The sequence below is a fragment of the Onychostruthus taczanowskii genome, unplaced genomic scaffold, assembly GCF_017590055.1.
Source record: "Onychostruthus taczanowskii isolate IOZ18803 unplaced genomic scaffold, ASM1759005v1 scaffold13, whole genome shotgun sequence".
NCBI lineage: Eukaryota > Metazoa > Chordata > Aves > Passeriformes > Passeridae > Onychostruthus > Onychostruthus taczanowskii.
The window spans coordinates 10,534,790-10,598,965 of record NW_024498462.1 but is presented as its reverse complement, the minus strand read 5'-3'; the positions used below and the strand labels follow the sequence as shown (position 1 = coordinate 10,598,965).

The 64,176-nt window shown below is 55.4% G+C and overlaps 7 protein-coding genes across 8 annotated transcripts in view; 2 read left to right on the top strand and 5 right to left on the bottom strand.

The window, feature by feature from the left end:
- Window positions 1-2,171, top strand: part of LOC121331787 (phosphatidylinositol 3,4,5-trisphosphate 5-phosphatase 2-like) — a 7,905-nt gene extending 5,734 nt beyond the window's left edge. The window contains exons 18-25 of the mRNA XM_041396539.1: window positions 126-207; window positions 308-397; window positions 479-595; window positions 679-767; window positions 930-1,017; window positions 1,220-1,375; window positions 1,480-1,564; window positions 1,643-2,171. Coding sequence (XP_041252473.1) covers window positions 126-207; window positions 308-397; window positions 479-595; window positions 679-767; window positions 930-1,017; window positions 1,220-1,375; window positions 1,480-1,564; window positions 1,643-2,171 — 1,236 coding nt within the window. The remainder of the gene's footprint in view (window positions 1-125; window positions 208-307; window positions 398-478; window positions 596-678; window positions 768-929; window positions 1,018-1,219; window positions 1,376-1,479; window positions 1,565-1,642) is intronic.
- A 4,771-nt stretch (window positions 2,172-6,942) lies between these two features.
- P2RY4 (pyrimidinergic receptor P2Y4) lies at window positions 6,943-8,067 on the top strand. The gene has a single exon (XM_041396693.1). The coding sequence runs from the start codon at window positions 6,943-6,945 to the stop codon at window positions 8,065-8,067; it is 1,125 nt and encodes a 374-aa protein (XP_041252627.1).
- A 1,304-nt stretch (window positions 8,068-9,371) lies between these two features.
- Window positions 9,372-13,773, bottom strand: LOC121331883 (diacylglycerol O-acyltransferase 2-like). Its single transcript, XM_041396695.1, has 8 exons — window positions 13,482-13,773; window positions 11,861-11,989; window positions 11,681-11,788; window positions 11,348-11,418; window positions 11,069-11,273; window positions 10,454-10,628; window positions 10,160-10,362; window positions 9,372-10,035 (listed from the first exon to the last, which is right to left on the bottom strand). Exons 1-8 carry the CDS (start codon window positions 13,519-13,521, stop codon window positions 9,881-9,883), a joined length of 1,086 nt encoding a protein of 361 aa, XP_041252629.1. The 5' UTR covers window positions 13,522-13,773; the 3' UTR covers window positions 9,372-9,880.
- Window positions 13,774-14,817: 1,044 nt separating this feature from the next.
- On the bottom strand, window positions 14,818-19,755 carry IGBP1 (immunoglobulin binding protein 1). Of its 2 annotated transcripts, none has more exons than XM_041396678.1 (6): window positions 19,532-19,755; window positions 18,711-19,010; window positions 17,344-17,539; window positions 16,402-16,487; window positions 15,668-15,771; window positions 14,818-15,330 (listed from the first exon to the last, which is right to left on the bottom strand). In XM_041396678.1, exons 1-6 carry the CDS (start codon window positions 19,720-19,722, stop codon window positions 15,185-15,187), a joined length of 1,023 nt encoding a protein of 340 aa, XP_041252612.1. In that variant the 5' UTR covers window positions 19,723-19,755; the 3' UTR covers window positions 14,818-15,184. The 2 variants fall into 2 exon arrangements, with proteins under 2 accessions (XP_041252612.1, XP_041252611.1); XM_041396677.1 differs by having other exon boundaries at window positions 14,818-15,333; window positions 19,532-19,754.
- A 3,893-nt stretch (window positions 19,756-23,648) lies between these two features.
- LOC121331917 (protein Wnt-11b-like) lies at window positions 23,649-31,505 on the bottom strand. The gene is made up of 6 exons (XM_041396748.1): window positions 31,438-31,505; window positions 29,622-29,648; window positions 27,030-27,250; window positions 26,354-26,631; window positions 25,345-25,637; window positions 23,649-24,629 (listed from the first exon to the last, which is right to left on the bottom strand). Exons 1-6 carry the CDS (start codon window positions 31,503-31,505, stop codon window positions 24,455-24,457), a joined length of 1,062 nt encoding a protein of 353 aa, XP_041252682.1. The 3' UTR covers window positions 23,649-24,454.
- A 2,500-nt stretch (window positions 31,506-34,005) lies between these two features.
- Window positions 34,006-37,263, bottom strand: LOC121331803 (transforming growth factor beta activator LRRC32-like). The gene is made up of 2 exons (XM_041396564.1): window positions 36,472-37,263; window positions 34,006-35,948 (listed from the first exon to the last, which is right to left on the bottom strand). The coding sequence occupies exons 1-2, from the start codon at window positions 36,574-36,576 to the stop codon at window positions 34,011-34,013; spliced, it is 2,043 nt and encodes a 680-aa protein (XP_041252498.1). The 5' UTR covers window positions 36,577-37,263; the 3' UTR covers window positions 34,006-34,010.
- Window positions 37,264-40,356: 3,093 nt separating this feature from the next.
- EDA (ectodysplasin A) overlaps window positions 40,357-64,176 on the bottom strand; it is a 61,296-nt gene continuing 37,476 nt past the window's right edge. The window contains exons 3-8 of the mRNA XM_041396747.1: window positions 49,806-49,835; window positions 46,466-46,645; window positions 45,621-45,655; window positions 45,467-45,518; window positions 43,008-43,123; window positions 40,357-41,612 (exon numbers count right to left, since the gene is read on the bottom strand). Of these exons, the coding sequence (XP_041252681.1) occupies window positions 41,361-41,612; window positions 43,008-43,123; window positions 45,467-45,518; window positions 45,621-45,655; window positions 46,466-46,645; window positions 49,806-49,835 (665 nt within the window). The 3' untranslated portion in view covers window positions 40,357-41,360. The remainder of the gene's footprint in view (window positions 41,613-43,007; window positions 43,124-45,466; window positions 45,519-45,620; window positions 45,656-46,465; window positions 46,646-49,805; window positions 49,836-64,176) is intronic.

Here is a 64,176-nt window from a genome sequence, read left to right as displayed (position 1 = left end):
GTCCCCTACCAAAACAGGGTCTGGGTAGGATGGAACTCACTTTTTGGGGTGCTGGGATGCTCTTCTGGGCAGGGGAACCCAGAAGAGCATCCACAGAACCAGCTGCTTTTCCCTTTTTTTTCTAGATGCGGATCAATGTCCCCTCGTGGTGTGACCGCATCCTGTGGAAGTCGCACCCAGAGACCCACATGGTGTGTAACTCCTATGGTGAGTGAGACCCTGGGGACACAGCAGCCAGGGGTGACCAGTGCTGCCCAGGAGCCCAGGGCTCTGGGACCCTCCCCAAGCTGTCCCTCCTGCCATCCAGGCTGCACTGATGACATCGTGACCAGTGACCACTCGCCTGTCTTTGCCACCTTTGAGGTGGGGGTGACGTCGCAGTTTGTGCCCAAGGAGGGTAAGGGCTGGCGTCTTTCACCCCTCGGGTGGGTTTGGGGTGAGCCCTGGCACACCCTGACCTGCCAGGACCTGCCTGCAGCTCCCGGCTCCGGCCCCGAGGCACTGGCCTGCATCGAGTGGGAGAGCATCGAGGTGATCCTGAAAACCACAAGCCACAGCAAGTGCTACATCGAGTTCCACTCCTACTGCCTGGAGGGTGAGGGGGTGCCTGAGGTGCTGGGGGTGGCTGTGGGGGTGACCCAGCCTGGCTGGAGCTGTGTGCCCCTCTGTCCCCCGCAGAGGTGCAGCGGAGTGGGGAGAACACCTTCCAGAACTGTGACATCCCTGGGTTCCTCAAGCTGGGCTGGTCCTCCAAGCATCTGCCTGTGGTGCGTAGCCTGGAGCATCCTCATCCTCATCCCCATCCCTGCCTCTGGCTCTGTACCCTGAGCCCCAAGGGGAGCTGCAGCTGCCACCACCCCCCAGGACAGAGCCTCCCCCATCCCCCCTACCCCGTGGCAGCCCCCCAAGCCCCCCCTCTCTGTGCACAGCTGAACCCCATCCTGCCTGACCTGGAGTACCTGGGGGACCAGCACTTGCTCCTCAGCATCAAGGGCGTGGAGAGCTGCGAGTCCTACGGTACGTGGGGATGGTGACACTGGGGCCACGGTGGTGGCAGGGGGGTGCCAATCACAGCCCCCCCAGGCTACAGCCTGCTGGGTGTGAGGTTGGTAGCTGGAGCTTGGCAGGAGGGACCCTGGCACCCACCCTGCTCCGGGTGCTGCTGCTCCCGGGGGGCTCCCGTGTCCCCCGAGCCCCGGGGGTGACGCTGTGCCCGCAGGCGAGTGCTGCCTCGCCCTGAGGTCAGCGATCGGCAGCACGGCCCAGCAGTTCGAGACGTTCCTGTTCCACCGTGGCGAGGAGACGGGCTCCGTGCGCGGCTGGATGCGGGTCCGGGTCCCGCGGGGCCGGAGCGGCACCCGCGAGAGGCTCTACGGTAACGCAGCCCCCTCCCGCTGCCCGGGGCTCGGGGACATCCCGGGCCACGCTGCCCTCTGTCCCCCGGCCGTGGGGTGAGGCCAGACCTCGCTGCCTTTGCAGAGTGGATCAGCTTTGAGGAGGAGGAGGATGCTGAGCCGGCAGCAGAGCCCCCGACGTGCCCCAAGCCACCCTCGCAGCGCCTCAGGTAGCCCGGGTGGGCTCGGCCGTGCCGGAGCCCCGGAGCGGGGGGATGCTGAGCCCTTTCCCTCTCTGCGATTCGCAGGAGCCGGCCCCGCAGCCTGCCGGAGCCGGCCACCGGCTACACCAACCCCGCTTACTTCATCTTCGAGGGAGTGCCCAACGCGCGGCTCCCGGCCCGCGGAGAAGCCCCCGAGAAGCAAGGAGAGGGCCCGGCCGGGGGCCAGCGGTGCCGGAGCCCCGCCGGACCGCGGGTCCCGATGCCCTCAGAGGAGGAGCCGTGGTGTGGCCGGCCCCGCTGTGGGCCACCGAGCCCGTCCCGTGGGCACCCACCGAGCCCCGGCAGAGCGGACCACCACCACAAGAGACCCAAGTCGGCCGTCCTGAGCAGGGACTCGCCGGGGCTGGGCGACTGCTCGCTGTATGTGGCCACTCACCCGAGCCAGCTGGAGCAGGTGTCACCGCAGTGCAGGGGGGACAGGCAGGAGCTGCCACTGCGCCAGACCCACCACCTGGAGGTGCCGCGGCCCCTCGGGAAGCGGGGAGCGCTCGGTGCCTTGGACCTGGAGGCTCAGCCTGCTCCGCCCGCCGACCCGCAGCCTGCCAGGATGTAGCGACTGCTGTGGCCGGCCCCGGCACCCCGCTGCCCTCGGCTCAGCTCCCTCCTGCCCAGCCCTGCTCAGAGGGTGCTCCCGGAGGACTTTCCCTCCAGCACAGCTCCCCAGGCTGCTGCGCTGCTTCCCTTTGCTCTCACTATCCAGAATAAAGCGTCAGGGACTGGGTGCGTGTTTGCACACCTGCTTCTGAAAAAGGGCAAAGAGAAAAAGTGGGGAAAACACCAAGGCTTTGCCCCCCAGCTCTCCCCATCCCATGGGAACCCTGCGCACCCCTCGAGGCTGCCCTTGCCCATCGCAAAGCTGGCGGGTGTCACAGCCCTTGACCCCCCCCCCCTCTGCTCTGGGGCACCCCCAAAAAACTCATGGACACGCCGATCCAGTCGTGTCCTGGCTGTGCGACACGCGAGGTGGCCCCGGTTTGGGGAACTCGATGCCCGGGCTGGCCTCAAGGTGGCAGTGGCCACCTTGTCCTCAGGATCGCCCCGCAGGGCTGGGGACCAGCGGGACAGCGCCGCGGGACCCCGGGGGACAGCGGGACAGGAGGGCTGTCCTGGGGCGGACGGGGGGCCACGGGCCCCAGGGATGGGGGCTGTGACCCTCGTGGCTGAGGGACTGTGGTGTCTATGAGAGAGGGGCCGTGGTCGCCATGGGCAGAGGGACACAGCCCATGGGTGAGGGACTATGGACCTTGTGGTCGAGTGACCAGGGTCCCCATGGGTGGAGGGATGTGGTCGCCATGGGCGGGGGAACACGGTGCCCATGGATGAGGGGATATGCCCTCGTGGTTGAGGAGCCTTTCCTTTTCCTGAGGAAAGGGCTGTGACCGCATGGGAGAGGCCACCATGCCCCACGTCCGGGGGCTGCAGGTGTCCCAAAGCCTGCGAGGGCAACAGAGGGATGGGAGCGCAGTGGGGCTGAGCCCTGCGGCAGCTCCTGCCTCCGCCTCTGCCCGCCTCCAGCCCTGCCTTCCCTGGGCACTTTGCTCCCGGCCGCGGGAAGCAGGAGCGGGCACGCTCGGCACGGCAGGGCACGGCCAGGGCAGCCCACAGCCCCACGGCATGGCCCCGTCCCGCGTGGGGAACAGGCTCTCCCCGTGGGGGCCCCACTCCTGAGAGCCGCCCAGGTCTGCAGGTGAGCCGGGACAGCCCTGTTTGGTGACAGCCGGGAGGGACAGCCCTGCCATGGTCACGCGGTCCCAGCTGGGCTCCGGGGACAGAGGTGGCACCTGCAGGGTGCCTGGGTGCAGGGTGGGGGTCAGCCAGTTCTCACCAGCCCTCCACCACCCCCAAATCCCTCTGTACCTCCTCCTCTCTAACATGCCACCTCCTTCCTCTGTCACTGAGGGCCTTCATCCTTCCCAGTGTGTCCCCCTCCTCTCCTGCATCCTCCTCTCCATCCCCCAAATCTCATCATGGGTTGAATCTGCCCTGGTGCTGCCGTGGCTCAGCCCGACACCAGGGGCCCCTGCTCACTCCCAGGGAGGTGGGGACAGGGCCAGCCCAGCAAGGGTGGAAGGGAACCCTCACCCCCACCCTGCCCAGGGTCACCTCGGGGCAGGGGATGGGGTGGACAGCGAGGGAAACGCCCGACCCTGCTGGTGTCCCCGGGGAGGTGTCCCGGCAGAGCGTGCCTTGGCTGCTCTTCCAGGCCAAGGGAAGGATTGGAATTGGGCCACATCCCCTTGTGCCGGGGCTTTGGCTGCACCAGCCACGTGGCGATTAGGGACAAGGGTCCTTCTGCAGGATGTTTTGCATAATTTCTCCTTGTTTTGCAATTTCCAAGGGCTTAGGCGAGGAGAAAAGCCCTGCTTTTCCCATGCTCCAGCAGCAGCCGGTCCCAGGCTCACCCATCCCTTGGCAGCTGCTCCAAAATCCGCTCTCATCTCCCCTCTCTGAGCTCCTGCCTGCTGCTCCATGGTCCCCAGCACCACGATGTCCATCCTGTCCCACCAGCAGGACTTTGGCTCCAGGGCAGACTCTGCTATGGTGTTGTCCAACTCCTCCATTTCACTGGAGCCTTTCCAACACCTCCCTGAATCCCCGGGGCTGGGGGAAACCTTGGATCCCACCAGGACTGGTGCTGCCAGCGGGGCCAAAGGACAGTTCTGGCTGGGAAGCTCTGCAGGACCAGGAGCCAGGGAAAAGCTGCCAGTCCTGTGGCCAAGGGCATCATGTGCCCTCAACATGTGCCACATGGCTGGCCCCTGCCCCTGCCCCTTCCCACTGGCCCATGGCTACTGCTGCCTTCTCCAGGACCCCCCTTGCTGCTTCCTGGGGAAAACCAGGGGCCACTCCAAAGACATCATCCCTGGGGGATGTCCCTGCCATGGACAAGGTGTTCTGCAGCGTTCCTTGTACATCCACAAAATGGGCAGAGCAAGAGCATCACCTCTTCCTGCAACACCTTCCATCTCCCTGCTCCACATCCTTCCCCTGCAGTGCCTTCCATCTCCTGCTCCAATAATCAATCCCAACTCTTGGCTCACACCTCAATCTCTCCTCAAAAGCCCACAGCCAAGGATAGTTTTGCTAGGAATGTCAGCAAGAAATAGGAATGGAGCTGGTGGTGATGTGTCCTCAGGCTAGACTGATGTGATGCAGTAATTTCAATCACTGATTTTGGTCGTGACTAAGATGAGGAAGCAAGAAACCTGTTAAAATATAACTTCCCAAATGTCATCTTCTTCTGCATGTCTATAGTTTGGTGGTTACCCTCAAAGGAATGTGCTGGGAATGGTTAAATCCCACTCCTGACTGTGCTCAGGCTGCATCAGCTGCTAGAGACGGGTGCCTGTGCTCTCCTCTGTGCAGTCCACAGCTGCTCAGGATTTTTCCTCATGCATTTTTTATACTTGATCATTAACTTTTATGTACTGTCTTGTTCATATCTTAATTGGTTGGTGACCTGTGTCATGGACACTGATCCTGCAGCGGCTCTGCTCTGGTCAGGCTCAAGGCTTTGAGTTCCCTTGCACTCAGAGGTTGAAGAGGACACAAAATCTCCTGGTCCCTCATGTCCCCAGCAGCTTGGGGACAAGTAGCTGCCAGGCCAGGACCACCACTGACACCTCGTTTGCAAGCTCAGGTTTTCCTACCACCTGTTTTCCCTCCTGGTTCTGAGAAAACAAACCAAGTTCTCCCCACTGTTAATGTTTGATCAGGACCTGCCTGTTGCTCTCTGAACTCATCCCTGCAATAAAGGCGGGAGCTGTGGCGGGCCAGGAGCCACAGGGTGTTGGATGTGGGCCCGGAGCTCAGCCCGCAACTCAAACAGAGCCCCGGGAGCAGGGCTGGAGGGGCCCCCGCTGTCCCATCTGCCTGCTGAGTCATTTATGAGCATCTCTGTCAACCCCAGGTATCTCTCCAGGCAGGGCGTGGCAGGGATGATCCCACAGAGACACCTCAAAGGTATTCCTGCTGGGAGAAGCCTGCACATCCTCAGGGCAAAGGGAAACAGGAGGGGGATGATGAGGGAGCCAAGGGATGAAGGAATCTGAGAAGTTGTGTCCTTCCACCTTGCAGCACCAGCTCCAGCTAAAGTGCATCCCTGAGCTCTGAGTCCTCCCCTGTCCTGGTGCCCCTCATCCCCTGGATGAGCTCTAGACAAAAGGAATTGGAGATGCTCCTGCATTCCCTCAATCAAACATGGTTTTGGCTACACCCTGATCTCTGCCAGCAGCACAGCAGCTCCTGCTCCCAGGTTAATCATCCAAGAACCCATCCTGCGTTGGAGGAATCATTTCACCAGGAATGGTGGAGGGTGTGGAGGGGTCAAGGCCCAGGCAGCCCTCATTGATCCTTTGCTGGACACCACGGTGGTGTCCTTCCTTTTCCCTCGAGAAGAGAGTTCTGAACCTTGACAGCTTATTCTCCTCCCGACTTCCCAGGAGCTCACAGATCCCAGCCTTTGACCCCAGCAGAGCCAGGAGGGGCTGGGACTCAGCTCCAGCAGCTCCTCTCCACAGGGCTCAGCTCATCCTTCCCTACGGACAACACCCGGCAGCCAGCAGCTCCTCGCTGTCCAGGGACACTCTCTCCCAAAGGCTCCTTTAACAGCCCCCCCAGGATTTCTCTGGGCCACAGCATTCCCCCAGACAAGCCTTTCTTCTCCTCCCGCCTTTCTTCTCCCAAGGAGCCCTCCGGGAGCAGCGGCATTGTCAGGATGGTGCCAATTAGGCTGAGGCAGCTTCCAAGAGGCTGCGCCGGCCCCGGCCGGGGGCTGCTGGTGCTCATCAGGGTCTCATTGTTCGGCGGCCGTGGGGCTGTGCCCGGCGGGGCCGGCGCGGGGCTCTGTCCCCTGCGAGGGCTCTGTCCCCGGCCAGGGCTCTGTCCCCTGCGAGGGCTCTGTCCCCTGCGAGGGCTCTGTCCCCTGCGAGGGCTCTGTCCCCGACGCGGGGCTCTGTCCCCTGCGAGGGCTCTGTCCCCGGCCAGGGCTCTGTCCCCGGCCAGGGCTCTGTCCCCGGCGCGGGGCTCTGTCCCCGACCCGCTCCCGGCTCCGCACAGCGCGGCCGTCCCTGCGCCGGCTCAAAGGGTGATTAAAGGGTGATTCATGGGTGTCAGTGCAGGGGCTGCGGAGGGGAGGATTTGCCGAGCCCGCTCTCCATGCGCGAGTTGAGAAAAACCAGAGAGCCATCAAAGTGGCCGGAGCTCCTGGAGGGGGAGAAAAATCTGGCAGCTTTGGCTCCTTTCCACGCTTTGTGCCTGACAATGGTCGGGATCAGTGACTAGTGTGCTTTTATGAACTGCTCCCTAGGTCTGGCTGGCACACCATGGCCACTCCGGTGAGGATGTTCCCAGTTTCCCTGTGGACACCGACGCCGGCTCCCTGGCCAGGAGGGAACACCACAGCAGCACCCGAGGCTAAGTGTGTCTTCAACGAAGAGTTCAAGTTCATCCTGCTGCCCATCTCCTACAGCATCGTCTTCGTGGTGGGGCTGCCCCTCAACTGCTGGGCCCTGTGGATGTTCATCTCCAGGATGAGGCCCTGGAATGCCACCACCACCTACATGGTGAACCTGGCCCTCTCGGACACGCTCTACGTCCTGTCCCTGCCCACCCTGGTCTATTATTACGCCGACCGCAACAATTGGCCCTTTGGCACGGGGCTGTGCAAGATCGTGCGGTTCCTCTTCTACGCCAACCTCTACAGCAGCATCCTCTTCCTCACCTGCATCAGCGTGCACCGCTACATGGGCATCTGCCACCCCATCCGCTCCCTCAAGTGGGTGAAGACCAAGCACGCCCGCATCATCTGCGTGGCCGCCTGGCTCGTGGTCATCATCTGCCTCATCCCCAACCTCATCTTCGTCACCACCAGCTCCAAGGGCAACACCACCCTGTGCCACGACACCACCAAGCCCGAAGAGTTCGACCACTACGTGCACTACAGCTCCTCCATCATGGCCCTGCTCTTCGGGGTGCCCTTCCTGGTCATCGTCCTGTGCTACTGCCTGATGGCCAAGCGGCTCTGCAAGCCCAGCTTCTCCAGCCCCGGCCTCCGCATGCCCTCCTACAAGAGGCGCTCCATCAGGACGATCATCGTGGTGCTCGCCGTCTTCGCCATCTGCTTCGTGCCCTTCCACATCACCCGCACCCTCTACTACACCTCCCGCTATTTCCAGGCCGACTGCCGGACCCTCAACATCATCAACTTCAGCTACAAGATCACGCGGCCGCTGGCCAGCATCAACAGCTGCCTCGACCCCATCCTGTACTTCATGGCTGGGGACAAGTACCGGGGCCGGCTGCGCCGCGGGGCCGCCCAGCGCCTCCGGCCCGTGCCCACGCTGGACCTGGCCCTGGTGTCACCCTTCGCAGACAGCATCACGGGTGACAGCCACATCGCCAGTGTCACCCGCGGGGCCGCGGCCGCACGCAGCGGAGGCGGGTGCTGAGGGGGTTCCACAGCCTCAGCCTGCTCCAAGTGGGCATTCCCAAATCCCCAAACCTGAGCTGTCCCTGCCCAGCCCTGCAGGGCTGAGGGCTGGAGGCCCCAGTTTGGTCCCAGCCCTGCCCTCTGAGACCATGGGAAGAGGCTGCTGGTGCTGGTCAGGGCAGGAGAGCCGCCGGGCACTCATGGGAATGGGAAGGACACTGAGGAGGCTGTTTTGGGGCAGCAGGCTGGTGTTCCATCCCTGGTACTCCTGGGGACAAGTGGGGCTGACAAGTCACTAAAGAGAAAGGACACTGGTGCCTCCCTGGGCAGGCACAGCTCTTCCAGGTGACTCAGTGGTGACATGCAGGGACCAGACTGAACCTGGGGACAGAGCCCACACTGGGCGGGTTCTCAGAGATGTCCCTGTCACACTGCTGGCCTTGGCAGAGGGGGAGGGACATGGCCTGGGCCACTTGCTGCCCATATATTGCCCCCCAATAAAGCCCCTTCCCCTCTCTACGCTCAGGCCTGTTTCTCCCTGCAGCATAAGGAAGAGGGACAAGACAATCATCCTCACCCCAGAGAAAATCCACTGGGGCAGGTCTGGAGGGATGAGCCAGAGCTCCCGTGGTGACAGGAAGGTTCTTGGGAATTTCCCTTTATGGGTGTTTGCTCCTCAAATGTTTACCCAGCCCTTTTGTTTGACCAAGTGCCTGCGCAGAGCAGCGTGCTGAGATTGGTATCAGTGCTGTTGACTCTCCCACGCCAGCCTGGCAGGAATGGGACAGGGACAGGGCTGTCCCCATTCCAAGAATCCCAGGAGTCCCTGCAAGTCCCTGTCCCCATCAGTCCCTGCAAGTCCTTCCAGCACATGCCTAAGAAAGGGGTGCCCAGGGTGTCACTGGGGTGTCACACCCAGCCACCACACCAGTCACACACAGAGCCACGTCCCACAAGAGCTGCCCAGGGGAAGGAGATGGCTCCAGGGATGGTCCATCCCAGCCCCACATCCCTGTCCCACCCAGAGAGACCCTCACTCACCACTGAGCCAAGAGCAGAGAGCAGGAGACATCCCTCCCGAGCCCAGTTAAACCAGTAAGAGCTGCCCCTCACCTCCCATTATATCCATCGTGGCTCAGGTGCACCTGGGAGCTGCTTGGCTGCACCTGAGTGGTGCAAGGGCTCTGCCAAACACTGCTCCAGCTGGAGGTGGGACTGCTAGGGAGGGGACACGCTGCGTGGCAAGGGCATCCAGAAGGGCAGTGCAGGGGTACTGCGACCATGCTGCCAATCCCAACCTCTGGAACACACACAGACAGGCACTGGGAGGTTCAAAATCTGTATTGGGTATGGAGATGGCAGGAAAGGCTCATCTGGGGCCACATGGTCCTGGTTCAGGCCACATCCACAGGTTCCCCAAGTCCAGGAGAGTCACCCTCCCACCCCAGCGTGGGCTGTGCCCCAGTCTGGTCCCTCTGGTCATCAGGATGCCACCCCACAAACCCCATGTCAATCTGTCCTGCCATGATACCCCTCCCTCAGCTTGTGGTGACCTGGTTATCCCAGGGGGACCGTGCCCATGGCTGGCCCCAGCCCCACACCAGCCCCTTGCAGGGAACAGCTGTGTCACCCACAGCCCCCCAAACCCCTTGCAAGGGGGAGCCTTTCCCAATCCTCCCCTCGCTTCCCCCTCTCCTCCCACCTCCCCCTCAGTTTGGAGGAACAGAAGGCCAGAGTAGGGACTGTCCCCTGCATGTCCCCCATGCCAGGCTGGCTGAAACTCCCCCTGCAAGAGCCCTCCTGAGCCAGGAGGGGGCCGGTGCTGGTGGCACTCAGAGGATGTGCAGCTCGTCTGACTCGGACAGCCCGTACTTGGTCTTGTTCTCGTTGAAGAGCTTGAGCAGGGCACGGATGTAGAGCTCGTGGTACCGATCCACCAGCTCCCGGCTCGGGTTCTCCACCTTGGGCACCGCCAGCGGCTCCCCCACTGCCGGCAGGGGACAGGGTCAGCCTGGTGGCAGTGGCTCGGCTCGGTGGGGACACAACCCAGGAGGTGCCTTCCAGCACCACCCGCTGCGGAGTGTCCCCTCACCCCCAGCCCCAGCGCTCACCCACGGTGGTGATGGGTCTGGCGTAGGGCAGGAAGCCGCGGGACCGGCTGGAGGTGAGGCCGCGGCCGTAGAAGAGGCAGGGAGCGAAGCCAATCATCTTCTGGAAGCGCCGCTGGATGCTCCTCATCCAGGAGCCCTCCTCAAAGACCACCTGGCGGAAGAGGTCGTTCTCCCCAAAGGAGAAGGAGGGGACGAGGAAGGCCCTGAGGAGGGGACACGGTGGGTGGTGACGGGGCGCTGGGCACCGCCGGGACCCGCGGGGGTGGCAGCGCTGGTGGCCCAGCCGTGACCCACCCGTGGCGCAGGGCCATGCGGACGAAGCCCTTGCGGTTCTTGAGGATGAGCGTGGTGACGCCGGGCCGGCAGGACAGCGACTCGGCCGCGCCGCCGATGACGATGGCCACCGCGTTGCCGGTGCCTTTCTGCGACAGCAGGTACCCGATGGCGCGGCGGGTCACCGGGAACAGCCCTGCGGCGGGACGGAGCACCGGGGCTGTGGCACTGCAGTGCCCGGCCACCCGACAGGGACCGCCGAGGGTCCCCCCGAGCGACGGCACCTGGTGGGACCAGGGCAAGGACAGGGCGAGGGCTCCCTCTGCTGCGGGCAGGGAGCGGTGAGGGCAGCGTGGGGACAGCGAGGGCGGAGGGTACACGCCGGGGGTAGACAAGGAGCGGGCAAGGCGGAGGAGCGGCCCCGACTGGGTGTAGGCAAGGTGCGGGCAGGGTGCGAGCAAGGTGAAGGTGCAGCTCAGGCAGGGTGTGGGCGAGGTGTGGGCAAGCCGCGAGGTGAAGCTGTCGCTCAGGCACAACGCGAGCAGAGCAGCGTCCCTGCCCTGCCTCCTCCCGGGAGCACCATCCCACCCGTGCTCCAGGAGGGATCAGGAGCTGAGCCGGGCAGGCACCGCTCACCCCCACTCATCAGGTACTCCCGAAACACGGGCAGGCGGAAATTTCCGGCCAGCGTGGTGAGGAAGGAGCGGATGCCCGGGAAGAGCTCCTCGAAGCCCGTGGAGCCAGTGATGAAGTTGCAGAAGGCACCGACGCAGAGGATGCCGTGGGGGTGCGAGCCGATGATGTAGTTGTGGCTGGGGGACAAGTCGTGGGTCTTCACCAGCTGCGGGGACAAAAGGAGTCACGGGGACGGTGGCACCTCCTTTTGGGTGGTACCAGCCCGTCCCGGCGCCGTACCTTCACCGGGAAATAATCCCGAAAATGCTTCCACACGGTCCATCGCCGCAGGCACGACAGCCTCCTGCCACCTGCAAAGCCGGGAGGGGCCCCAGGAGATGATGCCCAGCTCAGTCCAGCCCAACCCAGCCCAGCGGGCAGCAGGATCCAAGGGAAACGCTCCCCGTGGACCCGCTGCATCCCTCTTCCCACCGTGGTGCTGATGATGGGGGACTGGAGGGAAGGAGCAGGGGGGATGTGGTGCTCCCCAAATTCTGGGAGGACCCTGGAGAAAGGGGGACCCCACCCCCATCCTGCTGCAAAGCTGGAGGAGCAGGGACACGGCCACCACACCTTTCTCCGGCGTGTCCCAGTCGAAGATGATCCAGGCCAGGTAGAGCACGGGGATGAGCCAGAGGCTGGTGAAGAGCAGGTAGATGAGGAGCAGGAGGCTGACGATTCCTGCGGGAGCCGGGCAGGGGGTGAGCGGCTGTGTGGCCCCCCGGGACCCCCCGCAGCCCCCTACTCACTCACCCAGCAGCAGGAAGCTGAGCACCCACTGCAGCACGGCCAGCAGCTGGAGCGCGGAGCCGATGTCGCGTTTCGAGGGCCAGGGCACGGCCAGCAGCGTCCTCAGGGCAGTCTGGATGCTGGCCCGGCTGCCTGTGGAGAGGGGGGCACGACCCCCGCCCAAAACAGCACGGCTCGTAGGCAGGCGGGGTCACCGGGCTGCCGGGGGGCACCCAGGGGCACCGGCGGGAGGTGGGATGGGAAGGGGGAGCAGCCGGGGGAGGAGGGATGGGATGTGGCGGGATGGAATGGAGGAGGCTCATCCCCAGGAAGCTCTGGACCATGCCAGGAGGTAGCCCTGGGCAATCAGGGCTGTCCCCAGAGCAGGGAGCACCGGGCACCCCAAGCCCAAAAGCTCCGTGCACCAGCGGGGCCGAGAGCAGTGACACATCCTGCTCCATGCCCAGTTCCCAAGGGCCAGGACCATTCTGTGCCCTCCTTGGTGTGCTCAGGCTCACGGGGGATTTGGGGATTTCTCAGCTGGCACAGCAGGGAGGCACCACCCCCAGCAAGTGCCAAGGCCAGCAGCAAGGCCAAGCCAGGGTGGCTGGAGGTGGCCGTCCCAGTCTGTCCCCACAGGGACACGCCGCTGGCAGCACAGCCACTCCACTCCCCCTGCCACCCCTTCCCTCCAGCCGATCTTGGTGAACCATTAACCTCCCCGGGCTGGGAGCCAGGATCCAAACTCCAAGCCTGGCCACATCCTTGCCTCATCCCTGCTCCCTAAAACGGGCTGGAGGAGCCGGGCCTGCCAGCACAGTGCTCCTGGCCAAAGGTCCCCATGTTGAGACCACCCCAGAGAGCCACCCCAGCATCACAAAAGCCTCGTATTCTTGGGAAAACAACCCCAAATCTGCATGCTGGCCAGAGAGACAATCAGGGGGACACAGGAGCAGCCCTGTCCCTGTGGCTGCCCAAGCCAGGGACCCCTGGATCAGAGGAGAACCACCAACCCCTGGCTCAGGAAGCTGGCGGATGTTCAGCTCTTCCCAACTCAATCCAAACCAGGAATGGGACAAGTGAAATAAATTAAACACTGGAGCCATCTCTGGGACATAGGAGATTTTTCCAGTGGGAAATTTTTGTCTTTTTCTCGCATGCAGCATGCTGGGCTCTGGGTGATCCCTTCTACCCACCACACATCTCCAAAATCCCAGCCACCTGCAGAACCCAGTGTCTTTTCCCCAGCGAAGACACAGAGCTCTTCCCAGCAAACTTGTGCCCACCAAACAGTTGCTTTTTAATTTTCCTAGCTCCTATTCCAAAAACCCCATGAATGTCCACACCACAGACACAGAGAACCCTCCAGGGCTCTGCTGCCAGCCCCATCCACAGCAACAGGAACTTTTGCAAACCCAACATTTGGAATTTGCAGGAGGATCTTATGTGTAACATTCCCAAAGCCATCCAAAATTTCATCCCTGTGGAGCAACAGCACGTTTTCCTGTGGAGTTATTCTCTAATTGCTCCCAACACCCCTTTTCTCCTTGGCACTCCCAAGCAAGCAGACACGGGAGACAACCACCAGCTCCTCGCATTGCTGGAGAACCAGGAACCATCCCAACCCTTTTTGGGAATCTCTTACCACTGAGATTCTGGGAGCAGGCTGCTATGATGGTTTTCATGGTGGCAGGAGCTCTGTGGTGCTGTGGGTGGAAAGGTGAGTTTGGCAATCAGAGGGCGCCGGGTTGTGTGTCCAGAGCCTTTAACCAGGTGACCAGAGGGACTCCGGCCCTGCTGAGGGGAGGGGACCTGCTCCAGCTGGGATTAGCAGCATGGAGAGCAACTGGTGGTCCCTGGAAGGGTCACACAGAGGGTGAGGCACTGTGGCTGTCCTGGGATGTTGCTGTTCCTTGGAAAGTCCCGGCTGCCGGTGCTGGCAGGTGCTGAATTCCTCTGGGAATGCTGCATCCCCCTGGGAATGGTACCGTCCATGCTGGGGGAATGTCACAAACACTGCCATGTGACAGCCCCAGAGCCACCCAAAAATATCACCCTGGAGCTCCACAGCCACCAGACCATTCCTGCTGCTCCCAGCCCCGGGATGGGCACTCTGCCTCCTGCCCAGGGAGCCTGGAGCACTGCTTGGAAAGGTTTGAGGGGAAAAATGACAAGAAATGGGAATAGGAGCAGCAGGGAGTCAGCACTGACGTGGGGCTTCAGGCCAACAGGCCAAGGAACTGGGAGAACCCACAGGGAATAAATCCCTGAAGCTGCTCCTCAGGATCCAGCTGTCCAGAGGTGTTCCTAGGAAGTGCTGGCTAACATCAGTGTAGGAGAGGGATGAACACGCCCATAGGATCATGGAGGGGATGTAATAAATGTTTCCTGGGAGATCTGGAACCCACAAATCCCTGCTGTGAATTGTAGGGACTCAGTACCTGGGAAAAAGGCTTCCTGGGTGTGGATCAGTTCCGAGGACAGGGATTGCTGCATGGAAAACACCTCAACTCCAGCTGTGCCCAAATCCACCTTCAGGAAGGTGGAAAACCACCAAATTTCTACAGAATCCCACTCTCCCAGGGTAAGGAAGCACCATGGAGGTGACACTGCTCCAGGTGACAGCCGTGCTTTGCTTTTCCATCCCAGTATTTCACCAGGTTTGGAACAAGTCCATCCACAGCTACCAGCCCACACTGGGCACCTCCAGAGCTTCCAGCTGTGATTCCTCACCTTCCTGCACACACCTGCTCTGTGCCAGCTCAGTCCTCTTCTCCCTCATTCAGGAATGGTGCCTGAGGGATTCAGTTTTCCCCTTTTCAGGGATTTTACTAGTGGGTTTCAAGACACACTACTTTGTCTTGGAATATGGCACTGTTTGTCCCAGTTCTGTCCCTTGTGGGCTCCAGGAGAGCATCTGGGGCTCACCCCCTGGAAAAGCTCGGGATGAAGAGCAAGAGAATTTCATGGCAAGAACCAGACAGCACGAAGAGAGTTTATTTTGCTTAAAATAGAGAGGAAAAAAAAATAAATATATCCACCCACAATACAAAGAGCAGTTTCCAAATCCATGGAGCTCCCCTTGGAGGCTGCCTCCGCCTGGGAGGGCAGAGGGAGCCTGACCCTCATGGAGCTGCCCCTCAGAGCTCTGGGGCACCCCCCAGCACGACCAGTGCCCCCAGTCTGACATGGAATGCTCACCAAAGCAAGGGGGTCACTGTCCTCCTGCCATCCCGTGCCCTGTCCATCCAGGGAATTCCTGGATGCTCCACTTATGTACACTGTATTCCCTTCTCCCTCTCCAGGTTGTTCTCCCAGGATCTCCAGGCCCTGCTGGCAGCCAGAGCATCAGCCCATGTTGTGCCTGTTGCCGTAGCCCCGGGGGTGTGTGTCCTTCCAGTCATCCCAGTCACGAGCTTTCCGAAGAGCTTCCTCATCATCCTCCTCTTCCTCCGTCTCCTGCTGCTGCTTCTGCGCCTCCTCATCACTTGCACCTGCTGGAGGAGAAGGACAGGAGGAGATCCAGGTTCTCCAAAGCCCTGCTGGGAGCTGGGCTTGCCAGACAGCAGGAGGGAGAACCTTGGAATGGGCTGGGTTGGAAGGGATCTTAGAGCCCATCCAGTGCCACCAGCAACACCCTCCGCAATCCCAGATTGTTCCAAGCCCTGTCCAACCTGGCCTTGGACACACCAAGCACAGTCTAACCCAGTTGTTTTTCTGATAAAGCTTAGATTCTTCCATAGTCAGGGGTGTTCCACACCCTGCACACATTGGTTCACCCATCCCCTCAAGAGGCTTCCCAAACCCCCAGTTCCCATCTCTGTTCCATACCTGGAACCCTCTGTGGGGTGGACACAATTCCCTGCTTCCGGCGTTGCTCGTACCAGTCATCCACAGTCATGGTGGGCAGCCCGGGATAGCCAGCTCCAAACACCCTGGAGAGGGACAAAAACAGCCAAAACCAGGCAATGAAATCCCCTGGAAAGAGCAGGAACACAGGCAAGAGGCACAGGGCTATTCCATGATCCAATCTGTGCTAAGGATGTAAGGATGTCACAAGGCAGGCTTGAGGGGTGACCCAACTGTGGCCTTCCTGTGCTTGAGGGAAAGATGGAAAGGGCCTGGAGTGGCAGGACACAGGGAATGGCTTCCCATTGCCAGAGGGCAGGGTTAGATGGGATATTGGGAAGGAATTCTCTCCTGTGATGGTGGGGAGATCCTGGCACAGGGTGCCGAGAGAAGCTGTGGCTGCCCCTGGATCCCTGGAAGTGTCCAAGGCCAGGCTGGACAGGGCTTGGAGCAACCTGGGATAGGGGAAGGTGGCCCCAGGACACCACTGGGAAGTGAAGCAGATACATGGAAAGTTCAGCATAAATCATGACAGGAATTTTGGTTTCTCTTCCATTCTGTGCTTTAGGTGCCAAAATTCCTTCATGGATTTCAGGGTGCCACCAACTCAAGCGCAGACATGAAGGTGCCACCTGGGTTTCTGCACTTGATGGAGTATTTTAGGCTTGACATGACAGCACTGCCCCAAAGTGTGTTTGGATCATCCCAATCCATACCTGGCCTGAGCAGCATCCCGGGTGAGGATGAAGGGTTTCACCGGAGTTCTGGCTGCCCGGGAAGGGCCACGGGGACCTGCTGGAGCCTGGGGATGCAAACAACAGTCACCAGGGAATGGAGAGGATCAGAATTCTCCCTCTGCTTCCCATCCTGAAGTTTTTAAAGGTCTTGTAGAGGAGAAACACCTCAGCTGTCAGAGCAATGCCCCAGGATGGAGAATCCAGGCCTGAATTTGGTTTAAATCAGGAATTCCAACTGTGCTTGTACAGGAATCACTTCCTGTGCCTCTGTGCCACCTGCTGGGGTCAAAGCAGAGCTTCCAGGGCTGAGCTCAGAGCAGAGCAGGAAATATTGTTTATTGTTCCAGTGGAACATTCTGAGCCCATCATTCCAGGGCATCTCCAGGACACCTTGGAGGAGCTGAGTCCTGCAGTGCCAAAACATGACCCCCCTAAACCAGCCCTGCCAGGAGGCTGTGCCAGCACATCAGGATTCCTGTTCCCAGCAGACATCCCAGGTCACAGAAATCCTGGACACAACGTTCTGCACGGGGATTGCAGGTCTGTGGGAATGTTCTGTCATTCCAAATGGGCTGATAACACCTGGACAGGCTGCAGACCAGGAGTGGAGGCCTGACAAACCACAAGGGTCTTATTTTAATTTCCAAACCCAACTGCTCTTCAGAACTAAGGATCTGCAGAGAAGTCTTTGCACAGCCCAGTTCAGCTCTGATGTTCCAAGCTGCAGCATTCCACAGGCTGGGATTGTGGGGGAAGTGTGGCAGCAGAGCCCATCCCAAAACTCAGAATTCAGAATGAAGGAAAGCCCATCAGCTCATGCTGTGATAGAGCGAAATTCCAACTGGGAAGTCACTGAATAAAACTCTGAATTCCTCTGGGATTCATCCCCTCATGCCCTGGATCCCAGGAGAGCTCTCTCACCTGCCTGCCTGCATCCCTGCTCTTCAGGATCACCAGCTCCTGGTCGATGCTCTCCACCTCCTCCAGGCTGGTGGCGATCCATTTCTGGATCTGGAGGACGTAAAATTCCCGGATCTGATCCTCATCTGCTGTCCCGCTCTCCACGGAGCTGCTCATGGAGGCCAGTTTGTTCTCCAGCTCCTTCTTCTGTTTGTACCTGGCTCAAACACAGCAAAATCACTTCATGGAATCATTTTTCTCCAGCACATCCCAGCCCTGGGGTCTTCACCAGCCTTTCTAAGAGGATCAACCAAATTTCATGGAAGTTTTGTTGGTTCCTGTTGGAATTTCAGCCTCTCCTGTCTGTTAAAAGCAGCTGTAAAATGACATTTAATTCAGAGGGGCCTCAATGATTTTATTCTCCTCCTAAACACTGAGGAATCCTTGGAAACTGAAGTTTTCCTGGTAAAATTAGGCAGGACTGGGAACATCAGTCTCCTGGAGAAAGCAGGACTGAGAAAATCAATGGAATGGCTGGTTAGGCTTGATTCCATGTCACACAAACAGAATAAAATGCTTTTCCAACTTCTGCCTCAGGTGGATTTTGTGTGCAGGCATTTTTTTTAAATATAATTTTGTCTTTTTGGACTTTTTCAGAAATTAGTTATTAAAGGGAGGAACTCCCTATATAATAAACTTCCAGGGTAAATTTATTTTTACTTTTTCAGGAATTAGCTGTTAAAGGGGAAACTGCTCATATCAAACACTTCCAAACTAAATCCTTGTGTCCTCCTTCCCTCAGTTATTGTCACCTGAAGAATGAAAAATACGTGCCAAGAAACCTTTGGGAGATGAGAGGACAAGGAGCTTAAAGAAGTAATTCTAAAAAAGAATCCCTTCCCAATTAGAATATAAATCATATTTTTTTCTGCTTTTCTACACAATTCCAGCAAGTCCAGCCCAGTTTGGACCTGCCAGTGCTGCCACAATGAACAACTCAGTGGCCAAAATCCCAACCAAAGCATCAAAGGCACCAACAACCTTTTTTTTCAAGCTCTAATGAACCCACTGGTAGGAAACTTCCAGTCTGGAAGTCTTTGTACTGCCAGCAGTGAATAAAGAACTAACTGCAAGATTAATTATGAAAGATTAAAGAGCTAATTTTAAGTTTTTGAGCAGTTTTTCCTCAGAGACCAGAAACTGGAGACACAAATGCCCCTCCCCAGCCCCACCCACTAAACAGCGAGCTGCATCTCTTCAAATGAGCATTTTATGATCAAATTATTCCAATGCCCATGGAAGCTCTTCCCTGTCCAACCCCGCACTGCCTCAGGCTCCTGCTCCACCCAGAGTGATTCCCAAAGCCCTTCCCAGTGCACGGAGCCCACCTTTCAATTTTGGCTTTCCTGTTCATGGCCATGGCCACCAGGTTGGGCTGGGTGGGGTCCTGGGGGGCCGAGGGGCTCCCGGTTTCCTCCTCCCTGGAGGTGCCGGGGGGCAGCTGGAAAGATCCCAGCCCGTAGTTCCTGCAGAGCTTCAGGAAGTGCAGGAAGTGCTCCCGGGCACTCTCCAGGTGCTCCCTTCTCCTGCTCAGGTCCACCTGCTTCAGCGTCAGGGCTCCCAGCAGCGCCGGCAGCAGCATGAACTTCAGGTCGGCTGAGGCGATCTCCTCCAGCTCCTCGTTCTCACTGCGAGGGAGAGAGCAGGGAAAAGGAATGGAGATGGGAAAGGGGCTGGAGTCACCCTGGGAGGGGCGGCTGAGGGAGCTGGGGGGGCTCAGCCTGGAGAAAAGGAGGCTCAGGAGGGACCGTGTGGCTCTGCACGACTCCCTGACAGGAGGGGACAGCCGGGGGAGGCTCTGCTGCCAGGGAACAGGGACAGGAGGAGAGGAAAAGGCCTCAAGCTGTGGCAGGAGAGGCTCAGGTTTGAGAACAGCAGGAATTTCTCCACGGAAAGGGCGCTCAGGCCTTGGCAGGGGCTGCCCATGGAGGTTTGGAGTGCCCATCCCTGGCGGTGCCCAAGGAACGCCCAGACGGGGCACTCAGTGCTCAGGGCTGGTGACAAGGCGGGGATCGCTCACAGGCTGGACTCGATGCTCCTGGAGATCTCGTCCAGCCTCAGTGACTCTGGGATCCTGTCCCGTTCCCGCCCCACCTCTGCCCTGCCCGGGGACCCTCCCTGTCCCCTCAGACGCGTCCCCTGAGCTCACCTGAACAGCTCCAGCTGCGTCACCATGGCCGCCGCCCGCTGCAGCGCGTCCAGCCCCTGCCGCACCTTGTCCTGCACGGCCGGGGCTCCCGAGGAGGACTCGGTGCTGGCCTCCAGCTCGTCCCAGAGCCGCCGTCCCAACGCCAGCAGCTCCGCCAGCCGGGGGCCGCCCGCGCCCGCCTCCGCCATCATGGGCCGGGAACGGCGCCGCCGCCACTTCCGGCGCGGTGCGGCGCGACCGTACCCGCCCCGGCCGCCATCTTGGGGAGGTCAACGCCATAGGCACAACACGGGGCGACACCTTGGGGAGGTCACGGCTAGAGCGGCGGCGGGCGCCATCTTGGGGAGGGCACGGGCACGGCCGGGGCGCCGGGCCGCCATGCTGGTGAGGGCAGGCTGAGGGGCGGCGGGCCCGGTGGGCCCCGTGATGGCTCCGCGCTCCCCCCGCAGCCCCCGGAACCCCCAGGACGGGCGGGCACCGCGGGCAGGAGCGGCTCGGCGCGGCCAGGGGCGCTCAGAGGCCTCCAGTGCCCGCACGCTTTTCCCTGCGGGGGGGAGTCTAGGAAACTGGAAAAAAAGAGTGGATAATTAGATAAATTGGCAGAAAACATCTATTTTCCCGCTGTATAAAAGGGGGACACAGTGGAGATCCTTGAAAGTGCAGTACTGGATGTCAATAAATATAATTTTTTTTTGTTTAAGCATAGCAACTTCCTATGTTCTATTTTTTCTACAAGTGGGGCATGCGACCTTTTTTTTTTTTTCCCCCCCCCCCCCTTAATTTATTTATCTCCTAAAATCTCTACAATTCAACCAGGCATCAGGCAGATTAGGGTTAAATCTGTGCTTTTAGGAGCAGTTTATTTCCCTTAGAAATACAGGTGATTGACCTGGCTGTGAGCAAAGTATGGATGTAGCAACCACTACTACTGCTCGTTACTCCTGAGTAATTCTACCTCAGCCTCTGAGGGTGACTCAGGTTACGATTTATTCTGTTTGTTTTCTTCATGCCTGCGTCAGATTGTGCAATGAGTTGTTACTCACAGAGCCCAGGAGTGCTGTGCGTCCTCCAAACCTGTCTGGCCCCATTTTGGTGACGGGAGGATCTCCCGGATATTCCTGCACTCCTGGGGGGTTCACGGCCACGCCAGTGTCTGCTCTGCACAGGAGAGAGGCCCCAGGCTCCCTTCCTGCTGGAATGGCTGCCTGGCCTGGGAGAAATCAGATCCTTCCCTGTGAGGGTGGGGAGGCCCTGGAATGGATTTCCCAGGGGAGCTGTGGCTGCCCCATCCCTGGAAGTGTCCAAGGCCAGGCTGGATGGGGCTTGGAACAACCTGGGATAAGGAAGGTGTCCCTGCCCATGGCAGGGGCTGGAACAAGATGGGCTTTAAGGTCCCTTCTGCCAAACCATCCAAGAATTCCATGATTCCAAGGGATGGAGAGCTGCTTCCCGTCCGAACCCCCACAGCCCCTGCCAGGACTGACCTTCCAGCTGCACCCAAAACCCCTCAGGCTGCAGCTGCTTCCCCTCAGACCTTATGGCTCTTACTCACCCCTGATTGTCCCTGTCCCTCAGCTGAAGATCCCCACACTGGACAATCCCTGTTTAGGTTTGTCACCCTTAGAGCACCACGCCGCTGCCGAACACCCCGGGAATAAAGGAGAACAGAGAGGGAAGGGTTTTTCCTTAAATACAGGCGTTTACTCATGTGTGTGCCTTGTGGTGTGACGGTGCACGGGCCAACCACCCCAAAGGTCACAGCAACATCCCCCAAATATTCCCAGCAGTGCAGGCTGGACGAGGCTTGGAGCACCCTGGTGTAGGAGCAGGCTCCCTGCTGATGCCAGGAGGTGGAACTGGGTGAGATTTAAGGCTCCTTCGATCCAAACCATTCCAGGATTCCCTGAATTCTGTGAGATGTCACAGCTGAGCCCACCCTGGGCTTTCTGCTCCTCCTGGCTCAGCCCTGTGAGCAGCACAAGGAAAAACAAACGCAGGCTCCCATCCACATTCCAGTGGGAGCAGCACTCCAGGGCTGTGCAGAAGAAATGGCCCAACATATCCTTGAACTTTTGGAGCCATCCTTCCTCCAAAATACTTAATTACCAACGGTTTGTTGCTCATATTATCCTCCTGGAATGAGTTATGCAGCATCCCTCAATGAATAAGGGAATAAAAGGAAAAATAAATAAATCAGCGTTTTAACAGCAAAATCAAAAGAACCCATGAAAATCACTCGCCTTCCTCCCGACTTTATTGTTTGCACAAGTCTGACCAGCAACAAATAACCACGTTCACACCAACGTTACTCCCTTAAAACCCCCGGGGACAAGCACGGGGATCATTTCCACCGCATCCATCCTCTGGCTCCTGGTTCCTGAGGGTGCTCCCGGCCCTGCAGATCCCACATCCCTGCTAATTCCAGGTGTGGGCCCGGATTCCAGCAGCCCCCACTGAGAGCGTTGTCACAGAGCTGTCACCCCCTGCCAGCCTGACCCTTTGCACTCTCCAGCTAATTCCGGCGCCTTCCCATTTCCCGCAGGATTCCGGCGGCACAGTGGCCCCTCCAGTCTTTTCCCAGCTCTCCCCTGTCGGGCTTGGAGTCAAGGAGGGAGAGGAGGAGTGAATTCTGCATATTCAGCACTTGACCCTGCCTTTTCCCAGGCAGAAATTCCAACGGGACCTCTCTAGGAGGGATCCCGACAGCTCCCCTGGGCATTCCTTGCTATTGTGGCTCCTCTCCTCTCCCCCAGGCGATGTGTGTTTGTAGTTACCAAATGCAAATCCCATTTCCCACCCTCCTGGCTGGAGTTCTCACTCCACAAGATCCTTCCCGGTTTTTTTTTATCCCTCTCACCAGCTCGTTTTGCAATGCTGGGCGGAGCTCGCCGCCCCTCCCGTTGTCACCTCCCCGCGATCTGGGATGCGCTGGGAGGTGGATGGAGGGAAGGCATTGAGGCAATCCTGATTTAGTACCTGCAGCCCGCTGGACGCAGAAACTGCGGCTGCTGTGCAGCCCGGCAGCCGAAACTCCTTTTTCTGGGCAAAGCTGGGCACCGACCCCTAACTGCATTCTGAAAGGAAAACTCGAGATAGCTTCTGGCCTTGGGCAGCTGCGGAATTCCAGGCGCTCTCGGAAGGGAGCTGGCAGCAGGCAGAGCCCGTCAGTGGCATTAAGAACTGATAACGAGGGTTAACTCCTGGCACTCCCCGAGCTGGGGCTCGACTCCCAGCCCTGCATCCCCTCCAGCCACCTCCGATTCCTCCCCTGCTCGCACGGAAACCTGGAGCACATTAAGGGGAGGGGATGTTTTACAAGGAAAGCTCGTGCATTGATTCCGTGACCCAGCAGAGACCATTAAAAAAGTGACGGAATGGATGTGGAAATGAGTAATCGTCCAGCTGGGCTCGGGCTGAGCGCCGCCAACTCCAGTCAATGGGAACCAAAAATAAAGCGGAGATGCTGGAGCCTCCAGGCAATGCTGGGAGCTGCAGGAATCCATCCCAGGATTCCCATCCCATTTACCTGTCCTCCTGGTGCTGTGGAGTCCCTCCAGCACCTGTTTGGACTCATCCTTTCTCTCCAAAGGCTGCACCAGCAGGAATCTCATCCCATCCAAGCGCTCGGCCAGATTTTGTGCTTTGGGAAATGTGGGAGCCCCCATCCCTGGCTCCCCTTGCTGTTCACACACACCCTTGGCTCATCCAGCCCACATTCCCAAGGATAAGAAAACAACCCTGGACTGCCACAGCTTCCAGCACCAGCCCTGAATCCCAGGCAGACAGAGACCTGAGGAAGGAGGGGATAAAACAGGAGCTGAGGAAGGCAGGGATGTGTAATTAAAGGCAAAGCTGGGCCAGTGAGAAGCAGAAAGAGATTAAAGTGAGCTGGTCCTCAGGTATGTGAAAGGAAATGTATGGACATGGGGCTTTATGGACACAAGGCTCTCCTTACAGCCTCTTTCTCCAGGACCAGCTTGGAAGGACATGCAGGAAAGACTGTCCTAGAAAACAAGGCACAGAGAGTTATAACATTTATTTAAAAACACACACTGGAATCCCACTTACATTAAGTACAGAAAATAAAGGTTATTTCTTGCTTCCCCAAGGCCCTGGAGTTGTGTCCCTTCTCCAGGCCAGAATTCCAAAGGGTATCCTAAGGGTGGAAGGAGTGAGCTGAAGACTTCAGTGGGCCAGAAGGAGGAGCAGGAAGGACAAGCCATGAGAATTTCATGTATTGGGCGTGCTCCCACCTCTGACATGGGGGCAGAAGCTACAGTGATGCCACGGCTGGGTTGTTAACACACAGTCAGGGGTGGGTTTGCCAGGCTGCCCAGTTTTGGCAGCTCCCAGGAGCTCTCCTCTCCCTGATGTCTCTGCCTTCAACAAGAGCAGCACCATCTCCCTGCAAATATCTCCACTGTGGTGCTGCAAAGGACCTTGGAGCAGTGTTCTCCCTGAGGAGAAGCACCCTGGATGAGCCCACAGCAGAATCCTGTTCCCAAAGGATGACCCCCTCACCCGAAGCAGCAGCGTTCCATCCCTGCAGCTTTCTCCCAGTCCCATCCATCTATCCCCCTTCCATCTATCACTCCTGGCTTTCAGGCAGCTGTCAGAATCCTCCTGCAAAGGGACAATGGCAGCCCAGGGTCCCCGTTCCCTCTGGAGAAAGGGGTCTGTGGAGTGATCAATGGCTTTTCCCAGCTGGAGACAAAGGGCTGGCCCGGCTGCAGGAGGGCAGCTCTTTGTCCTGCCCCGAGGTCTGGGTTGGAAGGGACCGAAGGCTTCCCAAAATCTCTCAGTCTGAGGCTTCCCATGAGAGACCAGGCTTCCTGCACAGCCTCCTCCTTGCTGGGGGCATCCCTTGGGATGGGCTCCTGGTGTCCAGCCGTGCCTGGTGGGTGCCAGCAGGGGTTCTGCTCCTCATTTGCAGACGTGTCTCTCCAGGCTGCGCCGGCAGCGCCTGCACACCACGGAGCAGCACCAGCGGTAGCGGCAGTGGCAGCGCTCCTGCACCTCCTCCGTGTAGGTGTTGTAGCCACGGCCACAGCACAGCAGGTCACAGCTGTCACTGCCCACAGAGCTCCTGTTGCACAGCCTGTGGAGAGATGTGGCACCTGGGGACCTGCCCTCCCCAGCCCTGGCCTCTCCCAGAGTTGGTGTGCTCAGAGGAGGCAGCAGGATTATGGAATCATGGAATGGTTGGGTTGGAAGGGATCTTAAAGATCACCCTGTGCCACCCCTGCCATGGGCAGGGACACCTTCCACCAGCCCAGGCTGCTCCAAGCCCTGTCCAGCCTGGCCTTGAACACTTCCAGGGATCAAGGGGCAGCCACAGCTTCTCTGGGCACCCTGTGCCAGGGTCTCTCCACCCTCACAGGCAGGAATTCCTTCCCAATATCCCAACTAACCCTGTCAGTGGAAAACCATTCCCCTTTGTCCTGTCCCGCCATCCCTTGTCCCAAGTCCCTCTCCAGCTCTCCTGGAGCCCCTTTAGGCACTGGAAGGGTCTCTGAGCTCTCCCTGGAACCTCCTCCTCTCCAGGTGAGCACCCCCAGCTCTCCCAGCCTGGCTCCAGAGCAGAGAGGCTCCAGCCCTAGGAGCATCTCCATGGCCATCTCTTGTTGAACAAGTCCCTGCGTGTCTTGTGTTGGGGGCCCCAGACCTGGATGCAGCAGTGCAGGAGGGGTCTCACAAGACAGGGATTCAGGGATCTGCTGCAGGCTCACCCCAGCCCAGCCACATCAGCTGCCCAGGACACTCAAAGCCAGCGGAACAGGCACTCCTGCAAGCAGAGGCTGAGTGCTTCCTACCTGTCCTGTGTCCCCAGAGAGCCCAGCTGGGGGTTTGGGGTGCAGTAGTCAGGAGAGTTGATGAGGTAAACCAGATCCATCTCTGTCACTGGCCTGGCATCCCCTTCCTTGGGGATCAGCTGCTTCCTGGGCCCCACGAGCCGATGGCTCACCTTAAGGGCTGCCAGGTACCTGGATTTGAGGTCAGAGGCGATTTCACCCAGGTCTGGCAGCCCTTTCCAGCAGGTCTTCACTGAGCAGGAGCCTGACACCCCGTGGCATTTACACCTGGTGTCCAGGGAGTCACTGAGCACCTGCAGGGAAAGAGGTGAGTTTGCTCTCTCCTGGTACTGCCCAGAGATTGACTCCCAAGGGCACCCATGGGAGTTTCAAGGCATGAAAGGGCTCAGAGCTGGATATATGAGGGCAATCAGGGGCTCAGCCCTGCTTCAATCCCTTCTGATAAGAACCTGATCATTGGGGAACTTCCAGGGGACCTGACAGTGGGGCTGGAGGCTTCCCCACCTGGGGAACAGGAGTGGATGGAAGCACAAAGATGGGATGGGCTGGGGAGCCCAGCTGGATTGAGGCAGGATGAGATCTGTTTCCAGTGAGAAGGGTGCAAACAAGCACTGGGAGCACTGGTGTGAAATATCAGCTGACTGGGAGTACTGGTGTGAAGTGTCAGGTGTGCTGGTCGTGGAAAGGGTATGGGATGTCTGGGGGTGGGCAGCAGTGTGTGTGTGGGGGTGTCTGCTAAGACACTTTTAAACTGTTTTTTTGCCCCCTGATGTTCAGGACATCGCAAAAACCTCTCTGGCATCTGCTGCCTTACATTAGTGACCTCTGCTCAGGCTGTGGGGGGGGTTGGGCTCGGACCCACCGTGTCCCCCCCGAGCAGTCCTGGGTGGGGGCTCAACCCCCCCGTGTGAGTCCCAGGGGGCTCCTACACCCCATCCCAGACCGCAGCAGCCCTGGCGGGCTCCATATCCCCCATCCCACCCCGCAGCCCCGGGGGTCCCGCACCCACCGCCCGCCCCACGGCTCCGTTGTGCCGGTTCACGGCGCGGAGCCCGGGCGTGCCCCCGGTGCCGGCTCTGGCCGAGCCGTCGGTGAAGGCGGCTCCGAGCTGCAGCCCGTGGCTCAGGTTGTCGCCGCAGCCGCCCCAGCGGGAGCCGGGCGCGGGGGGCTCGGCGGGCCCGGGGCCGCAGGAGCACAGCGGGAGCTCTCCGGAGGCGCAGGAGCGGGCGATGCCCTGCGCCGCGGCCGCCGCCGCCAGGGCGTGCACGAAGGCGGCTTCCCGTGTTCCTGCGGAGAAAACAGGGATGTTTCCTTTCCTCGCTGCCCAGACAGACTCCTCTCTCGCACATCTCTCAGTGCAAGGAGGTTCTTTATTTCGTCTTGCAGCAGGATATACACAAGGCCTCTCAAGTGTTGTGTTTTAACCTGTGGTCCCTGGGTTACACTGACCGCATCCCCACCTCTTCCCCGGCTTTTTTTGGAGCCTCTGGTCTTCATTCAAACAGCCTGGCAGCTGTTTGAAGTGGAAGTCGCCGTCTGTCACCTCCCCCAGACGGAACTTGCACAGGATTAACACCACGTAAAGGCAGGATATTTCCCCCAAAACAGAAACCCAAGGCGGGACGCGCTGCCAGCCCGGGACGCCCCCGGGGCAGAGCGGAGCGGGCGGGAGGAGCATCCCTTACCTGTGAGCAGGTCGGGGCCGAAGCTGGGGGCACGCTGGATGGAGGAGCAGTTCCAGCGCATGTCTGCGAAGCTCTGCTGGCACAGCGCCTGGGTCCGCCGGGCAGCCCGGACCATGCCGGGCATCACCTCCAGGTGCCGGCGGCACAGCTGCAGCAGCTCCGGCACCAGCAGCCGGCAGTGCTGGCTCTCGTTCCAGGACACCCCGCTGCCCGCCAGCCCGCTGTGGGGAGACCTGGGGGTCACTGGGGGGGCCGCAGCTCCCCGAGGGACCGCCAAGAGGGGCTCTGGAAGGGGAGATCCCCTACTCACAGCCACTGGATGGCTGCGGAGAGCCCCAGCTGGCACAGCAGCGCGGTGGCAGCGGCGGCGGGGCGGCCCATGGCCGGGAATGGGGCTGGGATGGGGACAGGGACTGGGATGGAGCTGGGATGGCGTCTGGGAGCTGGGATGGGGCCGGGACAGGGACTGGGTTGGGGACTGGGACAGGGATTGGGAGCAGGGCTGGGGCCGCTCGGCCCCACCGCCCCTTTTATAGCAGCGGGTCCTGCCCCCCGGGGAGGGGAACAAAGGCGGTTTCGGTGCCATTCACAGGGTTAGGGACAAGGAGGGGCTGGAGGGAGGCCAGCTGTCATCAGCAGTGACTGTCCCCAAACTGCACCTGGGAGGGGGTTGAGGGATGAGCCGCTGCAGGATGTTCCCCCCAGCACTGCCAAGGCCACTGCTGACCGTGTCCCCAAAGCCACATCCACATGGATTTTAAGTCACTGCAGGGCTATGACTCCACCTAGTTGCCCTTTCAATGAGAAATTTTCCCTAATATCCAACTAAACCTCCCCTGGCTGGAAGCTGTGTCCTCCTGTGCTGTCCCTTGTCCCCTGGGAACAGATCCCAACCCCCCTGGCTGCACCTTCCTTTAAGGTCAGCACAGGCTCATGATTTCTATTTCTCCTTCTGCCATGGCAGGGCACCAGGGCTGGCTCGTGCCTGTCACAAGGTGCATTTCTCGGGATCTCTCTCTCCTACAAGCACAAAACCAAAAGTGCTTCCTGGAGCCCGTGAGGAACCAGGTAGGCCGGGATTTCCCACAGTGGGAGCTGACATTTGACACAAGCCCAGCTGACCTCAGGTTTTGGAAAGGGTGACAGGTTGAAACCCACTTTTTAGGCTTTCACTTTCTCCCTGGCTGTGCCACTTCCTCTCTTTCTGGAAGGTGCTTTTCCTTGACAGAACCAAACTGGGGGGTGGTTGCCATCCCCCTTGTGACCTCTCACCTTGACAGGACATGCCTGGATGGTTGATTATTGTCCCCTTGTGACCTTCCTTTGACTTGGGATCACGTGCACTGAAACCAGGACACAAGGCTTGAGTCATTGTCCTTCCCAAACCATTCCCTTGGGATGCAAAGGCCCACTGTGCTGGAGCAATGGCCCTTGAGGAAGGGTCTCAGGTCACTCCCAAATCCCCCACCGAGTCACAAGGGGATTGGTTAAAGGGCAGAGAGAAAAGGAGGAGCACAGGGATGACCCCTAAACACCAAACCTGATGTTTGGGATTCTGTCCGTTGTGGCTTCCAGCTCAACTCCTCCTCAGGGTGTGGATGGTGTCTTGTTTTGGGACCTGGAGGATCTCCAGGGGTTTGGTTGGCAGCTGGGAAGGCACCTGAGCTCCCAGGGGGTTCTGAAGCCGTGAGAATGGTCAGGAAAAGCTGCTGGAGAGCTGGAATGAAGAGAGGAACCACTCCAGGATGGAGGGAATTCCCTTCACAGGAGCTGTGATCAGCACCAGGACAGGGGGGCTTAGTCCCACCCCATCCCTTCCTTTGGGATGGGAGCTCCCCCTGGGAACTGGGCAGTGGAAGCAGTGCCAGCACAGGGAACCCATGTCATCGATGTCACAGGCTGCCACCTCCCACCAGAGGTATTTTTACCAGTCCCTCTTCACAGGAAAGTTTTGCAATGACTGAGTAGTAGGAAAAACACAAACCCTTCCTTTTAAAGCAAAGCCAGCCCTCCTTTGAACGTCAATTCCTCTTTTTAGCTCAATCCTTGGAACAAGCAGAGGGTGAGTGCTAAAAATACCGCTTCCTTCCCCTTCCAAACTGGGCTGGTGGGGGGCAGGAGGGGATTCCCAACCCAGGAGAGGCTTCCCTTCCCCAGCTGGGGCTTCACTGCTGGGGGGAGACCAAAGGAGCCGGGAGAACATTGGGAAAGGTCCTGTCCCATCCCCCTGCCTGGTGCTGGCCACCCTGGGGACACAGGGAGGGGACAGCTCCAGGAGGGGCTAAAGGGGCACAGCTGGTGCTGGCTCAGAGCTCCTGGGGTGAGGCTTTAGTGGAGGAACAGCAAAGAGTTGTCCTGGAGGGCCAAAGGTTGGTGTTCCTCACTCCTGGGACCCAGGGGCCAAAGCAAACACGTGCGAGTGGATTGTGACCCGTGTGAGCACGCAGGGTCCCCATGCACTGTCCCAGCTCCCAATGTCCCTGACTCCGGGTTCAGCAGGGGCAGATCCAGGGACATTCCAGGGGTTTCCCTGCCATCAAAGTGTCCCCTCAGGCCCCGGTGACCTCGGTTCCCCACCCCAGCCTCACCTACCGGCCGAGCCTGCGAGGAGCCACGTCCCTTTGCGCGCGTGGAGGCTGTGCCAGTGCGGTGACAGTGACGCAGGGGGTGGTGGCACGTGGTCATGTGGCACTGGCGGTCCAGCTCCTGCCACAGCCCAGGGACTGGGGATGAGCTTCCTGCTGCTGGTGGACACTGGCAGCACCCTGTCCCCTCTGGAGGCTGGGGACAGAGGGACGGTCACCCTGTGTGGCAGGAGCCCTTCCTGCCACGGAGCTCAGCTTCCCTTCAGGGAAACCATCCCCTTCCTCTTTCCAGAGAGCACGAGAACAGGCTGGGGGTGGCAGGGACCTGCTCCTGCAGAGCCACCCCCAGTGCCACCTGTCCCCACAGCGTCCCAAACCTGGGAGCAGGGACAGCGGATCTGCATGGGGACAAACACAGGGTGGCACTTCCCTGTGACAGCTTCCCTGTGCCCACGGCAGTGTCCCCGTGTGGGCAGCCCTGGCACAGCTGGGAGGGAGGATCCAGCTGCAGAACATGTGGCACATCTGTCCCCCCAGGCCGGGGAGGTGACGCTGCAGAGGCAGCAGGGACCCGGGGGGACACGTTCCACATCTGCCACATCCCGAGGCACCTCGGGATGGAGGTCCCAGCCCGGCCAGAGCCCCTGGAGAGGAGGAAAAGTGTCATGAACAACATGCCCGGCCTCCCCCAGGGCTGGGAAGGGCTGCCAGGGGAGCTGTGCCAGTCACGGAGCCGCTGTGGCAGGGAGGGATAATGGGAAGCAGCCCTACGGATGGAAGGGACACAGGGCGGTGTCCTGGAGGTGCCACCAGCCTCTTGTCCCATCCCAAAGCCACAGAGAAAGCGCCACATTCACCAGGAGAACACCCCAGGCAGCCAGGACACGGCACCAGGATGGGCCTGGATGAGATCAAAAGGATTTGGGAATGGGAGCTGCAGAAATATCAGGCAAAATAAAAGAAATGGTACCTCCAGCAGCCCTCTGGAAGGGGATATACCCTCAGCTGGGTGAAAGGACTCCTTATCTTCCTTATCTTAACAGGACTGGGGAGATTTAGGTTAATTTGGGCTCTGTCTGAACACAGAGGAAGAGAAATGCTCTCCTCTCCTCGCTCTGCCCAGCAGGGATGGCCTGAGGAGGGAGATCTGCCTCGCACTTCCCAGGATATCCTTCAGCTCCTGCAGCAGATGAAACTCTGGATCACGAAAAAAAAGGCCAAAAAAAAAAAAAAAAAGAGGGAAAAGGGAAAAAAAAAAGAAGAAGAAAAAGGGGAAAAGCAAAACTGCTGTAATTGAAGTGAGTTGAGGGAAGGTAATTTCCGCCTGGGTTAGTGAAACAGCTCGGTGGAAATTTTTGATAAAAATCTATTCTTCTTTGAAAATGCAGATCCAGTGAAATGTGAAGGCTTTCCACTGGAAAGAATGAGTTTTGCTGGATTTCTCAACCAGTTCTCTAGAAAATTTGTCAATGGTCACAACATTTTAATCACTGCTGCTTTTTTTGTCAGACCAAAATTTACACTCCTGCCGCCTTCCAGCCTGACACGAAAATGCAACGTTTTTGGCATCGCCGCTTTATTTGTTCAAAATTTAATATTCTACAGATCTTTTGCCCTCCTTCTGGATCAAGAAAACACTGGAAATGCCAAGACATGCCTGGGATAGGGAAACCATTTCCCCTAAAGCACGGGAAGCTCCAGATGAGGAGCAGTGCAGAACTCAGCACAGAGCCCGGGTTTCTCTTGGCCTCGTGCTGGTTCTGGGGACACAAACGTGGTTTAGTGCCACCTCATTGTCCCACCCTGGGCCAGCACAGGCTCACCTCACGTCCTGCTCCTGGCCAAGCTGTTCCTGGGGCTGGAAGAGGGGGGCATTGCCCTCAGATTCCATTCTTGGCAAATCCATGTGGGCACAGCTTGGAATCCCGTTTTTCTTTGAGGCAGGAAAGCACACAGACATCAATAATGGTGATAACCCAAAACCATTGCCCTGGCTCATTTTCCACACCCTCACAGCCCCTCCTCAGCCTGGGAAATTCTCCCTCTTCCCCCCTTACCCTGGGCTTTACAGAACCCTTAGGGCTGGAAAAATCCTCTGAGATCAAGTCCAGTTATTTGGGAGCCTTTTCTGCGGGGCAAACCCAGCCCCAGGATTCTCTCCCCGCTATTTTTAGTGCATTTCCCAGCAGATGCTTCAATCCCCAGAGAAACTTCAGCATCAGCAGCCGCTGTCCCCAAGTGCCACTGCCCTGAAGGGGTCAACCCCCGCCAGCTGCTGCTCCGCGGGGACACGACACTGGATAAACACGGCTGGGGACATTCAGGATGCCCGAGGCAGCGCCTGGCACCGAGTGCCGGCAGCACATGGTGTCCCTGAGCAGCCGGGGGCACGCGGTGTCCCCGCCCGGCCCCAGTGTCCCCACCCGGCCCCGGCTCCGAGCTTAACGCTGGTGGGAGCAGCAGCAGCACAAAGCCAGGGCATCTCCCGGTGACACAGCCTGGGAAGGGTTAAACGAGGAGCAGAGGCCACAAAAATGCAGCAGAAACACCCAGTGAAGGCACTCAGGGCCCTGAAGTGTCCCTGCCATGTCACCGAGCGCTGGGGCAGGAGGCTGGCACGGCATCACCCAGCTGCTGTCCCAGCACTGGAAAAGCAAATCCTGCCCCAGGGACAGTCTGAACTCATCTGGGGACACTGGGGAAGCAGGTCCCTGCCCCAGGGTGCTCAGGTGTCACCCAAGGACAGGGGACAGTGCTGGGGAGAAGCCCCAGGTGGCACAGCAGCTCCTGGGACACTCCATGCCCAGAGCACAGCTGGCTGTGACTCCCCAGGGACATCAGCTGGGGACAGCACTGGGGATGGAGCCAGGGAGCACCGGGATGGGAGCGGACAAGGGAGGTGGTGGCTGTGGCACAGGGACTTCTGTCCCTGTGAGGGACACAGGAATCCAAGGGGAACGGGGTGTGGGAGCAGGAGATCCAACAAACAGCAGCCCTGGAGCAGGAGGCTGGGCTCCCTCCTGCCCCCAAGGTCCTGCAGGGTGGTGACACACAGTGACAGGCTCCCCTGCCACAGACACTCCCTGTGACAGGGCACAGAGCTCTGCATCAGAGGGAAACTGAGGCAGGGCTGGAAATGTGGGGGCCACCAAAGTCACTGGGGGGCCTGGAGCTGTATGCCCAGCAAAGGACAGGAAGCTGAAGCCCTGACATATTTTACAGCAAAAATGCCCTTTTTGCTTCCCAGTAAAACCATTATAAGCTTGAAAGAAAAAAAAATTAAAAAAAGGAAGAGAATGAAGCAATTGGGATTTTAAGTAACTTCCAAACCCTTTTGCTCACACAGCTCCAACCCACCAGGTGTGTGGAGGTGACTGGGTCCAGCTGGGGACTTCCAAGGTGGAACCAAATGGATGTGAAACGTTAAAGGTTTCACTGCAGCCTCAGTTTTGTATTTCCTGGAGCTGTCCCAGCCCTTCAGGTGCTCCCACTCTGCCCTGGGAAGCTGGACAGGTCACTAAAGGGAGAGATGGACACCACCACACTGTGACAATCCCACTTACCACCTCCTCCTGCTGCCTTGCCAAGCCCCTGGATCATTCCTGGCTTTGGGGGTGCTCAGAGGGTTCCAAATCCACCCAGGACCACCACTCAGGCAGCACTTACCTCGTGCTGGGACCAGCTGTCTCTGCCACCATCACCTCGGGGGTCCTGGCACTGAGGGTGGGACATCTTGTGCCAGCCAGGGACAGCACAGACCCCCCACTTCTCCCATTCCCACCATCCCAGCAGGGGAGGACAGGGTGGAATTCCTCCCAGCAAGGAAAGGCAGCAGAGAGGTGGGCAGGGTCCCACAGAAACCCCCTCCCCACCACCAAGCACATTCCCATTCCCTCCTGCTTCAGGAGCAGCAGCAGGGCACTAACAGAGCTATTAAACCTTCTTAAAGGGGCTGCTGGGCTAGCTGGGAAAAGCCAGGTGGCCCCAATGGAGACAATTCCTGTCCAGCTGAGTGTGATGTGGAGGAAGGGGGGTGCTCAGCGCAGCCAGGGCTTGGTTTCCTGTGTTGAGAGATGGGAATGCATGATGGCACCCCAAATTCCATGTTTAATGTCTGGCAGGGATCAGACAGGACAGGGAATGTCCCTTCTGGAGAAAGGGAGGTGGCTCAGAGCCCAGCACCCACCAGGCTCCTTCACAAATCACGCAGGTACCAGCGAGACTTCAACCACAATAATCTTATTAATATTAATATTATTAATAATAATTAGAGTTCTGACCGATGGCTGCAGCTCTGTGTGATGTGTGCATCACACTTTGGTGATGCTGTCAGGTGGCCTCTCCTCGAATATTATTAATAATAATTAGAGTTCTGACCGATGGCTGCAGCTCTGGGCTACACTTTGGTGATGTTGTCAGGTGGCCTCTCCTCAGCTGGCCCCTGTCCTTTGGGATGGGGCTGGGACACTCCCACCCTGTTGCTCTCAAGTCCCGCACATCCCGGAGCCTTCCGCCCTTTCCTCAGGAGGCAGAAAACCCAGACAACAAGGAGGGAAAGGCCCATCAGGGCCACCAGCAGAGCCAGGGAGGCAGTGCCCTTGGCTTGGGGACAGATCCACCGGGGAGTGCCGGTGATCCTGGCTGAGATATTCCGGCCGTGCTCCTGGAAGACACAGCGGGCCTGGCGCAGGTCCGGCACGGCCACGCCGGCCGCACGCAGCGCGTCCAGCCAGCCCAGAGAGCAGCAGCTCCAGGGGTTCCCAGCCACAGACACGGCCCTCAGGCTGTGGGACCAGCTCCCCACTGTTCCCAAGGCCTGCAGGTTGTTATTCCGAACGTCCAGGCTCTCCAGAGGGGAGCAGGAAAGCCCTGTGGGCAGCAGGCTCAGGTGGTTGCCCGAGAGGTCCAGCACCCGCAGCGTGCCCAGGCAGGGCAGCGCTGCCTCGTCCATCTGGTTGTCCCTCAGAGAGAGCTCCTGCAAGGACAGCTCCAACCCTGCCAGCGTTCCCGTGGGCATGGACAAGTCCCTGTTTCCTGACAGGTCCAGGGAGAGCAGTGGGGTCCCACTGAAGGCGCGGGGCTGCAGCCTGGAGATGTTGTTCTTGGACAGGCTCAGGTGCTTCAAGTGAGGCACGTTGTAGAAGGGGGTGCAGGTGTCTCTGGGGGCTGATGTGTGAGAATCCCCTTGGAAATCCCTTCCCTGGTCACTCCCCTGGCTCTCACAAGGCTGGAGGCTGTTGGAGCCCAGATCCATGGATTCCAGGTGGGGCAGGGAATCGAAGAACCAGCGTGGCAGCACACGGAGTGCGTTGCTGTGGAGGTCCAGTGAGCGCACAGACAGCTCCGTGCCATTGGTGACAGATTCCCTGGCCACATCCTGGAGACAGTTCCTTGCCAGGCTGAGGCTGTGCAGGGAGCCCAGGCTGTGGAAAAAGGAAAATGGGAACAGCTCCAGGCGGTTATTGCTGAGATCCAGGTCAGCCACGTGTGTCAGAGTGGCCACGGGACGCACGGTCCTGTTGAACCTCTGCATCTCCTTGTAGGGCACGATGAACTCCCTGGGATAGGGTGAGCCTGGGAGCAGGGAAGAGATGAGGTTGTTGGAGAGGTTTAAGTGTGTGAGATCATGGGCTCTGGGGAGCTCTGGGAAAGAGAGGAGTCTGTTATGGCTCAAGTCGAGCACTCGGAGCAGGTAGGGCTCCGCTCCCTCCTCCTCGGAGAAGAGCTCCAGGGCGTTGTGGCTGAGGTTTAAAATTTGCAGCTGCGTGAGGCTGAAGCCAGAGATACAGTGGAGGGAATTCAAAGCCAAGTTCAGCACCTCCAGCTCTTCCAGAGGCTCAAAAGCTCCCTCCTGGATCTCCATGATGTAGTTGCTGCTGAGGTCGAGCTGGCGCAGCCGCGGTGAGTTCCGGAAGGTTCCTGCCAGCAGCTTGGTCATCGTGTTCCCGGAGAGATCCAGCACCCTCAGGCTGGTGAGGTTGCTGATGTACCAGCTGGCCATGTGGCTCTCAAGGTTATTCACAGACAGGTCCAGGACCTCTATATTCCTGAGCAGATGGAAAGCTTCCCCGTTAGCCAAGTAATTCCGGTCCAGGTGGTTCGATCCCAGGAGGAGCGAGCGCAGCCGAGGCAGCTCAGCCAGGGCGGCGGCTGACACGGATTCCAGCTGGTTGAAGCACACATCCAGGTACTCCAGCTGCCCAAATCCTGGCATGCTGCTGCCTGACAGGTTTTGGATGAAGTTGTTGGAGAGTTCAAGGTACTTAATTCCTTGGCCAAGCTCCTTGGGAAATTTCTGCAGGCCAACTCCTTTGCAAGACACCTTCGTGGGGCTCTGTGGAGAGACAGGAGATGTGTGAATGACGGGGGGCTAGAAGCCAGCTGCTGTCCAGGATGGGCATGAGAAGTGGGAATGAGCACTGCTCCCCCTTCCCAAGCCAAGCTGGTCCAGAGCATCCCTGTTTAGGCAGAGGAAGGGTGCTGTGTATGCTCCACCTTTCCTCTCACTCCAGTTTCCTGTGGAGTTAGGAACCTGGATGGGGAGCAGCTGATTCTTTTCTGGGGAGACAGAAACCAGCTGATCCCCAGCCAGGCTCCCAACTGCCTCACTGGAATCCCTGCCCTCCATCCTCTCAGCACCTCAGGCACGGCAGGGATGTGGGAGCAGCTGGATGCCAGGGACCACCTCACAGGAAACCAGCTCCAAGGCAGGAAAACAGGAAAAGCTGGGAAAGTTAAAGAGATGGAGGCTGGAGGGAGGTGAGAGCCACAGGGAAGAGATCCAGGGCGATGCTGGCAGCACCAGCCACGCTGCTGGAGCCATCCCAGCCCAGGTGCTCCTTGGAAAACAGCCTTACCTGCTGGCACAGCGGGGAGCTGGGCCTGGTCTCGGGGCTAGCCCGGGCTCTGAGGATGGACGGGAGCAGGCAGAGCAGGAACCATCCCCGTGCAGCCCAGAGCATGTTGGGCTGCGGGCGCTGCCAGCCCCGTCCCGCTCCTGCGGCGTCGCTGGCAGGCTGGGCAGGAGCCAGGCTCTGTATAAATAGGCTTCAGGATGGGATGGGGGAAGGAGATAAGGCATGTGGGTGTTTGTAGCACGGAAGTGGGAAAAGACAGACATCAGCTCGCAGAGGGGGAAAAACGGCACAAAGCCATAGGGAAGGGAAAGAGAAACGGCAGGATGGGGAGGAGGGAGCTCAGGTGACCGCTGTGACATCAAATGCCAGGAGGCAGAGGGGGCACGTAGGAAAGCTGAGAGGGTTTGGGAGAGTTTCCCTGTGCCAGGGACAGGATCTGCCAGCTCCCGGGACACCAGGGACAGCTGGCTAGGGCTCTGCAGCCATCCTGAGCCAGGGACAGCTCCTGGCTGTGGCATCACCTGACTGTCACACCCAGTGACAGTCCCTCCCCATCCCAAGACAGCCCAGCCGGGGGGACTCTGCCTCTGTCAGGAAACAACAGCTTCCCAGGGCTCACCGCCCCTTCCCAGGGGATGTGCGGAGCTGGAATCCCCCTCCTCCTCCTCCTCTCCCTCCCCAGGGCTCTGCGGCGTGCGGGCTCCCCGCTGTCACACCCGGTGTCCCCACCTGGGCTGCCGGGTCAGCTCCTCGCGCAGGGCAGGAACAAGAAGGGAACTGTCCCTGCGGCAGCGCCAGGTGGGATCTGTGCGCCCGGAGCTGTGCCCCACCCACAGGGACATTTTTTTTGGTGATGGTATCTCCGTGTCCTTGTGCCACCTAGTGCTGACACACTCCTTGGGGGCACGCCCCTCACGCTTCACGGGGCACTCTCCAAAAAGCACAGTTTGGGGTTTTTTTTGCCTCAGAGTGGCTAATTGCATGTGAAGGAGCAACTCAGGCTACTGAAAGGCTGTCCAAGGATGTGAAGTTTCAGCCACAGAGCTCATGCTGTAATCCTGGATGTGTCTGGCAGGAAAAAAAATATATATATAGACATAAAATACATAAATAAATAAATATAGATTATTTATATATGTATACACACAGAGAGAGTTACACAACTGAGTTACCCCTCACCCTCTGACAGTCGGCGTGGTGGGGGACACTTTGTCACCTCAGGATGTGACTCAGCCTTGAGCTGGCTGTCCCCAGCATCCAGGTCAGGCAGGACAGCGGTGACAGGCCAGGGACAGCGTTTTGGGCTGATGCCCCGCGGTGCCGGGGCTGGAGGCAGCAGCGAGCACAGAGCACATCTGTGCAGATGTGAGCTCCTGCCAGGGAAACACCGACCTCTGGATGACCCCCGGGCCCTCCCAAAAACAGAACCGGCACATCCAGCCCTGCCACACCCAGGGAAGCCCGGCCTGTCCCCTGCACCCCAACTGCTGGACATGACTCTGCACGGTGACACAGCCCCTGTCAGCAGCTGAAAAGTCCCTGATTTGGATCAGGGACTTCTGCAGAGAATCCCAGGGCATTTGCATCCCAAGGCTGTGAACTCCCTTTGTGGGAGCGCCGGGTGTGGATCAGACCCGGCAAGCACCGAGAGGCTTCTCTTGGATTGTGATAAAGGCAGAGTGAACCACACGGCCTGTGCAGAGAGGTCTGCTCTGAAACCAGCCACCCTGTGCTTCTTGGCCTTCCTGCCCTCCATGCTGGCTCCAGCAGATCTGTTGGAGATTCCCTTCTCCTCCCGAGGCTTTTGTGGGAGCAGTCTCCAAAGGATGTGAGGAACGAGCAGCAGGACTGAGGTGCGGAGGGAGCAGGGACAGAACCACCTGCCCAGGTCACATCCCTGCTGTGGGTGATGGGCTCCAGCCTGGCTGTTTGGGAGCAGGATACCTGGTTATCCAAGTCCATTGGATCTGCCCTTCCTTCCCTGCATTCCCAGGGCATTGGGAAGGTGACTCCTGAGCAGCTCTGATCCCAGCAAGGGGACACTGCCTCTCCCATCCCTGAAGGACCAAGCTGTCCCCTCACAAAGCACAGCCAACACTCTGCTGTGGCTGTACAGACCTTCCACGGGAGCTCCTGGTGTGGCTGGAGAGGGACATCCCACCAGGAACACTGAGAGCAGGAAAAAGCTGAGTTTGCCAAGGCCACCTGCAGCCAGCTCCAATTCCACATCTCCAACCCACACTTTGGTTAGTATGAGCACCAGAAAAAGCCTGTTAACACATTCCATGAAGGAATTGCTCCCTCCTGCCCTCCTCCCGCACCCCAAGCACACACCAGGAAGAACTTCCATGCAGGAATTGCTGTCTCCTGCTCTCCTCCAACATCCCGAGCACACACCACAGGGGACAGCAACACTCTGGCCTTTTACAGAGCAAAGGGATTCTCCCTCTGCCTCCCCCTGCCCACAGCCATGGAGCACATCCCAGATCCTGCCAGCGGGGGACAAGGAATGCAAACTCCATCCTGGGTTCTCCCAACCCCCCCGTTATTTATGGCTGCCCCCAGCCTTGCTGCTCAGGCCTGTTCTAAAGCAATCCTGTTAACGATTTGCTTCATGTTCTCACTGTACACAGTTGTCCCGCTTCATTCTTGTCACAGGAACATGTCCCTCTTAATCCATTTGAAAGGAAAGAAAACCACAAAGCCCAGTGAAGAGCCCCCAAGGCTCTTGCCCATCCCACATGTCGAGGCTGAAGGGAGGAGAAGCCACTAAAAAGCCAGAGCAGCCCATTTGTCACGCAGTTGTTTCCCGAAGTGCACGGCTCCTGTGAATAGCGAGGCCGCGGCCAACGCCGCTGCCCCGAGGAATTTTTGTCTCCCAATAACTGCAACACTTGGCAAGGGACATCACTCGCTAGGGCTGGAGCCAGGAATGCTCCAGGCAGGGCGGACCCTCCGAGGCCACAGCACAGCGCTGGGACACGTCCCTCCCACACCCTGCAGGTGACCACGAGCCACCTCTGCGTGGAGCCAGCACCAAGACCACGGAATCACAGGACTGGGCTGGGAGGGATCTTATGGAACAAGCAGTTCCACACCCTGCCATGGACAGGGACAGCTTCCACTAGTCCAGATTGCTCCAAGTCCCATCCAACCTGGCCTTGGACACTTCCAGGGATCCAGGGGCAGTCACAGCTTCTCTGAGCACCCTGTGCCAGCACCTCAGCACCATCACAGGGAAGGATTCCTTCCCAATATCCCATCTATCCCTGCCCTCTGGCAGTGGGGAGACATTCCCCCTTGTCCTGCCACTCCAGGCCCTTGTCCTAAGCCCCTCTCCAGTTGTCCTGGAGCCCCCTGAGGCACTGAGGTCCCCAAAACCTTCCCTGCTCCAAGCTGAAGATGTCACTTCAGGATTTGTCCCATTTCTACACAAGCTGCTACTTCGCTCCCCTCCTGAAAGCACAAACAGGCTGGAAAGAAACAGAACCCCAACCAAGCTGAACAAGTGTGAGCCAAGGGCTGAGACAACAGAGCAATTTGTGCCTCTTATGGCTCAGAGCATCTTATGGCTTTAGGTCTCCCCAGCTGAGGGGAGGTAACGGGACAGAGTTGCTCAAGAAGCCAAAAGAAACAATAGTGTCCCAGCTCCTCTATTAGTCACCAGAAATCAAGTTATGACTAGACTCAGCAGGGCTCAGAGAAAAGAAAAAGTGGTGACTTCATGCTGGACCGGATTTTAAAATCCCATTTTTTTTCCTTTGCTAAAGTCTCCATCACCACTTATTTTAGGTAGAAGGGTGCCAAAAGGAAAGGGGTGGGGGGGAGGAAAGCTAAAAACCACATCTAAAAGCAGGGCAGTTGCTATAAAAACAGAAAAAAAAATTCCTGTTTGAATATTTTATTCTTAAACATAACAAACTTCCTCCGAGTGTTGTCACAAGTACTTGTGGCTGCTCTACGTGGCTCGGTGAAGCCTGTAGAAATGTGTTCTGGTTTGCAAAATATTAATTAAAAAGAACAAAACAAACCTCCCTGCCCCCAAAAAAAACCAAACCAAACCAAAAAAAAACAAAAAAAAAAACAAAACCAAAATACCCTCAACCCAACTCAACTTGCTGTAACAGCAGCAGTACTTGAAGGCAGCCCCTGCTGGGGCAAGGTTACCTCTGGGGTAAGGGCAGGAGCTGAAAGGAGCAGAGGCCTGGACCCGGGAATCGGCGTTTTCTTTGGGATTTGGTGGTTTCTGGAATGTGGAGGCAGTTTCCTATCTGCTAAGCCTGCTCTAGTTATTCCTCTTCCTCTCGCACTTCCTGCTTTTTTTTCCAAGCTCTAGGTCGAGGCACTTTTCCTCCTCCTCCTGAGGATGAATGTAAACACCACTGACCCTGTCTCACGCACCTCCCCTCGCCCCCCAGCCCTTCCAGCTCCCCCTGGGAAGGCAGGAAGCCAGAACCCCCTTCCTGGCTGTCGTTAGCGTGCACATGCAGGAGCCTGGCTGGGATTTTGGGACAGGAGTCCGTGTCCTCCCGCCTGGGATGCTCTTGCCAGTGCCAACATCCGAGCAGAGCCCCCAGCTCTCCCAGCAAGCCTCGTGTGAAGGTCACAGAGCAGAGTATCAGTGCAGTAATACTTGAAATACTGAGACAAGGCACACCCAACAGCCTTTCCTCCTCACAACGCTCTCCCCACCAGCTTTTTGGTTTGATCCGAGTCTCCCCGCGAGTCACAGAGGACAATTGTGCTTCCTGCATTCACATATAGGAATAAATAGCTCTGGATCAGTTTCCTTTATGGCCGGATTACAGAACCCCTGAAATACTGATACGCTTTATGAACAGCAGCACTGGGCAGTTCCGTGGGTGTCCTTGGCCACGCCAAGTTCCTCTCTAGGATGCGGGAGCATCTCCCAGGCGGATGGCCCCAAAGAAAGTCGTGTGCTTGCTCATGTTGATGGAGATGTCAGCGTGGACCATCTTCACGGCGATCTTCTGCCTGGCCTTGAGCAGGCACACCCCGGCCGTGTAGCAGGTGTTGAAGTTGGTCTTGCCGGTCTCGATGCTCCGAGTGCATTGCAGAAAGGGCTTCTCGTCCACCACCACCTCGTAGCTGGCAAAATCGGTGAAGTTGATGTAGTAGACCTGGTGTGAAGCAGGGAGAAGAAAGGGGTCAGGGAGGGGGTTGGGGTGTGGGGAGCAAGTGCAGCGTCCTGGGGGTGTGTGCAGCCCCTGCTGGCCCCAGCACCTGCACTCACAGGTGACTTGTGCGAGGCAGGGAGAGCCCCAAACCAACCAGGAACCTCCTTTATTCCGCTTCAGACTGACCCAAGCATGCAAAAACCCCTGAATCCACGTGCCTAAGGCTGAGCTATCATCCTGCTTATTCCAGGGAAGTGGCACACCTGCACAGAGCCATGCAGGACCCCCTGCGTGCTACAACAGCTCCTCACCCCACACACAGACACACACATTCCACTGAAGGCCTCTTGCACTTACCTGGCCAGTCCTGCTTCCTGGTGCCAGGAGCCTCCTTTAGTGGTGACATCAGAACTGCCCTAAGGTGGCCTGGGAGCTGCCTCCTGGGTAACTGGACTCGGTGCTTGCACAGGCACGAGCTATTACAGGGAAAAGCCTCCCAACCTCCACAGCTTGGAAGGAAATCACCTCACAGTGCTTCTACTGATTGAACTCCCTGACTTCTTCCAAGGCCCTGTGACTCTACTCGTCCTTACTTAACCCTCTCCTCCTACACTCTGATTCCAAAGAGCTGTGGAGGAAGACCTGTCCAAGGAGAAGTCAGTCTCAGGGAGCTGCTTCTTCCTGAGAAAGGAAATCCAGCCCTTTTGGCGGCAGGAGCTGCCTGAACACTGAATCTCTTTTTTTTCCTTGATGGACCACAAATGATGAGGCTTCACTGGTCCAACACTATGGCCAGCAATCAGCATCAAGCACTTGGGAAACAATTATACTTTGACCCATGTGGAGTTATATTTTCAGTCCCCATCCAAACTGGACACCAATTGGTGTCACCAATTCCATGGAAGAGCACCTGACATCCATGGTCCACTTCATCCCAGAGCTGGCTCTGGGGAGGAGCTACATGGAGCAGGGGGAGGCAAAAGGAGTCACCTGGGCTGGAATCTGGCCAAACCACCTGGGCTGGGAGTCCTGTGCTTCCAGAGTGACACAGCTCCAAAATAACCACAAACAACCAGAGTATGGGTCTTTTAAAGCACTGAGCTCAGCATCCTGCCTGCAGGGAGGTTTGGAAGGGTCGGGACATGGATAAATGGAGGGATAAGCGCGGGACTGGCGGGTGTGGGGTGTGCTTTCAGTGACTAATGCCTGGCGGGCGGTGTCCTGGCGGTGACAGGGGTGTGACACTCCTCCCCACACCCCTCCTGAGCCGCAGCGGTTACAGCTCCACACCAGCTGCTGGCATTTGGCTGTTGTCTGGAGCCCTCTCGTGGTTCATGCAAGGCTTCCACCGGAACACAAGAATAGGAGGAGTTAGCCTAGGACCGTACTCACTTCTACCTGACTATAGATGAAGTATGTGCCGTCCACCAGTACCTCCAGCTCCCCACTGCGGGCATGCAGCTTAAACACCTTGGGGTTCAGAGTGATGCGAGACCAGTCATTGAGGACTCCACCTGAAAGATCTCAGTATGAGAAAACGGCGGTCACTCAGTACCCGTCAGGAGGAAAAGCGCAGGAGCAACACAAACACAGTCACAGCACGACAGGGAGCAGGGAATCCACAGGGGGATCCCAGGATTACACACCAGGGAGTGGGAGCAGGGACTCCTCTCTAGCTCTGGGCACACCTGTCCCTCCAACCCTCTGTGTTCTTACACACCAGGGAGTGGGAGCAGGGACTCCTCTCTAGCTCTGGGCACACCATGGGGTCGCCTGTCCCTCCAACCCTCTGTGTTCCCCCCCTCAAAACCCAGTGCAGAGCCTGTTGTGCTCCTAGGGCTGACCCTGCAGCTGATCTTGTTTGATCCCTGTTCCCGACTGTGTCCATGGGAATGGTCATCACAGAAACATCATGGAATGGTTTGGGTGGGAAGGGACCTTAAATCTCATCCCATTCCACCCCCTGTCATGGGCAGGGAGAGAGCTTCCACTAGCCCAGGTTGCTCCAAGCCCTGTCCACCCTGGACTTGGGCACTTCCAGGGATCCAGGGGCAGCCACAGCTTCTCTGGGCACCCTGTGCCAGGACCTGCCCACCCTCACAGGGAAGGACTTCTTCCCAATCTCCCATCTAAATCTATCTTCTTTCAGCTTAAAGCCATTCCATCTTGTCCTGTCACTCCAGGCCCTTGTCCAAAATCCCTCTCCAGCTCTCTTGAAGTCCCTTTAGGCACTGGAAGGGGCACCCTGGAGCTTTGTCTTCTCCAGGCAAATGGAGGCCAAGCTTTGGGTCACATTATTGATTTTAGTTCTGGTGTTCCTTAACTTCACCATTCCTGACTTTGTAACTGGGATAATTATAACAAAACATTTGCCTTTACAACTCCTAAACTTTTTAAAAGCCAGAATAACAACAAAGTGGGAAATTCCATCATATCTCACAACACAGTAAACCCTAACTGGGGTCCCTCAATATAGGGATTTATGGATCCACCACCCAGTCCTTTGGGATTACTGGGATAACCTAGGGACAGACTTTGCTGTGAGTCCCACACTGAGCCACTCTCTGTGGGTGCTTCAGTTTGTCAAATCCCACTCTTTTCCTCCCAGTCTCCATCTGCCCCTCCTCTCCCTGCTGGATGGGCCTTTTACTTAAGAGCTGGACTCGACGATCCTTGTGGGTCCCTTCCAACTAAGAATATTCTGTGCATCAGCTGGAGCTCGCCAGGCTGGCAGCTGGACAGCATTCCTGGCTCCCAGCTCTGGATTGTTCCTGAGCAGCAGGGAAGGACACTCACAGGGCATTCCCGCTCTTAGAGAGCAGCTCCCTCTGGAAACCCTCAGCATCCCCAGTAATGAAGGGATAATTGCTTTCTGAACGTAAGCAAACAGCAGCTTTTCCCTCACATTGTTCCTGGGAGCGGGCGGTTTCCTTTTCATTTTGGGGAGCTGCAAGCACAAATCCCTATCCATGAGAAATTCCAGCTGCCACTGCTCACAGGGAAAGCTGTCTTCCCACAGAAGCAGTGGCCAGCCCTCCCCATCCCACGAGTGAGGCAGGAATTCATGGACAGGGATCCTGCAGCCCCTTCCTGCTGCCTCCACCCTCGGGAGTCCCTCCCAGTCTGGGATTGGGCTAAGGATGGATGGATGTGGTCCCTGGGGAGCTGCACGTGGGGACTCAGGGAGGGGACAAGCCAGCTCCTCTCCAGCACAGCCAGAACAGGGAGGCAGGAGGTGATGAATGAGCCCCAGCTGCTGGCAGGGAGAGCAGGAACTTGAGGAGAATTTGGATGGGGATCTGGGAAGGAGGAGGGAGAGCAAGGAGCTGCCTGTGGATGGGAAGTGGCTCAGCAGGATCTGGAATTAAAGGCTGTTGGTGGGGACAGAGGTGCTCAGGGAAGAGCTGGTGGCTGGACAACACCTCTGTGTCCTCTCACCACTGGGTCTTCCCTGCCTTAAATTCCTGGGAAACTGGAGGAAAATGGGCAAGGGGGGAAGAGACAGGACAAGGATTCACTGAGGGCTTAAAATAGAATGGGGGATAAAAAAGACCTGGTCATGGAGGGGCTGAGGAGGCACAAGATGTGCCTGGAGGTCAGGGAGAAGGAGATCCAGTGGGACAGAGCTACTGGGGTGTGCAGGGCAGGGATAATCTGGGAGATAAACAGGAGCTCTGGGGAAATGGAGGTGGAGATTCCACACAAGACTCTTCTTGGGGGTCTGGGCAGGGGTACTGGAGGGCTGAGGTGGGCAGGGATCATCCTGGAGCTGTGTCATGGGATGAACTGGGATCCAGGAACTCTAGGGGTGCAGGAGGGGCTCTTCCCAGTACCCACAATTATCAAGAGATCCTTACCATTCTTCACTTGGATTGCTGAGCCTTGGCCTTGGAGATGGACCACAGCTGGCTGCAAGGGAGAGCACAGGGATGGAGGATTAACGGGAAGTACCGTGCCAGTCCACAAAAATGCCCCCCAAAGGTGGGGTTTTCCATGGAAAGATCAACCCACCTGGATGTCTCTGGAACTGGCCTTGTCTGTGGCACCTGCAAAAGGCAATTCCAAATCATTGAAGAGGAAGGTTGAGTGAAAAATCCCAAAAATAAAACTTCTTTTATCCCAAAATAACCCTTAAACCCTCTTATAAATAACTCTTTTCACTCCAAAATAACCCTGAAGCCCCATATAAATTTCTTTTTTTACTCCATAATAACTATGAAAACATTTGCTTTAACAGGAGGAGGGATATGGGGTGCAGGTAATATTAAAATATATAAAACAGAAATATTAAATATAAAAAAAAAATTTAAAACATATAAGGAAGAAAAAGACCTATCCTATATTTCCCTAGTTTATTCCTGGAATTTCTGTCCAGCCATCAAAATTCTTTATTATTCAACAATTTTCCACTAGAAGGAAAAATTGCACAACCCATTCCCTGATCCACAGCAGGAATAAAACCTCTTGGCTGCCAAGATGCCAAGTTTCCCTCTGCAGGTCATCCATTCCACTCCCTTCCCTGGGAGCCAAATCCTAATTAGGGAGGAGATGCCCGTGGCAGCACAGCACTGAGCTGAGGGACTCCCGCTGCTCCTGGCCATCCACAGCCATGGAATCCCAAAAACTCAGCATGGTTTGGGCCGGAAGGAACCTTAAAGCCCATCGAGCAACACTCCTGCCACGGCAGGGACTCCTTCCACAGGTTGCTCCAAGCCCTGTCCCACACGGCCCAGGGCACCCCAGTCCTGCTCCAGGCCCTTGTGCCATCGCACTGGGGCACTCCGGTGACATCTCTGGTGACACCTCCGGCATTCCCGCCCGTCCAGCCGGAGCAGAGGGCACGGATGGATCCTTACCTGAGGGGCCCTGCACGCCGGGTGGTCCCTGAGGGCCCGGTGGGCCAGGGGGGCCGGGCGGGCCCATGACGGTGGTGCCTGGAATCCCGGGGATGCCGGGAATGCCGGGGGGACCCTGTGGCCCGGGAGGCCCTGGTGGCCCTTGGGGACCGTTGGGCCCTGGAGGACCAGCCTTTTTACCTGGAAAACACAAGGACAGGCGTCACCGGGGCTGTGGGGTGGGCTTGGAACTGCAGGAAATGGGAGGTTGGGGACGGATCACTCCTGGCCCAGGATAGCTGGGTGGGTGTCCTACAGCTCCACACCACGAGGACAATGCTGCCAGCAGGGCAGGACAGGTCACCACTCTACAGGCTCCTTCCTGTTGGGAATTACACTGAAATGAGGCACGGGGACTCTCTGGGGCCCCTCAGGGGATGGAGGCTCAGGGGGCTCTTCCCACAGCTCTGGTCACTCTGCTCTTGGCATGGGGTCAGTCCTCAAGTCCCATGCCCTGAGGCTGGTCACATCCCTACGGACCCGGGATGGTCTCTGGATGCAGTCAGGATGCTCCCACAGCACGTTCCAATGCACCCAGCCATGGCTGGGCTGTTCTGGTCCACATGAACCACTCTGCAGTTACTCCGTTTCCATGGAAAACAGGGATAATCTTTCCTACCTGCTGCACATTAGGATTGGGAGGTGATCCCCATGGCCTGGTCTCCTCCAGAGGGCAGTTCAGAGCTGAGCTCCAGCTCTTCCCCAGTGTTGCTGGAGGAGCCCCTGTGCTGCTTGTGCCTCAAAATAATTCAATATTTTGGGCTTTGGATGGAGAGAGGGCCTTGGGAAGGACTAACCCCATCCAGGGGATGGAAACACTGGGGAATTGTTACAATCACAGATCCCAGACTGGTTTGGGTTGGAAAGGACCTTAAAGCCCATCCAGTCCCACACCCCTGCCATGGGCAGGGACACCTTCCACCATCTGAGGTTGCTCCAAGCCCTGTCCAGACTGGCCTTGGACACTTCCAGGGATGAGGCAGCCACAGTTTCCCTGGACAACCTGTCCCAGTATTTTACCAGCCTCGTGGTAAAAACCTTCTTCCCTACCATGATCCTCAAACACTTCACAAGTCCCAAGGAGGAGCAATGACATAACCACATCAGGAATGACTCCTACACACAGAGAGTGGGATGAAAAAAACTCTGCAGGGAAAGTCTGGTTCCCGCTCTCCTGATTTTCCATGTTCCTGACAAAAATGATGTTCTTTTGATGTAGTTTTTTAAATGCCTCTTTGGAACAGCTTTTCTGCCAAGGAACATAAACAGAGCAAAATCTCTTCAATTACTGCCACAAGGTCCCCAGTAGGACAGAATTAAACTCGTATTTAGATGACAGCAGCAGTTGGGATATGAAATTATAGCTGTTGGAATAGTTTCTGAGTACATTTATGTACTTGTTTCTCTACTAATATCCATCCTTGTAATGGACAGAAGTGTGAGGAAAAATCCATCTGTTTTAGCACAGGATTGGGAATCTCTGGATGGCCACTAGCCAGGAGCAAGGGCACAAGGACATCAGGGTGGGACAACTGTGGGCATAATTTAAATGTGTAGAAACTGAAGTTAAAGTAAGCAGGGGTGAGTAAAGCCACACTGGCATCCTACAAAAAGTGGGAAAAGGCTTCAGGGAACAAATCTCCACAGCAATATTTCTCTCCAAATCAGCAGCCATGACTTCCTACCTGAGCTGGCCACAATCCAGACCTCCTCTAATCCAGTACTGCTCCTCAGGATGATGCCCTGCTTTGGAAATGATCACCTTGAACCACTCCTGTTTTCCCAGCAACAAACTCCTCTCACTGACATCTCTCCAATCCAGGCCATCCCAAGGGAGGATTGTAGACAGGGAGTTGGGAATGCTGTCACTCCAGGCTTCCCTTCCCAGATCACCTTGAACCACTCCTGTTTTCCCAACAACAAACTCCTCTCACTGACATCCCTCCAATCCAGGCCATCCCAAGGGAGGATTGCAGACAGGGAGTTGGGAATGCTGCTGCTGTCACTCCAGGCTTCCCTTCCCAAGAGGGATGCACATCACAGCTGGTTTAACTCATCTGCCTCCAAAATCTGCTCTGCTACTCAGGGAGCTGCTGCTTGAGCAGTGAGACAATCACTCATCTCAGCCACACATTTCTGTGCCTTTCCCTCCTTCAAGGAATTTCAACCACTTCTCTGCATTAACAAACCTCACAAGACAAAAGATATTCCATTTATTATCTGATAGCTCCCCTGTCAGGTCTCCAAGGAGGGTCCCAGCACCCAAATCCCAGCCTGCCAAGTCTCCCATGTCCGTACCCACGGGCTCCGAAACTCAGAGCAGGCAGAAGCAGGGAGTTCTCCATAATCCTCACTCATCAAACAATGAACTGGAACTCTAAAAAGAATTAAATGTGACAATACCATAAAATTAAGCTATTTTATACAGCTGTATGCAATCCAGCTCCACAAGATCCCCCTGCCCCTCTGGAATTGCTCCGGAGGCTGCAGCCATCAGTTGTTATTTGTTGGGCTGATTGGATGTGCGTTGAGCTTTGTTAGGACAAACTTCTCCAACATAAAATTTTACGCTGCTTCTCGGAGTAAATACAAATAAAATTGCTAAGTGTGGCCTGTTCCCACCTCTCAGCTGTGGCTCTGGAGTTTGCATCCAAAGATTAAAGCCATTTGACGTGCTGCTGCAGTAGTGCAGACATGGAAAATGCGACTGCTCGGATTCCTGGACTCACTTAAACTCTAGGAAGTAAATGTGGGACCCTGTGTGTGGGACCATTAGTGTTCCCAGCAGTCCTACAGAAACAAGGATGGCATCAGGAACCCCCCAGACAGGGCTGCCTGAATAACCCAAATCCCAACAAACCACTGCAAACTACCTGAGGAACATCACGAAATCCACAAAACCTTGAGGGCTGAGCAACACCCAGAAGGGGCTCACAAAATGATAATTTGGAGGTTAAAACAAGGAAAAGTGGAATGCAAAGTGTGTTCATGCTGAGTTTGGTGGGTCTGAAGGAGAATCCAAGCTGCAAGTTGGAAGGATTGGGATGAAAGCCAAGGCTGGCAAACAGCAACAGCTCCTGGTATGTGGTACTGACTCAGCTTTTCAACTGGAGAATCTTCAGGATTACTTCTGCACAACATGATTAACTTTTTTCAGTGTTTAAGGAAGTTTTAAGGGGTGCTTGTGGGTGTTATTCCAGTCTTTCCTGGAGAGGGAAGCTGCCATTGGTTTCTCCTTCCTGTTGGCTGAAGAGAATTCACAAAGCACAGAAAAGAAAATTCAGTTAAAACTCAAACTTACCCTTTTTCTTGTTTTTCACTGAACTTGGACCTACAAAGGGGGGAAAAAGAAAGAAAATTAGTGAAATTCAGGGATTATTTAATCAGAGAAAATCCCCATTGCCATTTTATTTTCCAAGTGGACAATGGATGTGTTTGTGGCCCATGCAGCAGCACAGGAATGGTCTCAGCTGAGACCAGTAACCCAAATTTCAGAGGACCACAGAGTGGTTGGGGTTTGAAGGGACCTTTAAAGATCATCTGGTCCAACCCCCTGCTGACTCCTTGTGAGCCAAGTTGTTTAAAAATAAGAATAAAACACTAAAAAAACACAAAAGCAAAGAAATATTCTGAACTGGCTGTTTGAAACAATGGGAACCCAAACCTCCCGAGCATGGAGAGAAAATATTTACAGTGAAGCTGAGAAATGACAGGACTTTGTGAGCAGAAGCTGAAGTGTGAAACATGTTCCTCTGCTTCCCCAAGAATTCATCATGTATGGGAATTAACTGCAAAAATCCCCAAATACTCCCTTGCTATTCATCAGGGAAATCCCTCTAAAACCTGGGATTTAGAACAGCAATGACTGAAATCACCTTTAACTGAGATAAAATTATAAGCAATGGAAAGTAATGAGGTTGCTTTGAGTCTGAGGGGGTGGGGAAAGGTAAATTCCCAACAGAAAAGCCATTTTCCCATGGATAAGTAGAGGAAGAACAGGAAAAGCACCGAATAAATTACCCATCAACCTTACTGATACCTTTCCAACAGAAATATTGATTTTCCCACATTGTGCTGTTGGGTCATGGGACAATGATGGTATAATCTACAAAAGGCATTATCTATAAAAGACATTATCTATAAATGGGAGCTAATATAATTTATATAATTTAAGGGAGAAATTCCTCCCTGTGAGGGTCTGGCACAGGTTGCTCAGAGAAGCTGTGGCTGCCCCAAACCCTGAAGTGTCCAAGGCCAGGCTGGACAGGGCTTGGAGCAACTTGGAATAGTAGAAGGTGCCCCTGCCCATGGGGATGAATGAGCTTTAAGGTCCTTCCATCTAAATGATAATTTCTGCTAATTCTGCAATTTTTAATAATATTTTTATACTATTTTTTTATAATATCCACAGGTTGGACAACACATGGATTCCTAACGACGCCATCCCAGTATACCACTAGGAAGCCACACCAAATTGCAAAACCCTTCAGGCTGGACAACCAGGCTCCTGATTCTGCACTTCTGAGCCCCACCAGTCCTCATTGTAGCCATCAGCCACTGAACAACATTAGAAGAGGAAAAAAAAATCCCATTTAAAGATCCCAGCCCATCCCAACCCAGCGAGACGCGAGCGGCTGTGCCTCGGCAGCCCTCGGAGTCACGAGAGTTTATTTCATGTTCCATAGATCCCACCATTAGCACCAGAACCAGAGTGAAAGTACAAATAGCTGTGGCCAGCCAGACACATTTGGGCTGGCTGGATCCAATTAGCTTCAAAGATGACTGGGAGGAATGAGAACCACATGGGATGTCAATGTTCGCAGTCTATATTACAACACACGCATCTGTTCCAGGCACGACAGAGAGAGATGTTATGGATCTGCAAGTGGAGCTTTCGACAGACACAAAAGTATTCCTGACACGAGGTGGGGGAAAAAAACCCAAGATTATTAAGCTTGGGAGCTTCTGAGTCTCTCTGGGGTTTGCATCTGTTCGCCTCCCGAGAGCAGGGGGGGATTGTTTAATTGGAGTGCAGAGCTGAAGATTCTGATACAGCAAAATTTCCCTTGGTTCTGCTCAAAATGGGAAGTTCGTGAGCTACTGCTCCATTTAGGCTAAAATGGTAATAAATTACTGAGTCTAAGCTAAGTGCCATCAAAATTTCAGATGAATATTCCTCTCAGGTAGTGAGGCATTGAGGCACAAGGCCAGAAAACTTGGCTTGATGGACGTCCCAACATTGATGTGCAGAGGAGAAAAATGGCAATTAAAAAATCCTTTCTGCCAGGGTTTTCAGAGGTCACAACCCAATATTTAAACATTAAACTTGTTAAAATATTTTAAAATACTTTTCAAAATATTTAAGCTTGTTAAATGCAGTGGTTGAACACACAAATAATATCAATATAATATAATGGATACTCCATCCCCTGTAAGTGTCCAAGGCCAGGTTGGATGGGGCTTGGAGCTACCTGGGACAGGGGAAGGTGTCCCTGCCCATGGCAGGGCAATGAGGTCAGTTAAGGTCCTTCCCACTCAAACCAGTCTGGGATTCCAAGATATATCTGACCCACTGGCTACCTCTCAATTAATGGTTAAATACCTACAGGTTATGCAAACCATTTATTTACTGTAGCTTCATGCAGGCCTTGATTCCAAGGATGGCCTAAGAGAAAACTCTCTTAGGTTTTTTTTGAGTGATTTTTTCCACTCCAAGATGTGGAACACAGCTGTATCCACTCTGTTCCTTCACTGTCCACGAGTATGAAAAACCAAATTACAGGCTATCTTCTATTGCTCCAGAGTCTACAGACCTGCCACCTTCAAGGAGAAGGAAACTCGACTGACTTGAAGAACTTCTGACTGATCACCATCTCCCACATCTGATTTCAGGGACTTTGCCATGCTGCAGTTGAGGATTTATTCCAGTCCCGATGGGATCTGAGAGCAACCCAACCTCTCAGCTGTTCCCTGGCACCTCTTTTCCCTTCTTTATAGTGTGCACCTTTATGAGTGCACCTTTCTGCTCCTCATGAATCTCTTTCCATATCCATCAGGAATGTCCCAGAGATCCAGGTGGTCCCAGCTGCCAGGACTGGATGTGACAGCCACCCAACCCAAGTTATTCTTCATCCCTTCTGTCCTTCTTCCCACTAACCCCACCTCTCCCTTTCCACATGCTGCCTGTTCTCCTTTGAGGACAAACCAGGTCCAGACCTCGGGAAGTCCATCCCCTTCTACTTTTCCCATCTTTCAACTGGAATTAAATATATGTTTAAACTCTGATCCCTCCTTGAAGGAGTTGTCAGCTCTGTTCACCCCCTTGTTTAGGGGGAGGGAAGTTGGCCAGAACTGTTAATACAGAAATGGACTGGGAGAGCAGGACAGGCTGGATGGCTTTGAAGGATAATAAGCATGGAATGAGATTCAGTCATACAAAATATACAGTCCTATAAAATATATATATATGGGAAATAATAAAGTGTTCTGGTGGATGCCGGAGGACACCTGCACGTGCTCAGCTGCTGCTGCTCAGCCAGGCAAGGTAGAAACACAATCCTAAAATGGGAATAACTCTGGAAAACATGGGGAAAATCCTGCTGCCACTTAGTGAAGGGTTGAGGAAATCCTGGGAACAGTGAGGTCAATCCTGATCATCTGATACAGAAAGGTGAATTGAAATGAGAGGAATTCCACAGAAAGGCTCCTGGAAAGGGCAAGAAGTGGGCAAGTGAGCTTGCTTTGAGGGCCACCAGCACTGGGAAAGGGATAAAGCACCACTGGGAAAAGAAAGAGGCCTGTAGGGCTTCAACATCAGTGCTGGCACATCCAAACTGCTCCCCAAGACCATGGAGCTGGGAATTAGAAGACTTCCAGGAGAAGCACAGGTCTTGTGGGGATTTTCTGGCTCAGAGTGAGCCTTCCTGTGTCAGAGGTCATGGCTGCAAAGTCTCTCTACAGCCTGCCATTCCCTTTGGAATGTCACTTTTGGTAATATTTTTGCCTAACCACCAAAGCCGTTGCTACTGAAGCTGCTGCTGGAAACATTGCAGTTACCTGATCTGCTCCTACCACAGACTCCCTTTCCCTGGATCTCCGGTAGGAAAAGCCCCTGACTCTGCTGCAGTAACTCAGACCAGCTGAATTCCTCATCACAGAACAGGATTCCCCCAGGAAAGATGGGAGCAGGACTGCTGCATGCTGGACACCCTGGCTGTGAGCAGCACTCCAGAGCTGGACCCCTCCAAAAGCTGATTTTTCACAACTGCCGGGAAAATATAACAGGAGGACATGAGACAAGGAGGGAATGGCAAGCCTGCAGGAGGGGTAAACCTAGAGGGAAAGGCACAAGCAGGAAAAAAGTCTCTACATGATGACAAAAGACCTCAACCCAAACAGAGCCACCACAAGTGGAAGGCTCCAAACCATTCCAAGGCACTCTAAACAACTCCAAGCCCCTTCTAGCAGAAGCACTTTGGGTTCAGGTGCAAACATCTCGCTTGAAGCTGAGGGAAACCCTTGCAAGAGATGAGTTTTTGTTGTGCAAACCCCCAGCTGTGGCCCAGCCAGCAGCAGAAGACATCTCCCCACGCTTCAGGGAGCAGGTTCCAGCCCCAGCTCCTGCAGCCATACCATCTGCTGGATCAATTCCAAGGCCTTCAGAAAAATCCCAGATGGTGATGCAACTCAAGGATATTACATGTGACATGTTTGCTCTCAGCAAGATTAATAGAGTTGACTTTGCCCCCCCTCCAATCTCTCTTTCTGCACGCTACACACTGCTATGATTTACTCTAAATACAGAAATATCCCAAACTTCTTTAGGACATCTGCTGATATAAATAGGATATTAAAAAGCCCCTGCATTCCCTTATTAGCTGTGTGTGTGGATTAACAAGAAATAGTTTAAATTCCTGCCAAACAGTTCCAACTGGTTTTATGGACGGGAACAGATCTTTGTAATTATGCTGATTTTATATCAAACCTATAAAAGGTTGACCATTATAGGAATCAGCCAAACAAAGGATACACCTAAAGAGGCGCTGAATGTGCTGGAATTCCCCACTGCCAAGAGCAGAAAAAAGCCATGGAATGCCACAGCTATGTTTTAGCAGCATCATTTGATTCAGGACACGACACCAAGTGATGTCTTTAAGGTATTCATGCAGTTTGGGAAAGGTACCTGGCAGCAGCCACCAGTTTTGGGTATCCATCCATCCATCCATCCATCCATCCATCCATCCATCCATCCATCCATCCATCCAAAACTGTGCCAACCTGTTTTCAGCATTCATTGGGAATTATAGATTCTTCTCCTATTTCCTAGCACTGAGTTACTATGGAACATCCTCAGTCTTCTTCCCTAAGGGTGACACTGGTTGGGGACATGTAAGAACAGGTAGTTCAACTGAAGCACCTCTGTTTCCATCTCTTCTCCACCCTGGGAGATGAGAGGATGGAGGTACTGAGGAATTATCCTCATCCCAGGTTACAGATTAGAGATAAAATTACAGTGATTAATGAGATGTCAGTGTCATTCAGAAACACCACATCACTTCTCACTCTTCCATAAAATAAACATTAAATCATTAAGTCATAGAATCATGGAATGGTTTGTGTTGGAAGGACCATAATGCTCATCCAGCCCCACCCCCTGCCTTGGGCAGGGACACCTCCCACTAGCCCAGGTTGCTCCAAGCCCTGTCCCACCTGGCCTTGGACACTTCCCAGGATGGGGCAGCCACAGCTTCACTGAAATAAATTGCAGCCCCTCACCAACCACACGGAAAAGAATTCCCTCCATGTGTCCAAAAATTGCCCCTCTTTCAGTTTGCACCCATTTCTCATTGTCCTGTCACTACCATTCCTGATGATGAGTCCCCCTCTGGCCTCCTTTAGATCCTTTCAAACACTGGAAGTGGTGGGGTTCCCACCCCTGGAGGTGTCCAAGGAGGGCCTGGATGTGGCACTCAGTGCCCTGGGTTGGTGACAAGGTGGGGATCAGTCACAGCTGGGATTGGATGATCTTGGAGGGCTTTTCCAACCTCAAGAACTCTGGGTTAAGTCCTAACCATCAACCAACCCCTCTATCCCTATCTGACCAACACCAAAGGTGGGAAGAGCAGCTTGGGTGTTCCCTGAGATTCCAGGTGATGATGAACCTCCTGCCATCCGGGATGTCACTTTTCCCAATGAACAAGAAACCTCCAGAACTCAGAGCTGCCTTTCCAGCACTGGTGCAGTGACATTCACTTCATTCTCATGGGCAGAAGAAATGTAAAGCTTTTCAAATATTTTTAAATGTGGGGTTATTAATGCCAGATTCCAGTGGATTGGGGAAAGCTCTCAACACATGCCTAATCTAGAACATGTGGTTTCGGGGGAGGTTTGGAACCAATATGTTTTCAACATTTTCAGGAAATTTGGTCTATCCAGATGAAAGTTTCTTGGACCCTACTGAACTATCAGTCAGTGATACAAACACTGAAACAAGAGGAATATTTTCCCTTTTCCCTGAAAAAGAAAGTGCTTCTTTACCAACTCCAGAGAAAGCAATGGGTCTGCTAAAGAGTTTTGCGATTATTGCTGCAGAATATTTAAAGAATATGATAAATGATAAATCTAGGAAAACATCCCAGAAGTAAATCACATCCTGTGCTACTCCAGAATTCTGGCACATCTTCCCAGGGTGGCTTTTTGATGAGGAAGGGAGATCCTCTCCTGAGAATGGAGGAAAAGTGTTGCCCACACTTAGAGAATCCCAAGTCAGGGGTGTGAACTAGAACTAACTTCAACAAATCTGAATACAGAGAATATGTTTGGTAAGGGAATGGGGAGGGAATTCATGACACAAAGTAGGGGAAGGATGAAACAGCACTGTGGGATGTGTGAGTCCCTAGGACAGAGCCCAGGGCATTCCAGCTTTCCTCAGCCACCACTTTTCCTTCTCTCCCTGCTTTTGTTTCAACCTTGTTTTAAAACTCCTTAAAATTCATGTGTGAACACAGCCACCCTTAATGGTCTTTGCCTGGTTCACTTTAAATTGAGACGCTCCACAACAGCACCCCACAAGCCAGCATTCCCTCCCTGTCCTTCATCCAGTGGGGTCTCAGTCCCATGCCATTCCCAGAGTCACCAGAGGGCCATCCCAGCCTGCTCCACCTGCACAGCACAAGCCCTGAATTTCAGGAGTCTTTGCTTTGTGTTGCCCTGTCCCACTGTGGAGTGGGAGGCTGCTGAGTGCCCAGAAACAGCTTGGGGACAGTGACACTTGTGACCCCCCCAGCTCTGTGCTGGACTGCCCCAGCCCAAAGCCAGTCTCCACCAGCCTGGGAGATCAAGGACAGTTTGCAGCTCATTTTGGACTCTTCTGAGGCACTCCCTTGGCTCCATCCAATTTTTGAGGCAATTCTTCATCTCTTTGATGGACTTCTCATGTGCCTCCAGGGGAAGTGTCCTGCACTGAGGTCACTCCTGGGGCTGCCTGGCCACAGGGTGTGAGAAGAGCTCGTGCCCCAGCACCAAGGGCTGGGGATCATCTCTCATGTGGTGGCTTAGGGATGAGAGTGGCCTTTGCTGCCTCCCTGCTCCTCTCCTCACATTCCACCAAAGGACAAACCTCCATCCATGTGTCATCCAGATGAGCAGATGCTGCTCCAGGAGCTCCATGGATCAGTAGCCTGCTCCCTCCCCATTCCTCTGATCCCAAACACCAGCCCCCAGCTCAAGCTCATCGGGCTGAAAACAAATGGAGGGAAGTCACAGCTCATCCCTGGAATCCCTGGAGAGACACGAGATGCCAGAGAGCCACAATCTCTCTTCTCAAACAGCTTCAGACCACGTAAGATCTCATCAGGAACAGGGGTTTTTTTTTGCTGCTGAAAGTTTTTTTTTCTCCTGCCAGTACTCAGAGATTTTTGCTTGGCTTGACAAAACCCAGGACTCCTTGGGGAATCATTTGGTGAAGCTCCTAAGGGCAGTTCAACTCAAATTTACAGATAATGCCAATAGTGGCAGTAGGTTGTGATGTAGTTTACCCTGGTCTTTAATCACATTCAAGGGAAAAAAGTCTGATTACTGCAGATGATCAGAATCCAAGTGTGAACAGGAGACAGACCTAAGGGACAAGCACTCATCAACCTGATTTTTGCTCCAGGTAAAGGTCAAAAGGAAAGGACAAAAGGAGCAGGATGATTCAGCTGTGCTCAGGCATTCCACAGGTTTTTCCACCTTCAGAAGGATGATGGGTCTCAAAGGGCACCAGGTGCTGTCTGAAGGGAGGTGCTGGAGCAGGTAGAGCCCCACCAGCCCTGTGTCCTTCCTAAGGGCTTTTTGGCATGAAGAAAAATACAGGTGCAGAATTGTAGGAGACCCAGGATGGAACAGCACCTGTCCTTTAGAGGTCTGTCACCTCTGCTGATGTCACCTCTGTCACAGTGCTGGTCCCATTTAGGAGGAGAGGCTGGATCCAGTCACCTCTTTTGGTTCTCTCCACCCTACAACCTCAACTCTGCTCTCCAAGAGCCAGAGCTCAGCTGAAAATCCCTCCTCACTTCCTTGAGCAAGGCAGAGGCGTCCCTGCTCACTGCAACGGGAATTTCCAAGGCTTTACAGGACACAAGGAACAACCAAGGTGATTTACCTCCTCCACCCTATCCAGATCCACTGTGGGATCAGTGGCAAGGCACCAGGACAAGCTGCTGGTACCAGAGGGCTCTAAAAAAACAGCTCCAGCCTCTGAGTAGGTGCAAGAACACCACAGCACAAATGTGGTCACGAGCAAAGACAAAATCCTGCTCCCAATTAACTCCAGAGCCACTGTTGCTGGCAAAATCCTCTTGCACTGCCTGCTCAGAAACACAAAAAGCCAATCAAACAGAAATCTCCGCCCTCCTCAGCTCTGCTCCCACATCACCAGTCCCAGCCAAGTTCCTGGGGTTCACACCAGAACCTGTGGCCATCATATTTCATTTTCCACCCTCTGGCTGGCTCTGGGAGGAGGATGTGATGTGCCTTTTGTTTCCCTTCAGGCATTTCAGCTGGATTCCAAGCGCAGAGCTGACAAAGAACATTCCCAGTTCTAATTCGAGGATCCCAAGGCTTTTTTTGGCTGCTGGCTGGAGTCACCAGGGTGATTTTCTATCCACCACTGCACCCTCTTGCTTCCTTTATCAATCCCACATATTTAAATCCAACAATTTGAAGCGTAGCGTTACAGCTGTGTTTTTATTTTGTTTGTTTTATTCGGTTGTTGCCTAACACAAAACACTCTGACATTTTCAGTCACATCCCACTAAGATAAACAACGAACATATGTCATGAATTCCAGCAGAAATGATTCCCAAGTGGGGCAGCAGCAAGGTTTGAAGTGGGAGTACGAGAGGCTCTCCCGAATTGTTTGCTGCATGTTTGAAATGAGCTCTTCCCGTGGTTATCCATATGGAATTGAGGGCAGGTGGGAGGAAACCTCTCTGAGAGTCTCATCCCTGCAGAACTCGATGTGTTTTTCCTCCTCCCATCCATAATCCTGCCTAATTGGGATGGAAAACCTCCATGGCATTGAGCAGCTGCCTGAGAACTGATGGATTAATTACACGGAAAAACGCAGGATCTATATCCAAGGATCTGCCCCTATGCATCCACACGTACTTGCAGCTGGATGAATCTAAAAACCAGGGAAAAGGAGGGAAAAAAAGGGGAAGAAGGGGGAAAAAGAAGGAAACCCAAGAGAGACTGCATTGCTCTTGTGAGGATTGGATGAATTCGATAAGAGGGAAAAAGAAGGGGAAAAAATGGGGAAAAAGGGAACCCAGGAGGGACTCTACCACTCTCGGGAAGCTCAAGTGAAGTCCCTGCAGCAGCTGGGACACAGGGAATGCTGTCTGGCTCAGCCAACCCTTGCATTTATCCATCGAAAGCAATTAAGGCACTTCCCCAAATCCTGCTGGAATTAGTGGGATCAGATATGACTCCAACAATGTCTCCATACATCACGGCCAACAAAGCCCTCATGAAAACATTCAACCCCAGCCCCATTCACAGCTTTTTCCCCAAGGAATTCCTCACTGGGGCTCTGCAGCTCTGGGCTGGTGCAGCTGCTCCGTGACAGCCGAGAGGGTTCCAGTGAGTGCCCGGAGAGGGCACAGTGAGGACAATCACAACTGCCACCACCAGAGCAGCAGCTCCAGGTTCGCCTGTTCACAGAGTCCCAGAACAGCTGGAAGGAACCTATGGAGATCATCCAGTCCTAGGCAGGGTCACTCTTTGGAGTAGGTGACACAGAAACATGACCATGTGGGTTTGGGATGTCTCCAGAGAGGGAGACTCCACACCCTCCCTGGGAAGCTGTTCCAGGGCTCTGCCCCCTCCATGGAAAGAAGTTCTTCCTCATGTTGAGGTGGGACTCCTTGTGTTGTAGTTTATGGGCATTGCCCCTTGTCCTGGAGCCTGGCACTATCCTCTGACACCCTTTGGAGATATTTGTATGGATTATGAGATCCCCAGACAGAAAAACAAGCTTATTCATCCCAAAATCTGCAGGAGGAGGATCCTTCTGGTGGTAAGGGCAGGACCTGATGGGGGGGCTCAGGTGGATCTGATCCACTTCCACAGCAATTCCTCCACTTGGAGCGACCAGACAGGCCTGAAACACGTGCTGAGCCTGCAGAGCCTCCCTGGCTGAGGGTTTATCCACTGAAATCAAAGCTGAGCTGCAAATCCGCCAGCAGGGAGACAATGGAGCCTCTCATGCTGCGAGAAGGGAGCAGCAGCTTCCAGAGGAGTCCGGCATTTCCAGCGCTCGGTGCAGCTCAGCTGCACTCACGGCTCAGCTGCAGCCACATTCCTGCCCCTCTGGAACATCTGTTCTCCTCTCATTAGTGCTGGCCCTGTTTTGTAACACAAGGAGCTCTGTGAGATTCCTGAAGCTCAGTGTGTGACCCGGGGCGTTCCGAAAAGCCCCGGCTCTCAGGAGTGGAATTCAAACGGAATCACCAGTCACTTCCAATAACGCCGCTCGCTGCTCAAAGTGCAGCTGGAAAAGGAGCTGAGCTCTGGTCAAGTTTGAGCACAGCCCCTGGGAGCTCAGAATCCACCCACAAGTGCAGTCAGGGCAAGTGGCTGAAAGTGCCACCGAGGTGACAGTGATCAGAGAATTCCTTTTCATCCTCAGAAACTCCAGACCTCCCAGTGGCCTCATCCCAACCAGGGAAGGACAAACACCCACAGAGCAGCTCCAGGGATGGACCGGATCAGCAGCACCTCATCACAGCTTTGTACTTCCAAATAATGAAGCAGAGCTCCTTCTGGAACAATCCAGACCCCAAGTGGAAGGGCTGCTGAGGAAGCCAGGGGGCAAAGGGAGGTTGTGGATGGGTCGGGACACACCAACCATTATTCCACTGTGATCCCTGTGAGCCAGGGTAATTCCTCACCCTGGACACCACACAACTGGGCTTGGGCCTCTCCCAGCTTTTCCTATTAAACATCCAACTGGGACAGCAACGTAGCAGAGCTCAGGGAGGAATTCTGGATTTCAGCACAATCACAGAATCATAAACTGGTTTTGGTTGGAAGGGACCTTAAAGCTCTTCCCATTCCACCCCCTGCCACGGGCAGGGAAAGCTTCCACTATCTCAGGTTGTTCCAAGCTCTGTCCACCCTGGCCTTGGACACTTCCAGGAGCATCCACAGCTTCTCTGCACAACCTGTGCCAGGGCTGGAACCAGCACCTAGACACCACTCAGACACCACTATGGGTTTTTAGGGACAAGAGCAAAACAGATCCCTGTTATCATATGCCTGGGAATAACACAGAGATAGGGATATTTAAATAAGCCGCAGCCTTAATTTTATCACAGTAATAACAAATACTGACAGCAACATCCCAGGAATGGGATGAGTTTATCCCCAATGATTAAAACACCACATTATTCCCAATTCCTCCCATTTAGGGGGAAATCCCAGAGAAATTCTGGGGGAAAACAGTAAGAACAAGCATTTTGTGGCAAGCCTTTCCTTCTGGGACAGTCTCCTGTGCTCCAGGATCCAGGAAATGTCCAGTATTTACTGCGTGCTCATCACCATGGTTTCGGAGCACAATAAGGCTCTATCGCCCTGCATCCATCTGTGTTTCTGGGAATGCCGGGGCTTTGGGAATTGCACGGGGCCAACACAAAGGCACCCATTGTTCTAGAGGCAGAGGGACGAACCTGCCCTTTCCACAGGAGAGGAAGCCAGCAGGAAAAGTTGCTATTGTGAGCTGGATATTTTAAAAAAATGCAGAAAAAAAAAGTCTGATTGCATCGTCAGTGCTGCCGGGTCGGGAAAGGGGGATGGCTGGGACAGGGCACCTGTGGGAATGGGGACTGCCCAGGGGGAGCCAGGCACCCCCAGACAGGCTGGCACCAGCCACCTGCTAAACCATTCCAAAAACACCCAAAATCCATCCTAAATAAACCCTAAAAGCCAGACTGGCATCAGCTACCTGCTAAACCATGCCAAAAACATCCAAAATCCATCCTAAACACACCCTAAAAGCCAGGCTGGCATCAGCTACCACCTAAATCATCCAGAAATCATCCTAAACTCATCCTAAAAAACAGACTCTGGCATCAGCTACCTACTAAACCACCCAGAAACCATTCTAAATCCATCCTAAAAGCCAGGCTGGCATCAGCTACTTACTAAACCATCCAGAAAACATCCAAAATCCACCCTAAAACCACTGTAAGACCATTCTAAACCTCTTCAAAACCTACTCTAAAACCATCTGAAAACCACAGTGAAATCACCCTGAAACCACCAAGCAAATCCTAAGAGGGTGAAACTGGACCCATGCAGCTGGAGCATCACTTCCAAAGCTCCAGGTAGGAGCAGGGATGGGGAAGAGCTTTAAATCCCCCAGAATTTAATTTTCCTTTCCACCCAAAGCCATTTGCAGTGCTGGAGTTCTCCTCCAGGACTTTCCTCGGCAGGAAGAACTGCCAAAGTAGTAGGAACCAAATTGTTGTCAGCTTAAAGCCAGCCATCTGCTCAGCCTCTTCCCAGCTGCCATGCTCCCAATCAAAGCCTGGAGAACAATCCCTGATGTTTCTCACCAAGCTCAATATGAAAAAAATCTAGGAAGGAAAAAAAAAAAACAACCCAACAAACCAACAACCCCAGACCCAAAATGCAAAAAAAACCCAGAAACCAGGAAAGGAGCCCGGCAGGGATCTAACTGGGAACAGAGATGAAAGTAGGAGAAAAAGAAACTATTTTATTTGTTTAAAACAATGTTTTTGAAAGAGTCCTATTGACATCTGCTTTGTAAATGCTCTGTCATTATTTATAACCTCCAGAGCATGGAATTGTCTCTGGAGTTACAACCATGCTACTCCCAGATTTTGGCTTTGTTAGCAAAGAGCCAGCAGCATTTTTACTGGCACTCTGGGAATAGAGATCTAACATTTCATACCCAGTTTATTTAAAAGTGGACTAATTTAACATCCTTGATGGTTCCTTTTAGCACAACTGTTGCTAATTAGCAGCTCCAGAATGATTTGTTCATCTGGGAGCAGCAGCAGTTCCACGGCAGCATAAATACACCAGGGCAAAAAGAAAGGAGGGGGAAAGGAGAAAATAGGGAAGAGGCATTGGAGAAGGGCAGGTTTTGGAGAATTAAAGGAAATGAAACAACAGGTGGAGATGGGAACACTGAGGAGAAAAGAGGCAGAAAAAACAGAGTGCAAAGCGATAATCCTGGGCCTTGAGAAGCTGGAAAAATTGGTGGCAGATTCTAAAGTTGTGCAAAAGTTGAGTCTGGTGGTGTGGACTGCAAAGTGGATTCAAGACAATGATCCCAGGACTGGGACAGGCACCAGCCCCCAGTGATCCCACGGGATGCCCCAGGGCTGAAGGGATGCAGGGACAAGGAGAGGGACCTTGGCCAGGACACGACCTCAGCTGCTTTAAGTGGCCCCAGGGCACCGTGGAGGCAGGGCCGCAACCCAAAATTAAGCAAACCCAACCATAAAACATGTCAGGGGTCAGAAGGCTGAAACCAGAGTCCTTCAAGAAGGAGACCCTGAAATTTCAGAGTCCTGTTGGAGAGTGACAGGATCCAGCTGATGGCTTTGCACACAATTTCCCTTGGATTTTTTAACAAAGAGGCAGCAAAGCAGCTTTGCTGCTCCCATCCCTGCGGCTCCGTGCTCTGGGCACAGCCAGGACCATCACCCTCCCCTGGCTGCACAGAACCAGCTCTGCCCTGTCCCAAAATCACCTCTTTCACAGCAAAAGGCTTGAAAGCAAATCCTCCAAAAATAAAAAGCTTTTGGGAAAGGAACAGTGTTCTCCCTTATGTTTAGAAATCATCAAAGCCAGCCTGTTGCTGGTACCAGGATGAGCAGGACTGGAAGAGCTGGGAAGGGTCGGAGCAGCCTCCCTCCAGCCCCAGCCTCCATGCTCAGATCACTTTGGTCTTTCCCTGCACGTGTAAAAGCACTTGAAAGTTCATAAAATTAATTCCAGACAAATATTAGCGAGGCATCAAGTGGAAAGCACATCTCCTTCCTTCTGGGAATTTATAGTTCAGCCACTTTTATCTTCGGGAGGCTCTTTGGAGATCAAAGATTTGATCAACTTTCCCTTTGCGAAACTCACGAAGAAAACGGTGTTATCAGGACCACGAC

Excerpts from the sequence above, each read along its gene's own strand:
- LOC121331803 (XM_041396564.1), bottom strand. The coding sequence starts at position 36,576 with ATGCTCTGGGCTGCACGGGGATGGTTCCTGCTCTGCCTGCTCCCGTCC. Across the intron at positions 35,949-36,471 it reads GCTCCCCGCTGTGCCAGCAG|AGCCCCACGAAGGTGTCTTG; the intron begins GTAAGGCTGTTT and ends GTCTCTCCACAG.
- LOC121331917 (XM_041396748.1), bottom strand. The coding sequence starts at position 31,505 with ATGGAATCTGAGGGCAATGCCCCCCTCTTCCAGCCCCAGGAACAGCTT. Across the intron at positions 27,251-29,621 it reads GCTCCTCGCAGGCTCGGCCG|CGGGCTGGCGGGCAGCGGGG; the intron begins GTAGGTGAGGCT and ends GTCTCCCCACAG. Across the intron at positions 26,632-27,029 it reads CGGCCCCGACCTGCTCACAG|GAACACGGGAAGCCGCCTTC; the intron begins GTAAGGGATGCT and ends TTTTCTCCGCAG.
- P2RY4 (XM_041396693.1), top strand. The coding sequence starts at position 6,943 with ATGGCCACTCCGGTGAGGATGTTCCCAGTTTCCCTGTGGACACCGACG.
- IGBP1 (XM_041396677.1), bottom strand. The coding sequence starts at position 19,722 with ATGATGGCGGAGGCGGGCGCGGGCGGCCCCCGGCTGGCGGAGCTGCTG. Across the intron at positions 19,011-19,531 it reads ACGCAGCTGGAGCTGTTCAG|TGAGAACGAGGAGCTGGAGG; the intron begins GTGAGCTCAGGG and ends TCTCCCTCGCAG. Across the intron at positions 16,488-17,343 it reads GCAGGGATGCAGGCAGGCAG|GCTCCAGCAGGTCCCCGTGG; the intron begins GTGAGAGAGCTC and ends TTGCATCCCCAG.
- LOC121331883 (XM_041396695.1), bottom strand. The coding sequence starts at position 13,521 with ATGAAAACCATCATAGCAGCCTGCTCCCAGAATCTCAGTG. Across the intron at positions 11,990-13,481 it reads CTGCTCCCAGAATCTCAGTG|GCAGCCGGGCCAGCATCCAG; the intron begins GTAAGAGATTCC and ends CCCTCTCCACAG. Across the intron at positions 10,629-11,068 it reads GGAGTACCTGATGAGTGGGG|GGCTGTTCCCGGTGACCCGC; the intron begins GTGAGCGGTGCC and ends GTCCCGCCGCAG.